At 33.6% G+C, this 72,089-nt stretch overlaps 5 protein-coding genes and 1 long non-coding RNA gene across 7 annotated transcripts; 5 read left to right on the top strand and 1 right to left on the bottom strand.

The window, feature by feature from the left end:
* Nucleotides 1-16,621: 16,621 nt before the first annotated feature.
* Nucleotides 16,622-18,564, top strand: LOC111917508 (NAC domain-containing protein 90). Of its 2 annotated transcripts, none has more exons than XM_023913191.3 (3): nucleotides 16,622-17,016; nucleotides 17,137-17,432; nucleotides 18,315-18,564. In XM_023913191.3, exons 1-3 carry the CDS (start codon nucleotides 16,866-16,868, stop codon nucleotides 18,345-18,347), a joined length of 480 nt encoding a protein of 159 aa, XP_023768959.1. In that variant the 5' UTR covers nucleotides 16,622-16,865; the 3' UTR covers nucleotides 18,348-18,564. The 2 variants fall into 2 exon arrangements, with proteins under 2 accessions (XP_023768959.1, XP_023768958.1); XM_023913190.3 differs by having other exon boundaries at nucleotides 16,626-17,016; nucleotides 18,272-18,564.
* A 14,380-nt stretch (nucleotides 18,565-32,944) lies between these two features.
* On the top strand, nucleotides 32,945-34,782 carry LOC111917510 (vesicle-associated membrane protein 714). The gene is made up of 4 exons (XM_023913192.3): nucleotides 32,945-33,250; nucleotides 33,756-33,946; nucleotides 34,054-34,217; nucleotides 34,316-34,782. Exons 1-4 carry the CDS (start codon nucleotides 33,034-33,036, stop codon nucleotides 34,404-34,406), a joined length of 663 nt encoding a protein of 220 aa, XP_023768960.1. The 5' UTR covers nucleotides 32,945-33,033; the 3' UTR covers nucleotides 34,407-34,782.
* A 2,655-nt stretch (nucleotides 34,783-37,437) lies between these two features.
* LOC111917511 (mitochondrial fission protein ELM1) lies at nucleotides 37,438-41,700 on the top strand. Its single transcript, XM_023913193.3, has 10 exons — nucleotides 37,438-37,740; nucleotides 38,553-38,791; nucleotides 38,886-38,982; nucleotides 39,075-39,224; nucleotides 39,926-40,052; nucleotides 40,145-40,257; nucleotides 40,794-40,857; nucleotides 40,957-41,050; nucleotides 41,133-41,241; nucleotides 41,341-41,700. Exons 1-10 carry the CDS (start codon nucleotides 37,555-37,557, stop codon nucleotides 41,440-41,442), a joined length of 1,281 nt encoding a protein of 426 aa, XP_023768961.1. The 5' UTR covers nucleotides 37,438-37,554; the 3' UTR covers nucleotides 41,443-41,700.
* Nucleotides 41,701-44,608: 2,908 nt separating this feature from the next.
* On the top strand, nucleotides 44,609-46,053 carry LOC111917512 (aquaporin SIP1-1). Its single transcript, XM_023913194.3, has 3 exons — nucleotides 44,609-45,177; nucleotides 45,384-45,656; nucleotides 45,779-46,053. Exons 1-3 carry the CDS (start codon nucleotides 44,881-44,883, stop codon nucleotides 45,929-45,931), a joined length of 723 nt encoding a protein of 240 aa, XP_023768962.1. The 5' UTR covers nucleotides 44,609-44,880; the 3' UTR covers nucleotides 45,932-46,053.
* Nucleotides 46,054-46,082: 29 nt separating this feature from the next.
* Nucleotides 46,083-54,838, bottom strand: LOC111917513 (uncharacterized). The gene is made up of 3 exons (XM_023913195.3): nucleotides 53,984-54,838; nucleotides 46,500-47,045; nucleotides 46,083-46,371 (listed from the first exon to the last, which is right to left on the bottom strand). The coding sequence occupies exons 1-3, from the start codon at nucleotides 54,749-54,751 to the stop codon at nucleotides 46,273-46,275; spliced, it is 1,413 nt and encodes a 470-aa protein (XP_023768963.2). The 5' UTR covers nucleotides 54,752-54,838; the 3' UTR covers nucleotides 46,083-46,272.
* LOC122196476 (uncharacterized) lies at nucleotides 52,620-53,664 on the top strand. Its single transcript, XR_006188172.2, has 2 exons — nucleotides 52,620-52,936; nucleotides 53,416-53,664. It is a non-coding gene; the product is annotated as an uncharacterized LOC122196476 (long non-coding RNA).
* Nucleotides 54,839-72,089: the final 17,251 nt, after the last annotated feature.

Genomic DNA, 72,089 nt, shown 5'->3' with positions numbered 1-72,089 from the left:
GGAGTGATTCGATTCAGGAAGAGGGGCAAGTTGGGTCCCCGGTATATTGGGCCATTTCGTGTGAGTGCAAGGATAGGCCGGGTAGCCTATCGGTTGGAGTTGCCAGCGGAGTTGGGACAAATCCACGACACCTTGCATGTGTCGCAATTGAGGAAGTGCATAGCCGATGAGTCGGCGGTGGTTCCATTAGAGGATATTCAGGTGGACGTGATCCTGAATTATGCTGAGAGACTAGTGGCTATCAGGGATCGGAAGATCAAGGTTCTGAGGAACAAGGAGGTATCTCTGGTGTTGGTTCAATGGCAACACCGTAAGGAATCGGAAATGACTTGAGAGCCGGAACGTGATATGTGGGAGCAGCATCCGGGGCTATTTTCAGAGTGAGACTTCGAGGGCGAAGTCTAGTTCTAGTGGGGGAGAGTTGTAACAGCCCGGAAATTCAAATATTGGCATAATTATGATTTTGGGGTGTTTTAAGATGGGACTCGGCGAGTTGGAGCCTAGACTCGCCGAGTAGGATCGCAGACTTGGTCGCGGGTTCGCGACTGGACTCGACGAGTCCAGATATGGACTCGGCGAGTCGACGCTGTTCAGCAGAAACCCTAACCGTTCGGTTTTGGATCGTATATAACGCCTCTTAGGCCGTCATTGTCCGTCTTTTGGTCGATTGAGAAGAACCCTAAGCGGCCGTGGGCATCTAGAGCAAGATTGAAGGCCATTGGTGACTTGAAGAAATTGTGGTGCAAGGAGGGAAGAGTTTTGGCTAAAGGAACTGCAAGGGATTCGAGTTCTGAGGTTTGGGGACACAGAGAGTGTGTTATTTAGGTAATAATTCGGATCATTTCTGTTATATTGATGTGTGCATGGATCTAGGGTTTATGGAACCCATTTGGTGATTAGATGGATTATTACTTTGTTAATCAAATGGATATAACCCTGTATTAGGACCTTTAGAGGTCCAAAAGGTTCCATGCTTGTGTATTTCGGAACCATAATTGTCCCAGGATGCAGTTGAGCGGTTGCATGGCATGGACTCGCCGAGTCGATGAACAGACTCGGCGAGTAGCTTGAAGATTAACTGGGACTCGTCGAGTTGTTCTTCAGACTCGGCGAGTTGAGTCGGGGTGGCCCCGCGATTCTTCCAGGAGGAACTCGTCGAGTAAAAAGGGGATACTCGACGTGTAGAAAGGGAATCTTAAGGAATCGGTGAGTCAAGGGCGAGTGGACTCAGAGTCGTTGAACTCGGCGAGTCTTGGGGTGACTCGGCGAGTTAGGTCGCGGGTTAAGTGAAGTTCTGAGTATGGGGACTCGGCGAGTCATAGGGTTGACTCGGCGAGTAGGGTCAGTCAGGGGTTGACTTTGACCTTGTCCTTGACCAAGGGTTGACCAGTGGTTTCAGGGGTATTTTGGTAATTGTTGTTTATTGTTTGAGTTCAGTGCATTGGTGGCTGTCCAGAGGTGGAGATCGTATCAGTGATCGGAGCAGCTTGAGCTACCTGTTCAGTCGGCAGTTTCGAGGTGAGTTATCCTCACTATATCGTTAGGGTTTATGGCACCAAGGCCGACCCTTTTATCGGATGGAAATCCGGATAGTTGTCATTACATGTTATGGGCCGGAAGGCATTGCTATGTGGACCGGAAGGTCATGGCCTGGAAAGGCGTATGTATGCATTTAGTATGTTGACTGATTCATAGGGTAATGTTATGCTAGTGACCGGCTAGACCGGTATCTTGTTAGAGTAATGCTATGATATGTGATCTGTTGATCGATTGTTGTTTATGAACTGCGATATGATTATTTGTTATGTTATATATGCATTTTATGCTTGTGGGCCGGAAAGCAATATGTTATGGGCCGGAAGGCGATATGTTGTGTGATGGACCGGAAGGTTTACCCAGCAGGGACGGAAGTCCCCTGAGACACATGGACCGGAAGGTCAGGGCCTGGAAAGGCGTATATGCGGTTGGTATTCTGGGGGTATCTCACTAAGCTTTCGGGCTTACAGTTGTGGTTTTATGTTTCAGGTTCTCAAGAGTCTGTGGCAAGGCAAAGGCATGATCGTACTGTTCCTCGCGTTGGTGTTTTATGATATGAACCTGGGAAATTACTCTGTTTAATAATGTATTGAAAACCTCTTTGTAACAATGTTAATAAAATGGGTGATTTTGAAAAGTTTTAATTGTTTTGAAAGAAAGGATGTTACATATTGATTGTGTTTCAGAATGGTTCTGCCTGTGAGGAGGTCAAGTAAAGTTTTGGGTTCCGGACTTATAGCAAATGAGTGCGTGTTTTCTGTATGACTTAAGTTAACGGATCAATAACTTGATCACCATTAGGGTGTGTGGGTTCTGCTATGTTTGGGTTTCTATGGTAGCATTAGAAGGTCTTCGTGAGTATGAGTCAACCTTTTTGTCGAAGCAGGGTTTGAGAGGTTTTGGTCGTATCGTATGGTTGCCCGAAAGGTGGTAATGAGTGATTTTGAGGACAAAATCTAATTTAAGTGGGGGAGAGTTGTAACACTCTGCTTCAAGTCGTTTCATAATTTGGGTCTGTGACCCGAAGATCAATTATCATAAGGTTTCGAGCATTGAGGAAAATAAGGTTTGGACCCATACGAATGTGAGTGATGTAGATTTTGTGATCCAAGAGTCCGTTTTGTGCTTTAGAGCACAAGGGTATATTGGTAAAGTGATGGTTCAGATCTTTTATTGAATTTAAGGATTTTAGTTCGATGTGTTTTATGTCAAAAGTAAATAGATAGGGTTGTAAAGCTCCTCAACACCTTTCCGTGTAGCCAAGATTTTGGGCTAATAAAGTTTTAGTTCGATGTGTTTTATTGAATTTAAGGATTTTAGTTCGATGTGTTTTAGTTTGATGTGTTTTAACCGTTTGAAGTTACAAGGATTTTGGGCTAGACAGGAACACTGGGCGTATAAGGAATGTACGTTGCGCATTCAGGGTTGGGTGCTCGCGGAGGCTCCTTCGGATATGTTGGGCGTTCCCCAGGAACACTAGGCGTTCACGAATCAGACCCAAACCCTAGTTGAGTGCATTAGACCCTATTTAAACACCTTAACTCATTTCCAACCCTTCTTATCTTTAGTCTCCATCCCCTCTAACCCTAAATTCAAAACCCTAGCCCCATTTGGAAGGATTTGGAGCCTTAGAGTGATTTTGAGTGGATTTATAGTACATTTTGGAAGAAGGTGAACTCCATGGAGAAGTATGGATTAGAGCTTGGAGATTCATGCCTTGTTCATCGTGATCTAGCTTCTGGAAGTATCAAGTCTTAATCTTGATGGCTTTCTTATGTAGATCTAGTTTGGTTATGATTTGTCATGTTTTGGTCTTTGTTGATGTCATTAATTCACTAAAGCTTGAATCTTGATGATGCATTTGTTAGATTTAGCTAATTTTGGTTGTTATGAGCTTTTGGTCACTTTAGTGCATAAAGTTTAGATCTTGAAAGTTTGTGACCTTGTTATGGATAAAATTGGAAACTTTATCCACTTAAACATTATATTGATTCAGATCTAGATGTTGGAGACTTGGAATTAATGGATTAAGTTGAAAATGATGAACTTTTGGTCCATTTGAGACTTAAAGACTAGATCTTGGTCGTTTGGACCATTCTAATGGATAAAGTTAGAAACTTTATCCATTATGGAGTTATTAGGAACCATAAAAATGTGATCTTGATTGTTAATTTCCTCCCATGAATGAGTTGCAAGGTCTTAATGGGTTAAGTAGTTAGGGTTTTTGGTGTTTGGGCACTTAATGGCCAGGCTAGACCATAAAGTTGGAAACTTTATGGTTAAGGACGTTATTCTAAGACTATATCTAGATTATAGGAAAAGAGCTTAAGGATTAAGATCTTAACAAGAAAAAGGAACTCAACCGCGTACGTTGAGCATTCCCCAAAACGTTGGATGTTCGTGGTCATCCATCACAGTTTTGGTCAAACTCGTATATATCGAGCGTACAAGCTGGGAACGTTGGGCATTCACAGCCATGTTGAACATCTTTGACTTTTTAAGTTTGACTTGGATTTAACCAAGTTTAGCCTAAGGATATTTTGATTATTTTAAGTTGTATTAAAGGTTGGTTAATATTTGATGAATAGGTAACAGGTAGAGTTGATATTCAGAGTCGGGACCTATTCAACTATTTGTTCAGACTGAGAGGTGAGTCTCTTTACTGTACCCTCGAAGGCATCAATTCCGACCACTAGAATCTGTTATATGCTAGTTGTCTTTATGACTCTTGCATTGTATGTCAGGCTAGGCTCATTGTATGACGGGCTAGGCCCATTGTATGATAGGATGGGCCCATGGATCAAGAAAGGATAGGCTCAATGTATGTTATGTAGGATGCTAGCTGTCTTTGTATCTATTGTATTGTATGTCGGGCTAGGCCCATTGTATGATGGGTTAGGCCCAAATGTATGTTGGGTTGGGCCCAATGTTCAGGAAGGGCTAGGCTCGTTATTATGGGTAGGGACCAATGTGCGGGCTAGGCCCAGTGAATGTATGGTATGTGGTATTATTGGGAACTCAGTAAGCTTTGTGCTTACAGTTTATGTTTATGGTTTCAGGTACTTCCAGTTCGGAAGGGAAGGGTCTAACGTGACTGCACTGATGGGATTTGAGCAAAACGTCATTCCTATGGTGTACATGCAAACCCTAATAGCTTTTGGATCTAGTTTGTCTAATGAACATGCAATTGAATATCCAAAGCTATAAACCCTAGATCTATCAAATAAGAACCAAAATAAGGGTTTAGTAATTACCTTTGATTGTTATATTGCAATAATAATCAATTCCTTGCTTTGATTGGCTTCAGAAAGCTTAGTGCCTCAAGTGTTGCATCTCTAATGGAGTCACAAACACCACTAAGCAACTTGGATGAAGAGGAGAAGAGAAGAGGCTACCCAAAACGTCTAGAAACCCTAGAGGAACTCCTTACCACGTTTTTGGGGCCTTAGGCATCTATATATACATGTACGCTATTAGGGTTTTCAACTAGGAAACCCTAATCTGACTCCTTAGGCCCTAAGCAGCCCATGGATCCATTTCTTTAGAGTCATGGACGAAATCTTATGGGCTTCCCCATAAATTTCGTCCACTCCACTCTATGGAGTCCATTAGCCCACTCTTGCAATTATCTTATAATTACAATTCCAGTCCCTTAAGTTTAATTAATCTCTTTTAGCCACAAAATTAATTATCAATTAATTCTTGACTAATATTAATTAAACAATATGATTTCTCCTTTAATATATTATTCTCATAATATATTAATAAATCATAATTAAACCTTTCTCTCCTTAATTCATCATACATATTGCTATGGTGAAGGCAACCCAAAAGGACCATGCTCATAATCGGGTCAAGTACATACCAAAATAGTTATGGACTTAGACACTAATCCAACAGTCTCCCACTTGGATAAGTATAATAACTATTTTCCGTATGACTTCAGAACCTGATCAACAATCGTAGCTTTCAAAAGCCGCTGTCAACTCTGATCTTATCAGATACGTGTGTCCTTTAGATAAGGGATCATATATTCCTCCATTCTCAAGATATCGTATAAACACGAGACATGGATTTAAATCATTCTCTCTATACAGTTTCCCGACTTTCGATTTATGACGACTGACAACAGACTACAATTGAACACATCAACATAGTCCCGGTTTGGCCAAGCGCTTAGGGGTCATCACTAAATCATTGAGGGGCCCACAGATATCGCTTTTATCCCACTTTGGGTAAAAGGAATGGATAAACTTTGACTAAAATGCTCACTTGCATTCACTGATCGAATCACACACAACAATAAGTTTTCTGACACCAAGTTATTGGTGCGTTTACTTATTATCAATGTGCAACCGACCAACATATAACAACTCACACGTCTCGGTTTCAAGAATATACAATATTATCGTCTCACTAATCACCCGTGATAAATCCATAAAGTGATCCAAGTGAGCGTGAGTTTAATCCAATACTCTAATCTTATCAAAGCACTCATGAACTCTGCAGCAAACTTGTGCTATGTCTAAACTCTTCAGACAATCTACAGACTCTTCATGACAGTCTTCTTTCATACCTACTTCCAACGTATGAATGATTGTGGAGGTTCGAATAACCCAGTTATTATGGAAGTCAAAACATTCAAATTGAAACATAACAATAATACTTAATCCTATATGGCCCCAAACTTGTGAGCGTAAATAAAACACTTCTATTTATCCACCATATTGATTACTCATTATATATCATTTAATGTTTCGGATAATCAACCCATTACTTGAATTACAACAACAATTGTCCCATGCTCCAAGCATGCACACTTTGTTTCCTATGGTCCATGCTTTGTGAAATAGATCAATTGAAAAACTTTTCCAATGATGCTCATTTCACAATTCTCAATCCTTATCATTAGTGTAAGAACACAAGGTTCTTTGCTACTATTAGAATATGCTAGATTCTTACATTTTATGCAATGATCCTTTCGTAAAGTCATAACACAAAAGTCACCAAGACTTGGCTAATGAAATTATAAAGTACTCTATCGGAAATTTTTACAAGACAATTCCATAGACGTGAAGTCTCACATTCAGAGTACATTCCTATGAACATCCTTCTTGCATAAAAGTTTCTAATCTAGACATAGATTCTCAATATCCAACTCCCAATATGGAAACATTTCCACATTTTCCATATGACAACTCATTCTTAATAGAATCTTATCTATTCATAATAATGTCAATATGGTCCATCCAATACCATACTTCCAACTACTCACAAGCGACTAATCCTCAGCGAACTTTGAATCGTCCTTTGATAGTTGTTTAATTATTTTAGTCAAAACCGATTCTAGTCCTTTTTCCCTCTTAATGCGCTAGACATTTGGAAAATTTTAGAATGGTCAAATATTATAGCATTTGCAATTGATCCTATACCCGAATCGTATGTGACACGATGCATAATGTCTTACATAAATATATGATACTCTATCGATCTTCTGCCATAATAGTTTATATGTCACGTTCTCACAATTCGAACTATGAAGAGGGATGTCGTAATCATAATTGAAATTTGAGAACACGCTATGTATCCTTTGACTAAATTTATTAAAATTTCTCAATCTAAGCTTTAGATTTTGAAACGAAGTATAATATTCTCTCCCTTAATTATAGCAAAACAACTTTTCAAACCATGCAACTTTGCAAATTGAATCTTTGTTTTTCTATAATTAATATTGCTAATTTGCAATACTTGTCATAATAATCATACAAGCATAACACTTATGCTCCCACTATCATGATGATTATTATCATATAAGCATAACACTTATGCTCCCACTAGCTTTGACATGTATTCAGAAAATAATTGAACTTCCAGAAAACAATGCTAATTGATATCCACAAAATTCATATTTCTAATACCAGATGCTTCGATAATCCTTTATCTAAGCTTCTCAAACTTATACACCTTTAACTTAGATAGTTCATATGTATGTCTAAACAAATCAGAACTTATGTTACTAAGTCCCAAATGTTTAGACTAATTGCCAAATCTCACAATTTGAACTATGGAAAGGGATGCCGTAACCATAATCGAATTTGAGAATACAATTTTCACAATTGATATCTTCTTAAAATCTCTCTTAGTGAAATCATTACCTCACAGTCATTTTCTCGAATGAGGGAATCTTATGACACTTAGATTTTATGGTGTATGAGTCCCTATCCATGTGAATTTGCCAAAACCAAAGTTTGCGACAAATCCAATCTCATATGGACTGATCTTTCTTAATCTTGATTTCTCGCCTTATGGTAACACGAGTGCCCACCATGTCTTCCATGTAGTTTAGTAACTTATCCTTACATATCAATGTACTTTCCATTGATCAAGGTTCTTTGTCTTTATGCATTCAAATGAGAACTCATAGAACTCACATGCATAATTAACTCAATTGGAATGGCACAGAAACAAAATAATGTCAAAATGATAGGTTGTAAACCTCAAGTCGTGTGCTAGTGATGATCGATAAGGTTTATTCTTGATTTGTTCTTGAAACTTTTTCAAAAACATTAAAACTCCCACTGACTCCTTGACATATAAGGTTTTCTTATCAAGAAACATTTCTTGACAAACAAATATTCAAGAGTTAGTGTAGCTCAAACACTTCACAAATTGGTCCTAGTTGGTCTTTGTCTTATCCAGGACATCACAACTTACCAATTTCAAATGTGCAAGAATAAGAAAACCTTTTCAAATTCCACATTTGATGAGTGTTATAAACCTTCTTAAGACTTGTCACTCAATTCAAAATCTTGGAGTATAACTCTACGACTTGATATTGGAATGAAGTATGATTGACTTCTTGATTTAACCATTTCCACATTTCTCGATCCTCTTCTTAGACATACAAATGCACTAAGACTCACTTAGAGGGTCAATTGAGATATGGCTCTTAATCATTAAGACTTATCATAAAACATAATAAAAGGTACTCTCCCTTCTTCTTAGAATAGAGAAACTTTTATCTTCCTGCCTACTCGATTCTTCTTATTCGTTCTGCTATTCATTGAAACATTTTCAATCAACTCAGAATTACACTTAATCTTATAAGTATAACCATATTTACTAAACTTTAGTAAATCGTGAAGAATATCATCTTTACTCTTGTGGTAGACTTAATCAATGTACGACCTAGTGTACTCGATCTCCTAGTCCTTCAATTGACACTTTGCCAAAGAATTAGTCTTGAATTTCCAATTATAAAGTTTCTCATTCATCACACAACCAAGTTGTATGATTCCAAGTTTTTGTCCAATTGAAACTTGGGCGATGAGAAACTCTCCCTATTTGGCAAATTCTCGACATTTCCACAAATAAAATTAAGAATCAAGTCCATTATTGCTAATAATAGAAACCTTCAAACATCAATTTTTCATACATGCCATTGTAAGGATAAATAAATAAGATAAAACTCAAAATTTATTTTATTGCGGAAAAACTTGTCCTTACAATGTAATTCAATTGAAAAACTATGTTATTACATATTTTTCAGCAATCTATTCTAACTCCAAGTAGTAGCTCAAGAATCCAATCTTCAAGTGATGCGATCGAAATCCATTTCTTCATGATTAGATTCAGCTCACTTCTTCCCTTAAGCTTCCTCTCTTTTCTTCGATCCTACAAAACATCAAAATGTAATCTTATCACATAATGTATTAAGAATCTAGAATAGGAACTTAAAAGAGTTAGTTAAAGGATTTTACCTGAAGCAGAGCCATACGTGTTGACTCTCCCATCTCTTAGATCTCTTAAGTAGTTTGGGCAGCTTCGTCTCCAATGCCCCTTCTCTTGGCAATAAAAGCAAATGGACTCCTTTGGCACAGCACATCGGACAATCACAAACTTAGTTCTTTCTGGACTTCCAATGTTGCCAGTGTCCATTGAAGTTTGGGAGTTTGATTCACCAGACAAATTTGCTTGACCAACACGCCAAATCATTGCTGGTTCAGCAGCTATAAGCAAATAGATGAGATCAATGAGGGTCACGTCGTGATCCATCATATAGTACTCTCTAACGAACTTACTATATGATTCAGGAAGTGACTGAAGAACCCAGTCAACAGCTAACTCACTTGAAATCTCGACACCCAACATGCTTAACCTATCAATGTGTGACTTCATCTCTAAGACGTGTGCACACACAGGTTTCCCATCTTCGTGTTTACTTGCTAAAAGGGCTTGAGTGAGCTTGAACTTTTCAAGCCTTCGAACTTGTGGGTTAGGGAGAACAATTGGAGGAGGTGGAGGAAGTGAAGCATGATCTCTTGTTCCTCGATCGTATTGTGGAACATCATCTTCATTTGGAAAGCTTGTTACATGGGATTTGGGAAGACCATGATTGTCAGAACTAAACATCTACAAAAAGGGAGAAAATTCAAGTTAAGTTAATTAGAATCCTTGATGTAACACCCAAAAGGAAACATCAAGGCTAGGATCCAACACAATACTCTACAACCTAGAAGAGGGATGTCGTAATCTAGTCGCAGAATATTTGAAGGTAGGTAAATGACGATTTACCAATTTCCACCATGAAAAACGAAAAGGAAGTTTAAGTTTTAAATGAATTGAAACTCCTAAATCTTATGAGATTCATTGAACTTTTTAATGGCATGTTTAATCTCGATTATGCCCTACTATTTGTGACTAGGATGCCGAGGATCACAAACAAGGTGTGAATAACCATACGAATCACGTGGTGCACCCAATGCTACTATCACCTAATCAATGTGTCGGTTAGCCACACACGCTCTATTGATCTATGATAAGCATCGAGCCACCCTTCGCCACCAATGTCATCCCCAAATTAGTGTGTCGTTTAACCATACACGCTCCACTAATGTTTGACAAGGGTACAAAGTGTAATTCTATGGATTAGCATACAATTTCACATTTTGCCTAAAGTAACTATGATTTGGGAATTTGTAAAAGCATTTAGTTTCTTTGTACTTCATTTGACTTATAATGGAAGGTTTCTGTCCTATCCTACCCGTTCGGCTAACGACCCTCCACTAGTCAAGAGTGCGGTGGTTAAGAGTGGATACCCATTCAATCGCCATTTTATAGGCCATTTCCTTAAACACCCCTTGTAGACCAGCTTCGTGAATGAAGCCTACTAACAGTAAGACTGACTGTTTACTCATACATATATATAATATTAGACTTTTAATGTTATATATAGTATAGGGTGTATTTTACACTTTTTAAAACACTAGGTGGTACAATTTAGTAAATTATACTTTTAATTTAATTAAATGTAAACCAAAACTTTATGGGTTTATTAAATCACTTTTAATTATACACTTTAATTAATTAATAAAACCATAAGGGTGTGATTTGAACTTTTTCAAATTACTACGGTTTTAGAATTTAACATTTCAAAATTAAACTTTTAATTAACTTTTAAATTCCAAAACTTGAGGGCAAGTTTTTAAACTTTTCAAAACATTAGGGTTTAACTTATTTAAATTTTAAAAACAAAACTTTTAAGTTCAAATTTAAACTATAAAACCTAAAGGGTTAATTTGAAACTTTTCCAAACTTTATCAAGAACATTCTAGATCACAAAATTCAAATAAGGCAATTATCTAATTTTGACATAGTCCAATATCTTGCAAGATAATTCACCAAATAATTCAAATAATTAAATTTTATCATATAATAAAATAATTATTTAATTAATACGAAGTTATCTTTTATTTTGGCAAGAATAATCACCCAATATCATAAAAATCTTATTTATATCAATAAAAAAACGTTTTGGTAACTATCCCACAGCCAAAGAAGCACAAAATCCCGAAATTACCTCTTTCTAACCAGCTGACTCGTCGAGTCAGGCATGGACTCGTCGAGTTCAGCCATGGACTCGGCGAGTCCAGCCCCCAGAAACCCTAATTTTTTATTTTTAAGCAAGAATAATCCATTATAGCATCAAATACATCAAACAAACAGCCCTAGGCTCTGATATCACTGATGGGATTTGAGCAAAATATCATTCCTATGGTGTACATGCAAACCCTAATAGCTTTTGAATCTAGTTTGTCTAATGAACATGAAATTGAATATCCGAAGCTATAAACCCTAGATCTATCAAATAAGAACCGGAATAAGGGTTTAGTAATTACCTTTGATTGTTATATTGTAATAATAATCAATTCCTTGCTTTGATTGGCTTCAGAAAGCTTAGTGCCTCAAGTGTTGCACCTCTAATGGAGTCACAAACACCACTAAGCAACTTGGATGAAGAGGAGAAAAGAAGAGGCTGTCCAAAACGTCTAGAAACCCTAGAGGAACTCCTTACCACGTTTTTGGGGCCTTAGGGATCTATATATACATCTAGGCTATTAGAGTTTTCAACTGGGAAACCCTAATCTGATTGCTTAGGCCCTAAGCAGCCCATGGATCCCTTTCTTTAGAGTCATGGACGAAATCTTATGGGCTTCCCCATAAATTTCGTCTACTCCACTCTATGGAGTCCATTAGCCCACTCTTGCAATTATCTTATAATTACAATTCCAGTCCCTTAAGTTTACTTAATCTCTTTTAGCCACAAAATTAATTATCAATTAATTCTTGACTAATATTAATTAAATAATATGATTTATCCTTTAATATATTATTCTCATAATATATTAATAAATCATAATTAAACCTTTCTCTCCTTAATTCATCCAACATATTGCTATGGTGAAGGCAACCCAAAAAGATCATGCTCATAATCGGGTCAAGTACATACCAAAATAGTTATGAACTTAGACACTAATCCAACATACACAACATCCTCCAGAGTTTATTCCGCATTTGATTAATTGAGATTTTACTCTGACGTTTAATTACTATTTTCACATTGAATGATTTGGAAACATAATGTTATATGAATTAATACTTTAAAAATGAAAATTGTTCTTTCTGATTTTCGGGACGTTACACTTGATTATGGGAATCAATCTCTCTCATGCCATTCTCTCACTGTGAGGGTGTCCTCTCTCTATCCATTCCTTCATAGGAGGTCATTCTCTCTTCGATCATGATGATCAAGTCTTTATTCCTCAACAAATAGACCTAGAAGATCAAGGTGTACTTGATAACATCTCATATAATGGTTATACGATAGGAGGCGTGGATCAACTTAGAGGCCGTAGAAAGAATAACCCTTTAGTCTATAAATTAAGTGGTCGTGTTTCCACGGTTAAAACCTTTGTATGCATTAAGTAAAAAATCAAAAATCTAAAACAGAATGTCATAAGAACGATATTAATTAAGTTCTTAAGTAAAAAGGACACAGTAGCCGATATCATCACCGAAGTTTTGCATGTTTTGAATAAGTTATCCAAGATATATAATAAATAAAAAACGACCACCCTATTTTATTATTAAAGTATTCTTATATATATATATATATATATATATATATATATATATATATATATATATATATATTAAAGGAGGATAGTTTTTAGGAATAGTGAACCTACCTGTTATTTGGCAAGAATGGCCCTTGGATATGTTATTTCTGTTTTTTTTTATCTGGGTGTTTTATGGAAATATTTACTTTCTTGTGTTCACGTGTTGATCATCGTTTGGTTTATCCGCTTTCGGATCCTTCCCACCGCCTCAAAATATCTTTAGTCAATGTTATCTCTCTTTTCTTCCACAAACCTCCCATCGCTTTTTCGCCCCTGCTGTTTTTGCGTAGACCGATTATTAGTGGCGAGCAACTCGACATCAAGGGGATCGCGGTGCCTAAAGAAGCTGTCGTGTTCGCTGCCAGTGCAGTCGCTGGTGCCGCCGCGAAGCGCTTTAGAGAGCTGCGTTCACCCACCATAAAAGCGCTTCAAAGAGCTGTGTTTTACTTCAAAGAACCGATTCGGTGTCTGCTCATCGGATCTACTTGGAGCTTTCACACATGCAACTCGTATGAAATTGTACAAGTGATTACAGCGTACAAGACGTCCTCCATCGTCTGGCCGATTCCGGTGTTCTCCAGCTTCACCCCCAATCAGGCGATCCTTGATGCCTTCATAATGTAGATTATTCACATTCGTTTGGTGTTGGCGTATTCATATACTTTTATCGAATTAACTTATCTGATTGCAAATTTAGATGACGAATGATGTGGAAAACCCTCAAAAAGTTCCCCTCCTTCCTCCACCTATCGTTGAATCAAAAAACTAGTATGATATTTTCCTCCTACGAGTTTTAGTATACATATTAGGGTTCTTGCAAGTTTTATTTATGGTTGTCAATTTCTTGGGTTTTGTTTCTTTTTTTTTTTGTATGCGCTTTTCCTATGTGTGTGTTTCGACATCAAATACTTACCGTGTGCTTTTGGCTACAGGTTCAGGTTATCTTTGTGGAAATTGGTGCAGGATTGGTGCAGGATTGGTTCTTTCTTAATCTTAAAAGCATCTTCTGTTCTTTTTTGCTTTTTATAAATTTTAAATATTAAACGCTATTCTTCAGGATTTATGAATTTGATATTGACAGTTTAACCCTTTAATAGTAATCAGGTATCCTAACAACTTCTTACCAACATGTTACCGTTTTCGTTTTATTTTGCACATCTTCAAAGCATTAGATTTAAATTTTGTTGATGTTACTACTTTTTTTCTTTTTCTAATTTTCTCATGCCAAATAAGGTTATAATTTCAGCAATGGAAGCTTTGAAGTTCCTTGACCTTGATGGTAGAAGTAAACTACTCAGCTGGCAAATGTTTGAAATTGCCACTCACAAATTTTGGAACTAACAATGAATCAACAAACACTGATAGCCCGAAAGCAACAGTAAGGATATTTTGCTCTTTTATCAAAAAGGTTATAATTTCAGCAATGGAAGATTTATATTTCTTTTCACAATGATTCAACATTTTTGCTAAAAGACCAAAATACCCTTACTATTGTGTGATGAAAATGGAGGGTTAGGTACACATTGTTGATGGCTCATCTCAACAACCAGACTATGAATTTGATGCAGTTAGACTTGACCTAGAAATGTTCAGTCCAGAACTTGCTAAAAAACCTCTTATAGTTGAATACAACAAAACGGATGTTCCGGAAGCATTTGAAAAGTAGGAATCATTCAAAGAGAAGCTTCTTTCATATGGGATTGAGCCCTTTTGCATTAGTGCAATTAACAGAGGAGGGACTCGGGAGTTGATTAATGCTGCATATGGGCTTGTAAGACAAGGAATAGAAGATTCAAAAGATGAAAGTAAGTTGAGTTGGGTGTTATTGTCAAATCACATATATGTATGTAAGCATTTTGATACATAATGTGCTTTTAAGAATTTCAATACAGAGAAAAGCCTCCACTGATAGATTTCCTCCATTAGTTTTATTTCGTAAGGGAACCACAACAAATGGAAGGATGCTTATTTCATTCCATCATGGTTCATTTATTTCCATTTTTGGAGACAATATAGAGTAATTCAGATCATTCATACTAATTACGTTCTGTTTTATATTATTCAGGTTTTTCAAGCCATGCAATCAAAGCTTTTAAGCTTCTTAACGAAAGCCCATCTGCACAGGTATGTCTGCTTCTACTTGTGAGTTTCTTATGTATACCATAATTGAAGTAAAATCACATTTTAATTCCTTTCTTTTGGTTCTTACCAGAATGTTGGTGCTTCAATTGCTTCTGATCCAAATGTGTGGAATGTCGTTTTAAAAAACGAGGCCCTTGTGGAATTCCTCGACAATCATCAATCAAGTTAGTAACTTTTCAACTTAATTAACATTTAACAACACCTTTCGGTTCTTCTTCTATGGAAAAAATAATGATCGGAATTTGAATAATCTTTTTAGGTGTTTTTTCCCGGAGTTTGGTCTAGATGGAAAGGGTTCTTCTACTGATGAGAGTGAATCAAAATCTGAATCCGGAAAGGGTTTCATGGATTATGTGAAGGATATCAAGCTTAAAGTTACAGTTACAGTGGTTGACATGATGAACACTTTATCTGATACGTTTCAGACCCTTTTCGGTGGTGCACCAAAAGGAGAATTTACTGTGAATCCAGATGGAACTGCTGAAATATCAATGGAGAAAACAGCCATTGGAGCAACTCTTATGGGTTTGGCAATCATGGTTATTACTGTGGTGATAACTAAACGTTCTTAGCACATCATGTTCTTATTTGTCGAAACTTCAAGTTCTCTTTTACTCGTTTTGCATATATAGTATGCATACGTTTATGTTCACGACTTTTGTTATGAAACAATCCAACAGTTTCTGCTTTATGTTCATATGTTCTTCCCTAGCTTCTTTGTCGTATCCGGCCCGCGGCCCCCGCAACACGGGGGCTCCCCACCTAGTTTTGCATCAAATTTGTCCATGATGATATTAAAAACAAAATAAATATATGTACGCTTTCATTTTATTTTTTTGAAATTGTACGTTAACCAAAAACTAACCCAAAGTTTTGGGATATTATTTTCCAAACCAAGTACCAACCAAAAACTAACCCAAGTTACCCACATTTAACTTTCGTAAACCATCAAAATTCTTTTTCTTAATACCAATATTTTTTGACGAGGGATTGTATAACTAAAATGATCCATATGCTTTACGCGTAAAGATTTTAATGAATTATTGTCACGAATCGTTCTTTCTTCATTGACCTAAAGTCCATGCTACTTGATACCTATGTGATAAAGACATAGGAGACAACAAGCCAAGAAATAAAAAGTGATGCTGGAATATGTATGAATACTCATAAAAATTAGATAAAATAGCAAATTATTTATACTGAAATTGAAGAAGATGAAATCATTTTGCAACAAACCTTCTAGGTAAAGAAAAACACTTTAATCTTAACTAAATTTTATAAATAAAAACACTTTCATGTTTCTATATATTGATATCAGTAATCCATAAATATCTGGTATATATTGACAATTGACATGTTACATTTCGATCCAAATGATTGAGGATAAGTCACGAAAAAATAGTGTAATTTAAGACTAGATTAGATGCATCTCCTGTTCTAAAAAGCCATAACTTTTGCCATTAAGGATGACATATAGTCTATAGATAAATACATTTATCACGTCATATATAAATGAAAAGCCACAACCATTTTTAATTTTATTTGACATATTCAATCTAAAACTACATGAGTGGCCATAAGTGAGCTATGGCAAGACCTATTCAATAGTCAAGACCTCGTGCTCATGCGTCATACGTCCTTTCTTCACACGCCGTGTTTCGCCACCAACCTATTTATAAACCACCATCACCTGCAACAACCACTGCTATTCCGACAACAAACACCTCCATGGCCCACCCACCTGGTTATCGCTTCTACCCGACTGAAGAAGAGCTCCTTTCCTTCTATCTTCCCAATGAACTCGAAGCCCGAAGAGATGATCTTCATCGTGTTATCCCTGTAGTCAATGTCTACCAACATGAACCATGGCTTCTCCCAAGTAACTATATATTCTTCTTTTCTTAATATCCCTGTAGTCATTTATAGAGCTTTACATATGGAAGTTTCTTTTGATACTTATACTGAAAACTAAGAAGGTTATATGTTCTTGTTGTGTTAGAGGAAGCGGGAGAATTATGCAGGGAGGATACCGAGCAATGGTTTTTCTTTGTACCGAAGCAAGAAAAGGAAGTGAAAGGAGGTCGGCCTTCAAGAATGACATCAACTGGTTATTGGAAAGCCACTGGTTCGCCTACGTATGTCTACTCATCTAACAATAAGGTGATTGGATTGAAGAAGACAATGGTGTTTTACCATGGGAAGTCGTCTGGAAGCAAGAAAACAAAGTGGAAGATGAATGAGTATCGGGCAATCAAAGAAGAACTCGATGCCACCAAAAAGTTTTTGGTTCCAGAGGTATACATATGGACTTAATTGATAAACTTTTTGTGATATGAGTTTGATAATTTGCAAAATGATCATGTGGGATGAATCTGTAATATTTTGACATGTAGGGTATGTTTTGCTCCAACTTTTTGGCAGATTAAAATCACCATTTTCTTAGTGTTAATGCAAACTGACCTACCAAATTGGTGGATCGGTATTCATTACACCAAAACACTATAAATTTGGTTTTATACATATTAAATTGATAAATATTTAAATTTATTTTTACATTAAATATATTATTATAAAATTTAGTTCAAGAGATTTGAAATGAATTGAGCATTAAATATAATATATTTAAAGTTTGTCACATTAATTTTAACCTTTTTTTGGAACATAAAATATATTGATAACTAAGTAATTTTAACAATATATAATAATTGTTATATTTAATAAAATAATATAATAAGAAGAAGAAGATACTATTCTATATATTATAAGATGTTATATATCTTTTGTGATGTTATTTTTAGTGTATGGTTAAAATAAATGAAATATTAGAGTTGAAAACTCACGAATATAAAATTCTTAATTATGGATGAAAATATCCTTAATATAACAAATTCATGTTTTCAATGTTTTTGGAACTTTTATTAACATCAAGGTTCTAGTAAGTACTTGTACGGAAAGAATTTTGAGCAATGGAGGACCATTGCTTCAAATTAAGGCTTCTTTTTTTTTTTTTTTTTAAGCAAACAATAATTCTTAGCTTCATGAGTTTTTCCCATGTTTTTTGGAGCCGGGTTTTAGTTTGCTATATATCGTTCAAATATGTATGCTATATAATGAGATTTTGCGAACTTATGCAGTTACAAAATCAGCTGAGCTTATGCAGAGTTTATGTGATATCAGGAAGCGTACGAGCATTTGATAGGCGACCTTTAGGGCTAGGAACATATGAGATTGGTTCTTCAAGTTTGTTATCATCTTAATTAGTGAAGACCGGTTAATTTGAACCTAATTAACATGTCATGGCTAGGAGGAACTAGCCTCCTCATCTAATTGATCGTGTTTTTATTCACTTGAATTAGGAATTTTCTAATTATTTTACTTTTGAACAATGTACACAGTTCTGTTATCCATCACTCTTCGATTGACACAATTTTTTTTTTTACATTTTTGTTTCCAAAAGTCATATTTGTGGTGTTCATTACTAGAATCAAGTAACTAATTAATCATAGTAAAGTAATGAGATTGGTGATAATTAGATATTAATACATTAACACCCTCAAAACTAATGTTATAAACTTATATCAAACGGGACACGGATATCAAGGCGCTGATATGTTAACTCAATCGGTTTCCAAATTAATTCCTACGGATCTTCGATTTGTTAGTCAAAGCACGTAATGAGGGCATTTAAATACACTGATATTTAAACTCAATAAGACAGTCCAACAACATAAAATAACATAGAAATCAATCTACAAGTCTATAAATAAAACTTAAACAAATATGAAATAAGTCAAAATTTAGTTTTTAGTTGTAGATTTCTTCGGATAAGGTTTATCAATGTACTTATATGTTCCCTCAATCAGTTTCCAAATTTCATAGGTATCTTTAGTTTATTCAATCAAGCACTTAACATGGTTTGAATGTTGACATATTTGTCTACCATTTCAATGTATTAAAAATGTAAACTCAATAAACATTCCAACAACATAAAATAACATACGAAATTATTTATAAGTTTACAAATCAAAATATAGGAGAATTATAAATAAGTAAAATTTTTGTTTTCTTAGTTGTAGATGTATAAATGTCGGGTATATCAGTATGCTAATATGTTAACTTAAACAGTTTCCAATTTTAATTTTATACGGTTCTACAAATTGTTAATCAAACATGTAACATGAGTTTGGAAGATGACATGCATGCTGGTCGGATATTTTAACTAGATGAAGACCCGGTATCCCGTTGGCGTGGGTTTGGATTGTTCAAGATATTTTTTGGTCATTATTTATTGGTTGAATTTTATAAAATAAAGCAAAACATAAGGTTTTTTTAGAGTTTTTATTGTAAGAGAATAGAATACAATAAAATTAAAAAACTTAAAGTGCTCGTGATATGCTATGTGAAAGGAAGGGCGTGTTTGACACAAAGCTTTTAGAAGCGTTTGGGAGCTTCTAGCTTTTAGCTTTTGATAAAATGCTCTAGTTTAAACAAAAAGTTTCATTTGGTAGTACGAGCGTTTAGCTTTTAGTTTTAACAAAACGCTCTGATTCTAAAAGCTACTTCATGTAGCGTTTAACAAAACGCTCCTCAGCTTTTGAAATTAATTTCCATAATTTTCCTTAAAATTATATTTATATATTTATTTATTTTTAATATATTGTCCTTTTATGTAATTTTATATATTTCAAAAGCTTCCAGCTACTTTTGTCAAACATTCATATAACAAATAAAAGCTACAGCTTCCTGCTACCAGCTACCTGCTACACGCTACCAGCTACCCGCTACCAGCTAACCGCTACTCGCTTCCAGCTAACAACTACTTTTGCCAAACACGCCCGAAGAGGGACATTCAATGAGTAATACTTTCCCTTTGAATACCCAATATCTCTTATGTATCTTTCCCAGGGAAATAATCCCCAAATTTATGGAAAGAAACCGTCATGACCCAATCAATAGTGTAAAAAGCCTCCATCCTTTACACTATCACGTGGTGAATGTCAACATAAACAATTTAATGTAACATCCAAAATTTACAACCAATTTTAAACTTTTCAAAAACAACCCATTTTCATTAATTCATTACAAAAAGGTTTTCAAATTCATTTAATATCAGAGTATTTCCCAGAACCACATCATAAGTACATAAAAATGAGGAGCGGTATGATCACGCCTTCGCCTTGCCACGATCTCCTCAAGTACCTGAAACAATACACTGAAAACTGTAAGCCTGAAAGCTTAGTGATTTACCCCCAAAATACCAACCACATAAACCATACACATAACATATCATATCATAAACAGAACAACCATGCACTTCGGGTCTACTGTGTGACTAGTCCGCCGCACCGGGCCTTCAGTCCACCTGGTCCACCCTCCGAGTCTATCCATATACATCGAGTCTACAGTGTGGGTGGTCCGCCCGCACCGGGCCTTCAACCCACCTGGTCCACTCTCCGAGTCTACAGTATGACTGGTCTGCCCGCACCGGGCCTTCAGTCGGCATGGTCCACTCTCCGAGCCTCGACACGTCTGGTCCACCCTCGTGGGGCCTACAACCTATCCGGACCGCTCGCTGGGCCTTCGGAATATCCGGTCCGCCCTGGGTATGTTGGCCTACAGCACAAAGCAGGACCCGCCTCAACCCAACCCCAATCAACCAACCATGTGCACATAAACATATAATCATATAGCAATTCATCATTAACCAACTGATCTAGCAGATCACATACATAACACACTTTAACCAGGATACCGACCTAACCAGTCACTAACATAGCTGTTGATATAGTGAGGATAACTCACCTCGCAACTGCTGACTGAAGAGATAAGATCACGCTGCTCCAACCTCCGACACGAACTCCACCACTGATCAATAGCAAATGACCGAACTCAATAAATACCAATAATTACCAAAATACCCTTGGAAGTCAACTGATCAACTCTTGGTCAAAGTCAAAGTCCTCAGTCAAAGTCAGCCTTCCTGACTGACTCTAGTCGCCGAGTCAACCCGCTGACTCGTCGAGTCCCTATGCTCTGAAAACTTCCCATGACGCGACTCAACTCGCCGAGTCGCCCCAAGACTCGCCGAGTCCAACAACTCTGAATCCCTTCACGCTCAACTCACCAAGTCATCCCTCGACTCACCGATTCACCGATCAACCATAAGAGGTTATGACCCCACGACCAGACTCGCCGAGTCCAAGAACAGACTTGTCGAGTCCAAGACAATCTTCAATAGACTCGCCGAGTTGTTCTTCCAACTCGTCGAGTCCATGCCCACCTTCATCCAACTCGTCGAGTTCACCTATGGAACTCGCCGAGTCTCTTTAGTTCTCATTCCATACAGAGGCTTTTCAAGCCATGCAGGGACTCAATTCTATAGATCCACTCTTCTACAGCCTAGCCCTCACATAAAGTTGCAAACTTTACGTGAAACCAAGGAGATATAAGCTCAAAACACTCTAGGGCTAAGGCTAAGGACAAAAGGGTTTCACCAATAACTCTTAAACAGGAACTTTATGACATATAGGACCATCACAAGCTTAGATTTGAAGTAGCGTCCTCAGATCCAAGCTTCTATCTCGAATTAGATCTCATATCAATCACCATACATGAATCCATGAAGAAATAGCTTAAGGAAATGGTTCCTTACCCTTGAAATGATCCCAACCAACTATAGATTTCTGATCTCCCCAAGCTTCCTGATACAAGCCTCCAAACCTTCAAACTTCAATACCAAAGATCCTCCTCCTAGCTCTAATTCACTCACAATTGGGTTTCCTCACGAATTAGGGTTTTTTGGATCTCAAATGGGCAGCAAAGAGGCTGAGGGGAAAACATGAGGTTCCTTATATAGGGTGCAAACCCTGAAAATAGGGTTTCTCATTCCAGCACCGACTCACCGAGTCCAGCCGCCGACTCGCCGAGTTGATCACTAAGTACGTGACCAAAATCGCGACTCAACTCGCCGAGTCTATCCATTGACTCGCCGAGTCGATCTTCCTTAATTACACCAAGCACCCTGAACTTGCACTTCTGAACTTGGGGTGTTACAATTCTCCCCCACTTAAATTAGGGTTCGTCCTCGAAGCCTGCAGCAACACATCCCAGATGACACTCCCTCAAAACAGCTCCTGGTCTCAACCGACCCAGGTTCCTCCGAACACTGCTATCGGACTTCTATAAAGTCCAACTCTTCCCTCCCAGAGTTACGACAACTAATTCAAGCCGGCCACCGACTTCTTTCTCTGATAACAACCCTTATTAACCAATGATCACCCGATGCTACTTTCATCACTCCAATTCACAACAATCACTTGACCCTTACCAAGCTAGATATCACTCTGAACCACAGGGCCCTGACCCGATACCAAGCTGCTACCCCTTTCCTCGACTGACATATCCTTTATCGAATTCACTTCTGAGACTTATCCCACTTTCCTTTCCGAAACCAACTCGTTTCTTTCCGAGCTGACAGGATGGCACATCCTTCAGCTCCTGAGCAACTACCATGAGCTCTCCCCTGCAGTCACATACGCATGCTGAACCTGCTCTAACATCCTCGGGCTGGAAAACCCGACACCCTGACGATACTTCCAAACATCCCTAGGATGAATTGCTACTACATACATAACCTCCTGATCACAACCATACAGAAAATCCAGGCTCCCTCCTTGCATCCCTTCCGAACTCCCCTGGTTCTACACTACTGTAAATCCTTCCGCAACCTCAACAGACACCCAACCCGGATGTGCTTCCATAACACTGGTACAATCCCAGTACTCAATAACCATAATCGAAATGCTCTTAATTATCCATTCACACTGCTGTTTCACTTCCGTGAACCAACACTTTCTCCCGGAGTTACATACCCTTCCCTTTCCTTATCCAAGGAAATCCACTCAACAACCCTTACCGCACCTGCACGTGCCACTGAGCTAAACTTCACTCTACATTATCCATGTAGAGCAACTGCTATTCTCGAACTTCCATAAACTCTGAATCTGTTCGCAAGGACTCTCGGGTCCATGCACTGCTTTCCACTAACATGATCAATACTTGGGGCCAGACCATATCAATTATCATCCCCTGGTGACGCTTTTCCTTATTCTCCTCGTACCGATATTCCAATTCGTGTTAATTTAGGATTTTTTTAAACTAAAATGGAACACTCCAAAATACGGTCCAAAAATTTCTTTTTTAAAACATTCACAAAACCATAACTCATAAATTATTATAAATAAAATCATAAATCATGTGTCTCAAAACATCACATCAAATGTTGTATCAAATCATATGATAAAATATCAGAGTCTAAAACGCCCTAAGCTGAACTATGGTGTGTGTGCTGCAATCATCCCGAACCCTTCCCATTGCTAGTGGAAGTACCTGAAAACAAAACTGTAAACCATAAGCACGAAGCTTAGTAAGTCCCCCCAAGCTACCACATACTATACACATAATCACATATTGGGCCTAGCCTACTACATCGGGCCCCACCCGGCATCAGACCGAGGTCTGCCATAACTTGGGCCTAGCACCTGCATTGGGCCCTGCCCAACATTAGACCGAAGTCCAGTATACATATCATCTCAATAAGCATAACATATACATAAACATAAGCATAACATGAAAACTAATATTCCTCGGGCTTGCCCCGGCATCGGACCAAAGTCCGGAACACATAATCATACATATGCAAGAATCACAAAGACATGCAAGTTCCGAAACATAAAATCTACATTGGGCTAACCCTCGCACATACAATCACACATAAACAGGCCGGCCTTGGTGCCTCAGACTTGTTCCTATAGGAGAAGACTCACCTTTCAAACTGAATGCTGAACTTGTGCGTGAGGAATCTCTACTGGATACTCCCATGACTCCCCAACTAACTCTATACAATAATACTTTGTCAAAATCTGATAATTAATCTTCTTAGGGTAAAATGACCATTTTACCCCCTTGGTCCTACTTGGTCCATATCTAAGGTCCAAGACCATAATACAAAAGGACCCACACTAGGTAGGCTTCCCAAGCCCACTAGTGGCCCACTAATGGCCCAATTTACTAAATTGAGCCCATTCTCACTAATAGGCCTTACCCTAAGCCCAAACATATTCTTAGCCCAAATTATCTGACTTTTGATGGCCCACTTAGGCTCAAAGATCCAAAGTCCAAAGTATGGGCCAAACCAAGGCCCAAAACACGCCAAGCCCATATATGTTGAGTACGTTGGGCGTACTCATATATACGCTAAGCGTACTGGCTAAATGGCGTGTACGATGCGCGTACTTGCATGTACGCCCAACTTACTTCTCTGTTAAGTCACTTTTCCCATTAAGTGCTTAATACCCTAATCCAAAGGCTATAATCACAGATCCAAGTCCTCTTCAATGCCTTGATCCATAAAGTCGATCACTTGGTGGCTTGCAACCCACCAAATGAGCCCAAACATAGAATAATAGCAACTAACTCCATAGAAATGGCTAGATCTCATGCATGGTTACATAAAGGCCTTAAAGGTTGAAACTTTACTGCTAAAGGAATGCTTTCAGCTCCAAGGGTGGCAATCCTAAGCTCAAAAACGAAGTTGCATGATAAAGATCCATCCTTTGGACCTAAAAAGGTCCAAAGCTCCATAATCCTAGATCTAAGCTTCTAAGAGGAAAGTTGGGAGCTTTATACCCCCTTTAAGTGCTAAAAGATGAAATAGTTCCAAATCATTGAGCTCAAGATAGTCAAGTTCTTCTTCTTCAACTCCTCTTCTCTTCGCCCAAGATTTCTTCACCAAAATAAGCTCAAAAGGTCAAACTCACACAACAATGGAGTATGAGGGCGTATTAGGGTTTTCTGAGGGTGAGGGACTGGTAAGGAGGCTAGGGTTTGAGCCATAATAGGGTATTTATATCGCTAAAACCCTAAAAATTAGGGTTTTGAGTATGCTAACATACGATGCGCGTACTCCTTGGTACGTTGCACGTACGTGTTGGATTAATGTCTAAGTCCATAACTATATTTGGTATGTACTTGACCCGACCCGGCATGGTCCATTTGGGTTGCACTTTACCGACACAATTTATATGGATAGTCTTTTAAGAATAGTATATTTATGATTAATATTAATATATTATAAGTCCTAATATATTAATATGGAATCATATTATTTAATTAGTATTGATCAAGAATTAATTTAGAATTAATTAAGTGATCAAAAGGAACTAATTAAATATGGAATTTTATATATATGGAATGGGCCAAGTTCATTTAGGTTGGGCTAAGGTATCATGGATAGTCCATGGAGCTTTTAACCCATGGATCCTATGTAAATGAAAGGTCATGGGTATTAGGGTTTACATGGATGTAACACTAATCCTCCATAATATATAAAGGGGTCCTTGACTAACAAAATTGGCACTAGTATATGGAAATAAGAGTGGGCCGATTTTAGTGTGCATACATATTCTCTCAAGTTCTTCCAAGGTGTTTTGGTGATTTGTGATTCCACTTGAGGCTTCCACACTATTGAGGCTAAGCTCTTAAAGCTTGAAGACATCAAGCTACACCAAAAGGTATGTCATCTAACTAGTCTTTGTAGTATAGTTGCCTCATATTATGCTAGTTAGGATTAAAGCCTCAGAAAGTTCTTATTTGCATGTATAATAGAGAAAACATAGATCCAAGGTTTATAGGGTTGCATGTACACCATAGGAGTGTTAGAATGCTCAAAACCCAACAGTGGTATCAGAGCCTATGCTTGTTTTCTTGTTATACTTGCTTAAACTGCTTAAAAATCGAATTTTGGTGTTGTCTACATAGCAGACTCACCGAGTCCAAGGCAAAAAGCATCCAACTCGTCGAGTTTGTTCATGCACTCAACGAGTTGGACCCCCAGACAGCATATATTCGACTGTTTTGGCTGGAATTGGACTAGGAACATTACCCTAAGCTGTTTTTGGACTTATAAACTTGTTTTTGATGTGGTAATGTTCATAATAATCCAATTTCAAAGATAACTGTCAATAGATTCATGTTTTGTATTAGTTTAAGTGTTATGCTAATTACATGAAAAAGTTTGATTCCAATTATCTTGTTCATATGAGTTGCTTAGATTAATAGAAAAAGGTTGATTGATTATGTGTCTTTGATCCATTTTAATCTAAGAATTGATTCTAGAATGTGTTTGTGTAACTTGTCCTCAAGTTACATGAAAAGTCATATTAAAGTTTCTTAAAACTCATAAAAGTTGGCAATGGTTACAAAATGAAGAGTCTTATCCTCATTAAATGGTTTTATGACTCCATAACCTGTCCTCAAGTTATGGAGATTCAAGAGTCACTTCATTAAATCATTAAAATGTGTAACCATAATTAGTTCCATAAGTTACAAAGAAGAAGAGTTACATTCTTTAATAGTTTAAAGTCTTCCATAACTTGTCCTCAAGTTATGGAACTTGAAGAGTTTTTAATTATAACTACTTTAAACACATAAGTTATGGAATTAATTAGTTTTGAATATTTTCAAAACTTTCCCTCAAGTTTTGGAATTTGAAAAAGTTTTCTCTTATGAATACTTTAATTCCAAGTTTAGCCCTTAGCATTTTAAGAGTTAAAATCCAACCCTTATACTTTATAATATTATAAGTTAATAATATATATATATATATATATATATATATATGTATGTATGTATGTATGTATGTATAAGAGCAAGTCAATCTTATCGTTAGTAGGCCTCATTCACGAAGCCGGTCTATAAGGGGGGTATAAGACTACTGCCTATAAAATGGCAGTTTAATGGGCGTCCACTCTCACCCACCGCTTCCTTGACTGATGGAGGGTCTTTAGCCGAACGGGTAGGACAAAGACTATAAATTCTCCCTTCATTAAAAGTATTAATGATAAATACCAAGTAACTAAACCTTTTATAAATACCCAATCTTAGTTACTTAGGAAAATGTGAATAAGGTGCTGATCCATGAAATTACACTTTACACTTTGTTTAAGTCGGTTAGTGGAGCGTGTGTGGTTAACCGGCACACTAACTCGTATTTAACAAGGTAGGCAAAGGGTAACTTAATGTTTATCATAGTATCAATGGAGCGTGTGTGGTTAACCGACACACCGATTGAGGGGTAAACACTTAAGGGTACCAAGTAATTTTCATGTTTACTTCACAACTTGTTTTGTGATCCTCGACATCCCAGTCACAAAACCTGAAGGGAACACTCAAGATTGAAACATGCCATTGAACAGTTCAATGAATCTCAAAAGATCTAGGAGTTTCAAATCCAATTAAAAAAGCCAATAATTTATTTCGTTTTTCATGGTGGAAATTGGTGAATCGTCATTCACCTACCTTCAAATATTCTATAGCTTGGATTACGGCATCCCTCTTCCAAGTTATAAAATATTGTGTTGGGTCCTAGCCTTAATATTTCATATTAGTTGTTATATTAAGGACTTTAAATCAACTATCTTGAATATCTCCCAAAAAGATGTCTGGTTCAGATATCTATGATCTTCCCAAGACTCTAGAAACTTCACCTCCTCCAATTATTCTCCTTTACCCACAAGTTCAAGGTCACTCAATCCCTATTGGTAAGCAAGGTCTATGTGTGGTCGCATCTTGGAGATGAAGTCACATATTGACAAGTCGGGAGAGTTGGATGTCAAAGTATTGAGAAGGTCGGTGGTTCAATCACTTTCTAAGTCACATAGTGAGTTCCTTTGGGACTCCTATGAAACAGACTATGACAAGACCCTTAATGATCTTGTCTATTTGCTTGGTGCTGCTGAATCAGCAATGATTTGGAAGGCTAGTAAAGCAAATTTGATTAGAGGATCGACTTCCCAAAACTTTATGGACATTGACAATGGTGACACTGGAAATTCAGAGGGATCGGCCATAGTCAACTCGGTTGACCAAATGGTAAAGAGAAAGACTAAGTCTGTGATAGTCCCATGTACCATTACCAAAGGGTTTGTATGTTAAAGTGCCAAAAGGAAAGGGCATTGGTTGCGAAGCTGCCAAATTTACCTGAAAGATCATAAGGTTGGTAAAGTCAATAAGTTTGACTCTACTTCAGGTAAAGTCCACTGTCAAACTTTATTAAGTTTCTATTATGAGATTCTTATTACATGATGTGACTGAGTCACATATTGATGTTTTAAGAATAAAAAAAAGGTGAAGAAGGAAGTATATGCTGATTTTGATCGCGATGATGGATTTCGATCGCATGGTTCGGTGATCAGAATTTTGAGCTGTTACTTCGGAGTTATGATATAGTGCTTAGTAATAGATAACAACAAAGTTTTCATGTGCTTTTGCACTGTAAGGATAGTTTTTCCGCAAAGTTTTTAAAATAAAAGGAAAAAATTAGATTTTATTTATTTTAAAATATCCTTACAATGACATTTGTGAAAAAATTTTGTTGCTTATAAGATTCCATTAATAGCAAGAGTGGAAATATGAATTTGATTCTTTCATTTGTGGTAGTGTCTAAATTTACCAAACAAGGAAAGATTCTCATCACCCAGGTTTCAATTGGACCGAAACTTGGAATCATACGAGGTGTTTAGTGTGATGTATGAGAATTTTCAACTTTGGAAAATTAAGACTAGTTCTGGGTTCACATGTATATGTGACTCAAGTAAAGGACTAAGGGATCAAGTACACACTCTTGTGCACTGATCAAGCCCACCACAAATGATCGTTAAGACTATTCGTCATGATTTACTAAAGTAATATGATTATACTTACAAGCTTAAGTATAATTCTGAGACATTGGAAAAGTTTCAATGTATGACAGAACGAATAAGAAGAATCAAATTAGGCAGAAGGATAAAAGTTTCTCAAATCTGAAAAGGATGGGAGAGTACTTTAGTATCATGTTTTAATATCATCTTAATGATTTTGAGACCTTATCACAATTCATCCTATAAGTGCATTCTGATAGTTAAGAAGAGGAGTTATGAATTGTTGAAGTGGTTAAATCAAGAAGATGATTCAAACTTCGTTCCAAAAACAATTCTTAGAGTTATACTCTAAGATTGTAACTTGAGTGACATGTCTTAAAGAAGGTTTAAAACACTTGTCAAATGTAAGAGTAAAAGTTTTCTACTCTTGTACATTTGAAATTGGTAAGTTGTGATGTTTTGGATAAAACAAAGACCAACTAAGGCCAATTGTGTTAAGTGTTTGTCTTGATTAGAATCCACACTATCTCTTGAATATCTAACAAAAAGTCTTATAGGTCAAGGAGACAGTGGGAGTCTAAAAGATCCTGGAAGGGTTTCAAGAAGTAATCAAGAATAAAACCTGTATTTCATCACTAGCACACACCTAGAGGTTTATAACCTATCATGTTGACATTTCAGTGCCATTCCAGTTAAGTTGGATATACATTCGAGTTCTACATATTCTCAATTGCTTGCATAGCTACTTGGAAGCAATGGTAGGCCCTTGAGCTGCCAGGTGACAAGAAGTTAAGATTGCACAAGTTCAATCCATATGAGTTAGGATTTGTCACTATCCTAGTCTTATGATTATGGTTTGACAAATTCACATGGATAAAAACACATACACCATACAATCTAAGTGTCATAAGGTTTCTCTCCAATTCATGAAAATGATGGTGAGGAAATTCTTTCACTGAGTAGATTTTAAGTAGATAGCAATTGTGATATTTGCAGTTCTCAAAGTCGTTAGTGGAGCGTGTGTGGTTAACTGGCACACTAACACGGACTTATGAGAAATGGCAAAGGTCTAAACAATTGAGACTATGATTACGACATCCCTTTTCATAGTCCTGAAATTGTTTAGACATGCCTGTGAGCTATCTAAGATAAGGTGTATGATTTTGATAAAGTCTTATCAAAGCAATCTAGTATCAGAAATCTGAACTTTGGTAAGAATGTCAATAAAGTATTGACTTCTAGAGGTCCAACTGTTTTCTAGATACATGTCAAAGCTAGTGGGAGCATAAGTGTTATGCTAATAATCATCATGTTAGTAGGAGCATGATAATTATGATAAGTATTGCAAGTTAACAATGTTAGTCCAAAATAGGGCTAGATAGAATGAGACTGCAAAGTATGAAGTTTATGGTCCCTGGCATGAACAATTGTGGTTGGCATGAAAAATATGTCATGTATATACAGAAGGTGGGAGTTGAATGGGATTCCATGCGGACATGCCATAACTACAATACATGAAAATGGCTGATAGTGGAGACAAAGTTGGGGAGCTTTACACTTATGTCAACAAAGTGTATTGGATTCAAACTTGGAATGAAGCTTACTCTTACACTGTGGATCCTATAAAGGCTAGAGCCGTGTGGCCAAAAAGTACCTGTCCAATGAAATTAACACCACCACCACATCACATTCAATCTAGGAGACCAAAGACCAAGAGAAAGAGAAGTGCAAATGAAAAGTATGATAGTTAGAAGCATAAGCATGGTTTAAGTGAACTTGAAAAACTTACCAGAAAGTTTGTTAGTGTCAAGTGTGGGAAATGCAACAGTAAGGGTCATAACTCCAGGACTTGCAAGGATGAAGGAGGTAATGCAGGAAACAGTCAAGGAGGGAATGCATGAAGCAGTTAAGGAGGGAATGGAGGTGGCAGTCAATGCATGAACTAGTGTATTTTTTTTAAAATCTTATCTTTTGGTTTAGCACAACTTTTGTGCATTTGGATGTAATGGTTAGTTTGTTGTCATGGTTTTATTTTGGTCTTTTAACCTTTTTGTGCATGAAACTAATGTCAACCTTTTGTGATTGTTAAAGAATGATGTAATGGTTTAGAAAAACTTTGTGATTATTAAAGAATGATATTTATGGTTTATAATAACTTTGTTGTCATGTTTATGGAACCACATTTAGAGGCTTTGATGACTTTGTTCTGAAACAACAAATAAACATTAACATTAGGTTATAAATGCATTACATTGTCATTACAACAATCAAAAGGGTACACATTTATGAAGAATATGAAGATCGTGAAGGTTGAAGATGGAAGAGTAATGTAGCTCCTGCTTTTATTTTAAATAAGGTTGCAAAAAAGGTCCCTATAGGTGGAAAGACGAAAATACCCTCGTCTTAATTGCAACTGACGACATAAATAGATGTAAGTTAGTGTGAGGGACCAAAAAACAATAAAAAGATCCAATTTTTGGACCAATGGTGCAACAAGGTATCGTTTTGGACCAAAATCACATAAATTTGCCAATCATAGGGACCATTTTTGGAAATTTGTCTTAAAATTTTAAGATGTTATTTTATGTTGTGCAATAGTTCTTTTATAGATCGTTTAATTCCTAACAGACATATCAACACCAAAAACACAACATGTTAAAAACTTAGTTAGAGAGTAATTAATGATATATAAAAATTACAAATAGATAGAAAACCTTTTAATTCATTAATCAAAAGTAAAAAATAATAACATATGTTTTATATAAAAGTTCTATACATGAAGAAGTGGTTGATAAGATATTTTGGCATGTTTATCTTGCAATGAATATGTTTATATGACAGACTAATATGTTTTTGTTGCCTTTCATGATGATGACATGTTTTGTCTGTATAATTAGCATGACTTACCATTGACATGTTTTGTCCACATAATTAGCATGACTTACCATTGACCATATGTTCTTTTACAAGTTATTATATATTTCTCAAAATCTAATTATTTTAACATTAAGAGAAATCTCTAGTAAACTCTAATATTTTAAACAAATTTATGAATAAGTTCTAAACTAAAATTTGTTTACGAAAAAACATGAATTATTGGTAAAAATGACGGTTTGACCTTTTTTTTTTCGGTTTATCTGTTTCATTGTTGATCTGGTTCCATTAAAGTCCCATTATTTTACCCTAATTTACGAATAAGTCCCAAACTAAAATTAAATGATGAGTTGGCCATTTTCGCTCTGTAACATATGTTTTACCGATTTCATTGTTAATCTGGACATCTAGTCATTAAATGACCTGATGAGATGAATATGTTGAGTTATATAATGCCATGTTTACTATAAAACTTGATATCGTGCTACATTGTATATATTCTATGGAATATAAAATGCATCTAACGAAGACTGCAATAATTACATAAACTAGCAACAATTTCGTCAATTTGGAAGTTTATAAGAAATTTCAAATTACCTATCTAATCTTATGTAACCCATAATATCCATCTTATCAACTAATTTTCCGCTTTTTTTTTTTCTTTCTTTCCGGAAACACACATTTTACCGGATTCATTGCTGACCTGAACATATAGTCATAAACGGGCTGATGAGATGACTATCAAGTTTTACAGTAAACATATCATTATATAACTCATCGTATCCATCTCATTAACTCATTTAATGACTAGGCGTCCATGTTAACAATGAAACCGATACAATGTATGTTATAGGGAGAAAATTGTCAAATCATTACGTAATTTTAGTTTGAGGCTTATTCGTAAATTAAAGTAAAATAATAAGACTTTAATGGAACTATGTCATTAATGAAACCGGTAAACCGAGAAAAAAATGGTCAAATCTTCACTTTTACAACAATTCATGTTTTTTCGTAAACAAAATTTTAGTTTGAAACTTATTCGTAAATTAGGATAAAATAGTGAGACTTTTGTGGAGATTTGCTAACATTAATATCATAATCCTTACGTGCGGTTAAAAAGTTACCAAAAACTGGATTGTGGTCTTAAGTAGAAAATATTAAACTTTTGTGACCGTTTTGAAAAGATTTGAAAGTTTATGGTGATAAAAAGAATAAAACATAATTTATTTTCTCGAATTGAGTCAACCAACAGAGGGTTCTTCGATGACAGAGATAATCGCCAAATTTTGAGTGTGTAAGCGGAGAGGAAATTATCGGCGAAATCAATGGCAATTCTGTATGCGCTTGTAGCGAGGGGCACGACGGTGCTGGCGGAGTTCAGCGCCGTATCTGGTAACACCGGAGCAGTTGCTCGCCGGATTCTTGAGAAGTTGCCGGCGGAGGTTGAATCTAGACTATGTTTTTCTCAGGATCGTTACATCTTCCATATACTCAGATCTGACTCGTTCATCTTCCTCTGTATGGCTAACGATACCTTTGGAAGTTCGTATCTCTCCTTTCTCTTACTTGCACACACTCCGACAATCAATTTTACTCACACCGATCTGTTTTACAAGTTATAGATTGGCGTTGTATTAAGATGAGTAGATTATAGGGTGTTGGAAGCAGACGAACTTGATTGAATGATTTATCTACTGTTCAATTAACAGAAATTTCGTGAAGAAATGCGTATACTTAATTTAGGGAAATCCGCCCCTACCAACAGTTTTGCATCAATTTCACCATAATTCCTGAAAGTATACGAGTTTGTTTGTGCTCACTGAAGAATTTCTAGTTATGATTTCGTGTGATACGATTGAGAAGCTATTTCATGAATTAGATTTATACTTCAATTCACAGTTCAGTGTATTCAAATTCTTATGAAACCTATCCTATAGAACAACAATCTGTTTCTTTCAAATCAATAATCACTTGGTATGAAATCTTTGATATTGTCACAAAGTAATTGAATATGACAATATATACTAATACATGAAATTTTTTGCAGGAAGAATCCCATTTTCATACTTAGAAGACATTCAAATGAGGTTCTTGAAAAACTATGGGAAAGTAGCACCATATGCTCCTGCATATGCCATGAACGATGAATTTTCAAGGGTTTTACATCAACAAATGGAGTTTTTCTCAAGTAATCCAAGTGCAGATACACTCACCCGTGTTAGAAGTGAAGTTGGTGAGGCAAGTATTCTATCTAAATTCCAAGACACAATACAAAACTTCTTTCACCTCAAGTAATTCACAAAACTTAATACCAATAATTAAATCAATTACATTCCTTTATTCAGGTACGCACGATTATGGTGGATAACATTGAGAAGATATTAGAGAGAGGTGATAGAATCGAGCTTCTTGTTGATAAAACTGCAACAATGCAAGATAGTGCCTTTCATTTCAAGAAACAATCAAAGAGACTTCGTAGAGCTCTTTGGATGAAAAATTTCAAACTACTGTAAGTATATAACTATAAATATTACTATATCATTATTACTCAATGTTTATAATTTATAAATCAGTGGGACTTATCAGTTCTATTGGGATAAATTTCAGGGCTTTATTGACAGGGTTGATATTTCTATTATTGTATATAATAGTTGCAGCTTGTTGTGGAGGTCTTACTTTGCCTTCATGCAGATCTTAACTTGTTTGTCTTGAGGTATGTGATAGATTACTCTTCATTGGTTTATTGTTTGTTATGTGAGTTGGGGGGTGGGGTGGGGTGGGGGTGGGGGTGGGGGTGGGGTGGGTAAAGCTTTTGCTTTGTTCAGGTTGTGTATTTGACACTAAAAGCACTTGTTATTTCCTGTGTAAATTATATAAATATACTTGTAGTTTTTTGCGTCTTAAATTTGATATTGTAGTTTGTTTGGGCGGAATTGGAATTCAATTCCATTCCAGTGTGGTGTTTGGTTGCAAATTCACACGGAGTTGAATTCCGTTGGAGTTCAGCTAATCTCATTGGTGAAGGAATTCAAGTTTTGGATTCCTTTGGTAAAGTCATGGGGTTTTTATTTGAATCCTCCCTCATTTGTGTAAAAATGTATGGAATATTTTGTCTAAATCCTAAAGTTTTATATTTGACATTTTATATAAAATAATTTTTAATTAACTATCTTTTTGCAAAAGAAAATCATTAACAGTTTTATAAGACATATAATTTATGAAACAACACAATGTAAACAATTTACAACTCATGAAGAACCGTAGACATGGATCAAAATGCTTTGAATTTCCAAATCATAAGGTAAAAGGTAACAAAATAGTACGTAATTCATTACAAAGACTCTTTTTATATACACATGAAAATGACACATGAAATTGAACATACTTTAGGTCAAAATTGATAAAAACTAGTATAAATTCTTCAACCCTATGTCAAATTTGGTCGATGAAAGTTGATTTTTAACAAGGATAATAAAATTCAAGGTTCTTGACATTACAAGATGATAAAATGATCCACTCCTATACTAGGCAACCGTCTTAGTTGCATGAAATACACTAACAATGCTATTTCAAAACCAAGAGACAGAAGCAAAATCTTTATGAATATTACGGTTTGTAAATAATATATTTTATATTAATAACTCTTATCAATTATCATAAGAGATAGTAGTATGCTTGGGTTCGATGGGATAGAGTCCTTGTGTCTAGAGGAGAGGGTGAGTTAGGTGTTGGCAGTTTGTTATCTTATAATAGAGCTATGATTTTTTGGTGGTGGTGGCGATTTTATCATTTCCTCAATTTACTATGGGTTCGTTTGATCAAGTCTATTTATGGTACAGATGGTGGTTTTAGATCTTTGATACCCAAGAGATTTTATACTAGTCCTTAGAATGGTATTTTTCGTATGATGGGTCAGCTTCGGGATAAAAGGTCTTGATCTTTAGCCTGTGTCCTTTCAGAGTCGAAGATGGACGATTTACTTCGTTTTGACATGATGTGTGGTTGGGAGATTCACCCCTATCACTTATTTTCCATAGAATTTATGCCATGAATAACCATCGTTATTGTATAGTTAGAGATCGGGTTCACATTGGTTGAGCAGACACAATGCGATAAATTTATTTCCATGATGTAGGCCCTTTAGTTGGAGTCGCGTCCGGATAGATAGGGTTGGGTCCTTGATGTCTCAGATATTTTTCCGGTTTCGTCTGCTACATCCTTTCTAGATGGTGGTATGTTGTTTTCGGGAGGGGCAGAGACTCGATGGAATAATTGGATTCCCATCAAAATCAATATTTTTATTTGGAGAATTTGGTTACATGGTATCCCCACCCAAGAGAGACTTTCTCAAAGAGGAATCATGGTGGACTCCATCTTGTGTCCTGTGTGTAATCGTAATGTTGAGACGGTTGACCATCTTTTTTCTAAATGTAGTGAGTTTGATTGACATATGGTGGCGTATTGCTATTTGGTGGGGTGTTTAGACTCCAACTCAGATTACAGTGCAATCTCTTATTTCTTGGTCAGATTCGATTCCTTTGAGGGATGGTCAACGGAAGGTGTTTGAAGCGAAGATTTTTACTACTTTTTGATATTTGTGGAAACTCCGTAATAATATGGTTTTTGGCAAGACTCTTCCTAGGAAAGTGAACATTTTTTATGATATTGTTCGTAGGGCATTTTTTTTCGATTTCTAATATGTGTAGGAAAACAAAGTTTGGATGGTCTTCTTGGCTACATAATCAAACTTCTGCTACTTTATTTATGTAAATTTTCTTTTCTACCTTCTTGTTAGTTTTTTAATAAAATTTCCGCCGTTCAAAAAAAAAATTATCATAAGAACATTGCTTGGTCGAAATCTATATATTTACGATGAGACAAAAATAGTAGGATTTTGGATAATTTAAATTATAAAAATTCCAGGGATTAACAAAATAATGATAAATGTTATTGATCATCATCTACCTTACCCAAACTAAAACATGTAAGGAGAACACCAAAAAATAGATTTATCTTAAATTTGTTTTTCAAAAATATATCTAGAAACTTTGTAGGTTGATTTTAATATATCTTGACAATAAAAGTTGTTCTTTAATAATGATTGCAATATTTTAATAACTTTATACTAAATGTAGAAATTTTATGTAATAAAATGATTTATCCTAAAATTTTGTTAGCCGACTAAATTTCATAAAAAACATTGTATTTTGGTTTTATCCGGTTTATCTATTGATTTTTTCCCCCTAATTTAACCATATAAACTAATGTTCATAAAATTTTGAATTTTATAAAACACTATAATTTGGAATTTGTTAGTTTAACCATTTGAAGAAATTCTTTTTAATGATTAACCATTAAAACTTTTACTTTTTTTTTTTTAAATAAAAATACTTTAACTAGAAAGATACTCAGCAGTTTTTTTTTTTTTTTTTTTTTTTTTTTTTTTTTTTTTTTTTTGAAAAAATAAACAAACTTCCAGTAAATAAATTAGATTTTTTTTAAGACAATAATTTTTATAGAATTTGGCCTTAAATATGTCAAGGTCAATATAAAACATTTTGGGGGGGTTTTTTTCTTCGAAAAGAGAAGTTATGTGGCTAAACTATGACATCAAACAAAGTATGTTGCTGTTTCTGTAAAGCTTAACAAATCAGAACTCGTCATCTCACAGCTGAGTCATGACTCGCCAACTCATTAGATAAATACACTGAGTCGCAAGTGCCGTGTCGTTTACAAATAGCAAACTTCCTCCGCCACCATTCTTCAATACTTCAGATTCAGCATCTTGTATATCAGGGATTTGAAGTCAAAGCAAACGATCAATTTGGAGCGTAAAAGATACGCAGATGAAGCCAATTAGGCTTCCGGAACCGCCGGGTAGTCCACCGAGAGGCGTACCGGACATCTTTGAAGGCGGGGTTTACGGTGTTGTCAAGCGGGCTGTTATTATCGGTAACGGTTTCCCGGCGTCGGAGAATCAGAGCATTGGTTTAGTTAGAGCCCTTGGATTGTCGGAAAAACAAACTCTATATGTAAGTTCTGGTTTTTTGTCTTGCAGTTTTGCAATTCTGTTTGATTTTTCGTTTTAATTTTCTGAAGAAATGAAGCTGTAAACGTATTTGTCCAGTTTGTAGCTTAAACAGATGTCTTAGTGCACTTCAACAATGATATTATTAGGTATAGTGTTATTTGAGTAGAGAATTTAGGTTATGGAACGAAACTCTCTCCCTTTCTTAATTCACCTCGAGTTCTCATCTCAAATGAGCTAATTGGCAAGTTAGGATGAATCCTTTAACATCAAAAACAAATTGATAACAGATTAACAGCATCAATCTCTATTGAAAGGCTGCAATTGGAAGGCGCTGCTGTTAGATTTGTTGTCTGCCTTTAATGAGGAATCAGTTAGGGTTCATGTGATATTTCACACCGGTAGATGAGTAGATCCTAAGCTGATATCAAATTTTCATTTGGATACCAACGATTTGTCTTCTTCTTCTTCTTCTTCTTCTTGGGACTGATGGAGTAATATGATTGTGATTTGATTGATTTAGATTTACCTGTAATAACTATAACTTGAACAACACTCTTATAGAACATGATTTTCTGTTTATCCATATGATGAAGGAATGTTGAAAAAACTTAGGTGGATAAATGCTTTCTTGATGCCCCTCTTTTGATTCTAAAAATGGTAGCAAGATTGTTCATTATAATTTATAGGTGATGTGTGTTATCCTAATATAACTGAAAAGAGAATACAATGTGGCTCTTTTGAAGAAAGGGCAATCTTGTCAAAAACTTTACATATTTTTTTAATCTGTTATTGTTCTTGTGTCAACACATGCAGCGTGTTACTAGGCCAAGTGGAGGAATCAATGAATATCTACACTGGCTTCCAGTTTCTGTCCATAAACAGATATATTACATCATCAGACTGATTTACAGCTATTCACAAGTTCTATTTACAACTAAAGGGAGTAAAGTCAAATCTTTGACCTCAGAAAATGGTGGAAATGTAGGCTTATCATCTATACTTGAAGCTGATGTTAAGTCAATAGTAACAATGGCAAGAGGAACTGCTGACAAGTAAGCCTTTCTTGAAGCTGATGTTAAGTCAATACTCAATACTTGTAACTAAATTTTGCATTTCTTTTATCATTAATCTTTTTTTTTTGGTTAGGGATGGGCCTTTATTGGTGGTTGCATGTGGTAGAGACACCATATCAATTGCTAGCTCTATAAAAAGATTAGCATCTGAAAATGTGTTTGTTGTTCAGGTGAGTCAACTTGAACCCTTTTCTCCTTACATTAATCAGTGAAATAAACATTTTTAATTGAATCTTTTTAACATTTGGTAATTGGGTTTCAGATTCAACATCCAAGAAGACAAGTGAGTAGGTTTGACTTGGTGGTTGCTCCTCAACATGATTATTACGCTCTTACCCCTCATGCACAAGAGCAGGTTCCTAAGTTTCTTCGCAAGTATATGACTCCTGATGAGCCCCCTACTAAGAATGTGGTATGTACTGTCTTAATCCGAGTAAATGACCATTTTACCCTTTTGTTTAGAAACAAGGTTGAATAACAAATGGCTGTTTATTTGATCTGTCTTTAGTAAGTTCTGGATGGGTAAATGATGTCTGTCTGTAGTATCTGCTGTATACATAGTCTTTCTTTTTTGGTCTGAATGAACTGTGAGTAAATGACCATTTTACCCTTTTGTTTAGAAGCAATGCTGAATAACAATTGACTGTTTATTTGATCTGTCTAGGGCAAGTTCTGAATGGGTAAATGATGTCTGTCTGTAGTATGTGCTGTATACATAAAAGTCTTTATTTTTGTGATTAAATGACCATTTTACCCTTTTGTTTAGAAGCAATGCTGAATAACAACAGTTAACAAATGAGTGTTTATTTAATATTTTTAGAGTAAGTTCAGAATGGGTAAATGATGTCTGTTTGCAGTAAGTGTTGTATACATTACACAAGTCTATTTCTTTTTTGGTAAGAATGAACTGTGAGTAAATGACCATTTTACCCTTTTATTTATAAAAAAAATGCTGAATAACGAATGACTGTATTTGACAGCTGTTGTAAATTATGTCTGTCTAGACTCTAGAGTCAGTGCTGAATAGATAAATATACACTATAGTCTGTTCTCTGTTTTGGTGCGAATGAACTGTTTGAATATGAGTAAATGACCATTTTGCCCTTCTGTCAGGTACTTACATTGGGTTCACTGCATCAAGTTGATTCTGCTGCACTTCGCAGTGCAGCTATTGCTTGGCATGATGAGTTTGCACCTTTACCAAAACCCTTAATCGTGGTCAACATTGGGGGGCCCACAAGTAATTATTATTACTTAATCCTATTTTTATTAAATTTTAAATATTGTTTTATATTTATGTTATGGGCATTTTGCTTGTTTCTGTAAAAAAAGGCCGATGTAGATATAGTACAGACCTTGCAAAGCAGTTAACTACCTATTTGAAGGGTGTTCTTGATACCTGTGGGAGTGTAAGAATTTCTTTTTCAAGAAGAACTCCAGATAAGGTATATAATTTATTTTAGGGTTTAGGTTAATTTTGGTCACTTAACTTTTGGTTTTGTGTTCATTTGGTCACTTAACTCTTTTTAAGTTTTAAAAGGTCATCAAACTTTTGACATTGTGCTCATTTAGTCACTTAACTTTTGGTTTGGTCACATTTAGTCACTTAACTTTTAGATTTGTGCTCATTTAGTCAACCAACTTTTAAAATTGTGCTCATTTAGTCACTAAACTTTTGAAAAAATTTAAAAGTTTAGTGACTAAATGAGCATAATTTTAAAAGTTTAGTGACTAAATGTGACCAAACCAAAAGTTAAGTGACTAAATGAGCACAAAACCAAAAGTTTGATGACCTTTTAAAACTTAAAAAGAGTTAAGTGACCAAATGAGCACAAAACCAAAAATTAAGTGACCAAAAATGACCTAAACCCTTTATTTTATTCTGAATACTTATTTTTTAAAAATAAATATTTATGTTGACTTGTTTGTTACATCTTGTTCTATATATTATTAATCATTCCTACTACAAATATATCAACAGATTGCAACTTATGTGAGAAAAGAACTCGCAGAATTTCCAAAAATCTATATATGGGATAACGAAGGTAATTAATCCAACTTTTAAAAAACATCCTCATGATTAAATTCCAATCTTTTTCACTATTATTTTCCTTATTTATTTATTTTTAATTTTATAAATTCAGAACCAAATCCACACATGGGACATTTAGCATGGGCAGATGCCTTCATTGTCTCAGCAGATTCAATCAGCATGTTGAGTGAAGCCTGCAGCACTGGGTAAATTTAGCATTTAACAAAAAAGTCAAAAAGTCAACCATTCATCCTACTTAATTTCATTTTTTTTTTATTATATATATAGAAAACCTGTATATGTGATTGGAGCTGAGCGATGTAAATGGAAATTTGGAGAATTTCATAAAACATTAAAAGAAAGAGGTCTTGTTAGGCCATTTACAGGTCTAGAGGATGTAAGTTGGTTTGCTATTTTCATCTTCTTGATATTTTAACGACAATTTTTTTTTTATTTATTAAAAAAATATTTATATAATTCTTTTTTTTTTTTGTAGATGTCGGAAAGCTGGAGTTACCCGCCTTTAAATGACACTGCAGAGGCTGCAAATCGAGTACATGAAGCGCTTGCTGAAAGGGGATGGAGATTAAGGCCGTAAGATTTTTGTCTGAAATTACTTTTTTGCCCTTTTCCCATGGTTTGTGGGGGATTATAGATACATACATATAGTTTTTGATACGGACAAGGAGGTTTGTGTGTATAAACCGGCATTTATATTTTATAGCTTTAGTGTGAAAAGAAAACCTTGAGGGACAGATTGGTCATTTATGTTCATTGTGAAATGGGAGTTAATAAAAGATGCTATCATTCAAACAATTTGTGAAATGAAAACCTCGAGGGAGAGAAGATTGACATATTCATTATATTTTACATATATTGTATATTAATTTTTCTTTGTACTTATATTTTATACATGTATAGGAGTATGTATATGTATTATAACTTTTGCCACATAAGAATATGCAAACTACAAAGCTAGTCACTCCATCAATGATTTTGATATAGTAAAAAAAACAAGTTTTAAGATAAATTCCCAACATTACTTATCTTCCAAAATAAGATTTAATGTTTGTAAAAATTCAAAATTTAGGATTCACGTAACACTCATGTGGCCATGTCACCGTGTTAAGGCTTTAAGCTTCTTTATTCATGTTGTTTAGGGTCGATCTCAAGATTCAGATAAATCATAATTGTCGAATTGAATTATTTGAATTTCTTGGAACTTTGTTATACAATTCAATATGTGTTACTTGTCCTACCTAGGGAAAAAGAGGAAACATTCCACTCATGTTATCAAATAATGGTTTAAACATTTTGAGTTTGGGTTATGGTGTTGGGCTGGTGATATTAAACTAGAAAAAGTCTTAGATTTAATATATAATTATATATTAATAGTCAAAAGACAAGGTCTTGGGTTTTTTTTTTGACTAAATAATAGTATATTTTTAAGGGCAAATTGTAATAAAATCACTAATGACGGGTTCTCATTGTCTTTCCGGTAACCATTTTTCTTAAATTGCAATACAGTCATTAAGTTTATCAAAATTTTGATTTTGACACTGTGTTTTGTTTTTCTAAATTATGTCATTACATTTATAAGTTTTTTTTCAATTCAAAGCAAAATGTATAAATATGTATAAATCTAGCAGGTTATATTTAAATACAAGGGTTTTTTTTCAAAGCAAAATGTATAAATATGTATTAGTTGTATCATGAGAATCAAATTAACCATAAAAATTTCATAGGTTGCAAACTTGACATCCGAGTTTTGATCGGTTACACGTCTCCAAACTCATTTTAAAGTTGCGTATTTAATATAAAATACGGTTTTTATATAACTAATACATATTTATACGTAAAATTATGGTTTGAATGTAAAAAAAAAACTTTTATTTATACAAAACTATGGGTTTTAATTGAAAAAAACATTTATGCAGTATAAATGTATTAAAAAATATTTATACGGTTTCAAATAGAAAATTCTCAACATTGAACAAAAATGGAAAAAATTATGTTCGATTTGGAACAAAAAAACATAGTGTCAAAATTGAAAGAAAAATTAAACTTAGTGTCAAAATTGAAAAAACGTGAAAACTTAGTGTTTTTGTGGAAAAAGAATTCAATTTTGACACGTTAGCATATCATATCAGCATGACACGTTATCAAAACTGACACGTCAACATGTAACCTGGTTGACCGGTCAAGTGGTCAGAATTATAACAAACTGGAAAACACAGTGTCAAATTTGAGACAAAAAAACACAATGCCAAATTAGAATTTTGGTGTAAACAAAGTTTTTTTTTTTTTTTTTTTAAATTTTTTTTATTTACCCTTTTAATGTGCTTATGTTTGTTAAAGTTTATGGATTGTTACTTTTGTTTTATCAGAACTGAATTATACCGTAATATTAAGATTTTTAGATTTGTTTAGACAAAAACAAAATTATCAATTTATGATTTTGGACTATTTTTTTATTATTACAATGAGAATCGAAAATTAGTAAAAAACGAATAATAATTATTTTATTTTATTTCATTTATAATATATATGGTTAATCTTATATTAACTCATTAGAGTTGTTTTTAAAATTATATTAGATTGTCTAACAATAATAAAAAGTCGTAATACTTCAACAAATTGTTTCTAGCCTCATATTTCCAAACCACAAAACATCATACTTTTTAAACTTTAGATTTATCAAACACAATGACAATATTAAGTATTAACAACCGGTTTACACGAATGGTAATTTGATTTGTTTAAATTTAACTATTTGATTTAAGTTGGGACTATTTAGATTCATATAAACCAACCTTTTGCAATTTCTAGTTTTGCAAGATTTCATGACTTTCTTCTTTTAGAAGGCAAGAGTGAAAAAGAAGTAAAGGGTGGAGGCCAAACTTGTGAAAAAAGATTGGGCAGTGGTGCTTTCTTATCATGCTTTAACTGGATCTGAATATACTTACTTATATACGACAATTCTTAAAAGTTAAAAAGAAAAAAAGAATCTTCTTTATTGAATCTGATATATAAGTTTTGGCATGTGTAATGTGGCATTTATTCAATTATAGTGTTGACAGCTGCTCATTTTGTGACATACATAAAGTGTTCGTCATTAAAATGTTTAAGTATAACATCAGAATCGTATATTACCAAACCTACAAGTGAAGTAATTTTTTTTCGTATTCCACAAAAAACACATAGTTTGAATTTGTTTTTGTTTCACCACGATTTTTTTTCTACTTCAATTATTGAATATTTTTTTTAATAAAACCATTTTAAATAAAATTCAAACATTTAATGGTTCAATCGAATATTAAAATTTCATCGAGAGTCAAACAAAATAAATTTCAAATTATATTAATAAAGATCAAGATTTATATGATGTTTTCTTAAAAAAAAAATCAAACTCTCAATAGTTAAAACATAAAAAAAAATCTTTTGATTATTAAAACCCAAAGTCCAAACTGTAATAATTTTCATACAATTTGCCATTTTGCAAATCAGCGAGTTCATTAATTTACACGACAAAAGGGACTATACATTTCTACCAAATAATTTTATAAAATTAATAAAATTATTACTCTATTGTCAGTCGACATGTTAAAATCGGACAAAAAAGATAGCTTTAATGACAAATTATGTCGATGACATATTTATTATTATATATATAAATGATATTATTTATATCGCTCAAATAAAATAAAGTAAAATACGTTATAGTTTCACTTAATCGAAATTATATATATTTTGCTACTAAAAAGCTCATGGATCTTGAACGTGGATATTAAGAATGAGAGATACACTTCACTTCACATCATATAGTCAAACTTATCTCCTAACTCATTGAAACAGGAGCCTAAACAATTTCCAGATCCCCTAGATCACTGATTTCTCGATCCAAAAATCTTCATCATCGACAATCAATCCGCTGAAATTTTGATTTTAGGTGGCGTTCTCTAATCCATATTCAGGTGAACTGATTTCACCTGCGGATTCTGTTACACCGGAAAGCTGAATCCGTTCATTTCTAGATATGGGGGTGGTGAAGGCGGCAGTTGGTGATGCGGTGGTGACCTTCATGTGGATATTCTGTGCTTCCACCCTCGGCGCTGCCACTTCCATTATTACTAATTCGATGGGCGCCGGAGGGCTCGCTTCCCTTGCAATCACTACTTCCCTTATATTTGTTATCTCCGTCGTGTTTGGATTGATTGCCGATGCCTTCGGTGGCGCTAGCTTCAATGCGATCGGTACAATTGCGTTTAGTATCGCCGGTGCCGGTGGCGACGATGATACACTCATGTCCACCGCCGTCCGCTTTCCTGCTCAGGTAATACAACCAGACATTACTTTTCGTAGTCCTAATTTTTTTTGACGAATTAAGGGTTTCCAATTACCCAAATTGTTAGGTTACAGTTGAAATTGCGAAAACAGATCGTTACATTCAACTATGAATAGTGCAGAATTGGATCAATATTTGTTGATTATTAGTGTTAAACATGTAAAAACAGTGTTTAATTTCTGAATTGTCGACAGGCGATTGGTGCAGCTGGTGGTGTCATGGCTCTTTTGGAGTTGATGCCATTAGAGTACAAACATCTGCTAGAAGGACCTACACTAAAAGTCGATTTGCATACTGGAGCCATTGCTGAGGGAGTTTTTACTTTCGTTATCACCTTTGTTGTTCTCTTGATCATCATCAAAGGTCCTAACAGCTTGTTCTTGAAGAACTGGATGCTTTCCATGGCAACTATGGTGGTCATTCTTGTTGGTTCAAGCTACACAGGTCCTTCCATGAATCCTGCAAATGTAAGTATTACAAAACTCTTTCTGTTTCTAATTAACATAGTTCCTTGATCCCCATATACGATCTTTTACAAGATTTACACTTCTTTTTACCATTATGATTCTGATTATGATTATGATTACAGGCATTTGGGTGGGCATATGTGAATAATAAACATAACACATGGGAGCAGTTTTATGTTTACTGGATATGTCCATCATTAGGCGCAATTTTGGCTGGATGGTTTTACCGATTTGTCTTCCCACCTCCACCACCACAAAAACCCAAAACCGCATAAAAACAAGGCCTTTTTTTAGATTTACAGAATATGTTTTTCTTGAAAATAATTACCAAAACTTGTTTAAAAACATATTCTTTTCATGACTTTACTAATCATAAATTCATAATCTCATTCCAAAACTTGTTTGAAAATAATATGGGATTGTAAATAGTAGAAGGATAGAGAATCGAGTTCATTGATATATGTTTCTCAAACACACAAGAAAAAGTCAACGAAGGTTTTAGGCATATGCCTAATTAATACAAACTTCAAGTTCATTGATAATGTTAAATTAAAAGAAACTTAATCACAAATTCACAATTAGAATATTTAATATTATAGTTCTGAAAAACTTAATCTCATGCAATTAACTCATCGTTCATGCAATCCCTCAAATTTAGCTTTGCGACTCCCATTCCATCAATCTCAAGTACATCGCAACATTCTGTTTTCCCATTCTACACCAAACCAATAATATTATTCGATATTTAAGTTGAAAATAATTTTAGTTATACATATATACATATTTAGTGATGATTTACAAACTCTTCTAATTTGAATGTGATATTCAAACAATCAAACTTACTTGGTTGGGTTTTCTATTCGGTGAAACAACGTCAATTCTTGAAACGGAATCTACAGAATGATTGTTTGCGAATCCACATGTTGGTAACCCACGTGAACCAAAGCGAGTATAACTTGTAATGATTTCACTTTCATAATCATTGATATTCTTTATAGACTCGAATGAAAATACATGAGGAGTTGCACATGGGTCGTTTGAAAGTGTTCTTGTGTTGAATATGTAAAGAGGTGGCTTAGCTTTTAGTATCCATGGCTTGAAGGTCTCAAGTGGGATCTTTAGGATGCTACGAGGTATGAGTTTCTCATAGATATGAACCGAGTAGCCCCATGAAACTGAAAAAGACCAATTCAAATTTCTATTGTAACATATGGTTTGTTGAATCAAACGAGGTTGATCGACATTTGCAGCTTTCATGAGGTGATTTGTGGATTCGAATCGATCCATAGAGTGAAAAATAGGATCTATGTGGTCGAAATGATGAAGGGAAAGTAATGGAACTCTTGGATGAGCAGATAGAAATCCTGATGCATCTCCACGTATATCCATCTGTAAAGATACTTAAAATATTTAGACTTGGCTACAAATATATATAGTAATCATACATTATTACATGGTATACATAGGACAAGAAACTTTACCATATTTTTTTTAAGTACAAATACATAAAACTTGTATCTTAGTTAAAGGAGATTTATGTACCATATGTTTTAAAACTTGTATCTTAGTTGTTTTGCATTTTTTTTAATTGAGTGGATTGAGTGAGTTCAAAAAGATAGGATTTCCGTGTGTTGTGGGTTGGAAAAGATGAAGAAAAAAAAAAGACAAAAATTGATGTGACAGTGGGTTCGATGGGTTGAGAGGGAACGACTCACTTCTCCCTTAGAGATCTAAAAACTATAGAGATGGTTGGAAAAGAAGGTTTATGCATGTTCTGGATGTGGGTATATATGTTTATGCATATTCTGGATGTGGATATTTTCATCAAAGTCTAAAAAAAACCACTATATAATTTTTTTGTACGTTAAAACCTTTATATTTTTTAAAATGTATCATTTAAGGCATTGAGCTTGATAAATTCTAGATAGTTAAAAATGTTATGTAATCGATTCACAACGTTTTGATTGTTACAACTCATTAGATTAAAAAATTTCAAAAAAATATAAGGGTATAAATGCACTACAAAAAATTATATAATGGTTTTTTTTTAATCCTTTCATGAAAATAGATTAGGCTTTTCTAAGTGTAGAAAACCTTAAATAAGAATTTCAGAAAATATAAGAGTTTTTATGCACTAAAAAATAATATAGTGGTTTTTTTAAACATTTGATGAAAATACATTTGTTTTTTACGATTTTTTCCCTAAAACTTATGTCATTCTCTGAAATTTTAAAGATTTGCGATAAACAGAATTATCCGTTCTAAATTTCTATCATCATTTGTGAATATTCATGACGTACTCGAATGTACTTCACATCTTAATGTCTAAAATAATAATAAGAAAGATGGATGGACTTTTTAATAGACCAATCTTCCTAAAAAAAAACTTTATCATCTTATATTTTTGTCTTACATCGCCTTTCTATCTCCTTTAGTTCAAAACACATGTAATTTAGGGTTCGATCTCCCTTTGAAACTGTCACATCTTTTTTTTTTTTTTTTTTTTTTTTTTTTTTTTTTTTATCTCTGTCAACAACCACAATGAGCACCACCGCCGATTTAATCATTTTTACCTCCCGTTTTCGTGATTACGAGACCAAACTCCCTTTCTTTAAGTATGAAATTAACCATAACCCTATGGGTTGTAAGGACTTGAATGTTAACGATTTAATGATTTGTTAATCTGCTTGGAATGTACTTAATGCTTTGTTATGTAATCATCTTGTAATGACTTAATTAGATAATCCCTAAAGTGTGTTTGTTGTTATGACTAATTTTTTATCGAGTCAAGGCATTTCTTATGTAATCATCTTGTAATGACTTAATTAGATAATCCCTAAAGTGTGTTTGTTGTTATGACTAATTTTTTATCGAGTCAAGGCATTTCTTATGTAATCATCTTGTAATGACTTAATTAGATAATCCCTAAAGTGTGTTTTGTTATGACTTAATTGTTAAGGACGTAATGCATTTGTTATGTATTATTGTTGTAATGACTTAATTATACAATCCCTAAAGTGTGGTCTTGTTGTGCCATAGTTGTTAAAGACTTAATATATTTGTTATGTAATCATAATAAACTTAGTTCGTAATGACTTAATTAGTTAAACCCTAGATTGCAATGACTTAATTAGATAAATCATCATGAGCTTAGATCGTAATGACTTGATTATAAATCATTGAAATACATGTAATATGTTTTCTTGTGTCCTAAGGATCATTTTCCTCCCATTTTATGATTAAGAAACATACATTCCTAAACAAACAAATCTCATATCCAAATATATCAACTATAATATATTGGTTTCGCTTAAAGAAAAAATAAATAAAAAACATAATACTTAAAATACAATGATGTAGGAGAAAAAATGAAAACAATAAATATAAGATGTTATTTCTTATATTCAAACTGTAATATTATATAATATTTAATAAGTGAACTATTTAAAGTATAATGCTTTAATAGAAAAAAAAAACAAAAGTAGGATGCTATAACTAACAAAAATATGAAAGTACTTCAATTGATATTTAGTTTATGTGTCTTCATTTTAATGAAGGCGAGCTTAGAATACTCATAATAAATTGATATAAAAATTAATTTCAGGTTGTTCTTATTTTGGGATTGCTTTTTTCAATACTTTATATCATTTAGGATGTGAATGTGCATACATGCTTGTTTGTTTAAGAAAGATTCAATTGTTATTTTCACTTTGTTTCCCCGGTATATATTTTAGTATATATTTCTATATAAACTTGTAGCGACTACACGGAGTACTTTCATAATGATCAATTGATTATAATACCGAGGGAGTGACTGGAAATAAGGTTACTCTACCATTGGGTATCATCAATGATGTGTTTGAGGATAAGACTGGGCGAGTATGATTAAATCGCTTTATTTTTATAAAACCTTATTTATATTTATAAGAGACACTTATATTTTCTATTGGATACATACAACTTTATTTGTATATGAGAGAGACACTCAATGAATTTTCTTGATGTAATAGAAAACTTTATTCCTAATGTTTTGTATTCCATATCTTACAACTCTTAAACTATGCCATTAATTTGGATTATTCTTCTCTACTTGATGGCTAATGTCATATGTCGGGGCCGTGATGAAGCTGACCATGAGGATCCACCGCCTCTATTGGGTGGAAGCCGTGGTCAACACGAGCTGGATGTCAAGCCTTATTATGATTGATTTATTTAGTATATATATATATATATATATATATATATATATATATATATATATATATATATATAAAATTGAAGTTTTTCGATCCCAAAAAAGAAGGGGCAAGGCAAAAATCCTTAACCTCTCACAATCAATGGCGAAGAACAGGGGAAGCCTTTACTTTTTCATTTTGGTAAAGACACCCACGATGTTCATACAAGTAAAGACGATACATTCAATAGCTCATTAGTCAAGCAACAATATGTAAGTGTTTGTTTAAAGTGGATATGTGTGTATATTAATCTAACAAACCATCTTTGAAAAATATGAAATGATTTAGTATATTAGTTGGAACTACAAACTTAAGGATTACATGAAGAGTGTAATCCAACACCATTGGATGAGGTTGCCATACTTTAAAAGGTATTGAGTGCTTGATGAGGTCGTGTTAAAGGCATTAGGCATAAACTTTATTTTCAACATCGAGTTGCTCTAAGGGATAGTCAGTATCATAGGCACCACAACAGTCAAAGACATCACACTATACACACGTAAAACTAACTAATATAATTTCAAAATCTCATACAAAGATCAATGAATGCATGTTAGTTTGGTAATTTTGGTTTATATTCATTATTTATAATAAACTTCGATAATTGGTAGGTTTGTTTATGTTCTTACTCTAGTAGTTTGTTTATGTTAATGTTTTGGTACTTTAGTAGTTTGGTACTTTGTAGTTTGGACCATGTTAAATGTGTGTGTGTGTGTGTTTTTTTTGTAATTTTGTACTTATTTATGTTGATACTTTGGTAGTTTAGTTGTTTGGTAAATATTGGTTTGGTATTTTGGTTTATGTTGAGGTAGTTTGATATTTTGGGAATTTGTAGTTTGGTTCATGTTGATATTGTGGTAATTGTAAGTTAGGAATCCTTTTATTGATATTTTGGTATATGTTCTTTTTTTATATCTTAGGCTCAATAAAAACTCTAATAAGAAATTAGAGAGAGAAAAACATATACAATACGGTTAAATCATTCTAACAACAATTGTCAGGTTTCCCATTCATACCAAGATAGATTCGATCCCCTAATCCTATAAGCATCCCACATGAAGGAGTGGTATAAAATTGAATTGATAACATCCCCATTTTGGGATTGAGAACTCTAAATAAGAGTTTATTCCTAAAACTCCAGATAGATCATAAGCAACACACCATGACCGCATCTGACATCTTAGACTTACCAGAAGCTCGTTAAAGCGCAAAAAGAATTTGTTTGAAGGAAGAAACAGGTAGGTTATTACCCCAACAAAAGATTAATTTGACATGAATTTGTTGGGAAAAATTAACAGAACCAAAGATGCGGTTGATGGTATCAAGGAGATTGTTGCAAAGAGGGCATATACCAGAATGGATATATATTCCTCTCTTATCTAGGTTGCAACTGGTTGGAAGGCCATTTTGAGACAACCTCCATCTAAATATGTTAACTTTAATCAACAAGATGGAGTTTCAATTAGTGACCTTGGTTTAATCATGTAAGGAAACGAGCATCAAATTCTCTTTAACGTGTTTAACAGTGACGTCTCCTAATACATCTAAATTCCATACCCAACATTCCTGTTGATTAGGAAAAATAATACAACCAAGATTTTTTTTAACATATTTTGAAATTCATGTTTCTCAATACCACCCCTAATATCCATCCTCCATTTTAACAGAAGCTCAAGGAAGAAAGTTGATCACCTACATAACAATCTGGATACTTCTCCAAAACTTATAACCGATGAAATTGTGATTTGAAAAGTAAACCTTGGGCCCATTTAGCCTCCCAAAAGCTGGGAAAATTCCATGCTCTACCTTCCTAGGAATGGCATCTTCGAGATTTAACCCCATATTAACAAAATCATTACAAGACAATATGATAGCAAGGCAAAGGGAATAATACCTTTGGGTGATGATCAAGTTAAAACCACCATTACTTCTATATATACCTTCAATAACTTTGACCCACTTATAGTTAGGTTCATTAAGGAATCTCCACTTTATTGTTGTTTGTTTTTTCGAAGCGAAAATGCTTGAAGTCTGTGGACCACTTCTACAACCCTCTGTAGCAGAAGATGTGGACCAAACGCTTGCAACATGTAATAAAAAGTGTGTTTGTTTTTTAACGTCTGCAGACTGCTGCAATAAGTTAAAGTACAGTGTGAAGATGTTTGAAGCAGATGGTCTCGTGCCACCCAGCACACGCACAACAGTTTTTAAGTTAGAAGTCTTCTGAAAATCAAACAGTTGCGAAAGACTTAGTGTTGCGCGTGTCCTGTACGACGCAATAATAAATAATCAGAAGTGGTTTTTTAGAAAAAACAAAGAGTAGTGATGAGAGCCGATTCGCTCCAAAGAGGCTCCCAATCCCCAAACCCATTTGTTTTTGCTAGAGAGAGCAAGCGTCCATTTATTCCTTAGTCTTTTTTGGCGTTTCGCCATTTGCACCCTAAATGAAATCTCTTATATGGCTTTCAAGAATATGTAAGATTTTTTTTTGGAGCTTTAAAAGAAGATAAGTAATAAGAGCCAAGCAAACCAGGATGAACTTTATAAGAGAGAGTATCCCTCTAATAGATACAACCTTAACTTTCCACCTTGATTTTTTTTAAATTTATAAATGACCAGGTTCCCAACATTGATTTTATACATATTTTGGTTAATCAGCAGCATAGGTATATGGAATTTTTTTTTTTTTTTTTTTTTTTTTTTTTTTTTTTTGATGAAGTTTGCCAAATTGGTAATCTTAAGATCGAGACACCAATACCAACAAGCTTACTCTTTGAAGTATTGATTTGAAAGCCCGAAGTAAATTTAAAAAATATAAGAACCCGCATTAAATTTTCACTGTCCCAATCTCCGACAAACATCCCATCGTCTGCAACTTGGAAACCTTTGATAAAACCTCTCTCTCTCTCATTAAAAGCCATATTGAGACCTTCCATGACTAGAAGGAAAATGAATGGAGAAAGAGGATCGCCTTGGCGAAGGCCACTCTTCATTTTGAACTCTCTGGTTAGAAACCCATTGATTGGAATGGAAGCTCTAGAGGAGGTAAGGCAAGCTTGAATCCATGCTCTTTATTTATTTCCAAAGTCGGTAGCTTGAAGTATGCCATCTAAATACCGTGAATTGATGGAGTCGTAAGCTTTTCGGAAGCCAAACTTAGAGAGAATTAACTTTTCTTGTATGTTTTAGCATATTAGATAATCTCATTTACAAGGAGTGGACCTTCGGTGGTTTGCCGATTTTTGAGAAAGTCGTTTGGTATTCTTTAACCACCGAACCAATAACTAATTTGAGTAGATTGGCAAGAACTCGTATGATGAACTTGTAAAGGCTTCCAAATACTTTGATAGTTTAGTATTTTGGTAGTTTGGTTTATGTTGATATTTTGGTAGTTTAGCATTTAATTTGGTAATTTGTATTTTTCTCTTTGTTGCTATTTTGATAATTGTTAGTTTTAAAATTCCTTTTATTTTACTTTATTGATTTAAACTATAAGTTTTCTAATGTACATATTTACTTTGAAGCCATATCGTCTTGATGTTATGCTAAGTGACCCGACATATGAAGATAGAATCGCAAACTTCTTTAAATTGTTATCGACACAAAATGATAATGGAGTCAATAACGAGGGAACCAAGGGGATGAAGATGATGACGATGGCACGCATGATTAGTTTTATGTTTCGTAAATGTTTTAATTTGGATAAATAATAACTTTAACATATATTATGAATTTTATACTAAGTATTTTATATAATATATTGTTTTTCTCCATTTACTTATACAATTTTTCTGCATTTTAATTACAATTTTTATGCATTTTAGTAGCTAATGTTAAAAAAATAGCATTAACGACAACTTCTTTAGCAAACAAAGGTGTAGCCACGACATTCTTTCTTAAATTTTTCTCATGAAAAGTCAGATTAAACAAGTGGATATTGAATATTTTGAATTTATCAAATTTTAATTTATTATATAATTAATTTGATGTCCTTTTTTTCATTTCCTTTTGCATTTTGTTAGTTGCATATACTGAAATTCTATGTGCAATAAGTATGTAATTTACCACACCATTTAAACAGACAATCTATACCTGATGAAGACCTTGATGAGGAGTCACTGAAACTCCAAAATCATTCACACAAGTCATCAAAATCAGATCTGCACTGTTCAAATACGGATACCTTCTAAAACAGTCTTCAATATTTTGTTGCACCATCTTTGCCAACGGATAACTCAATATGAGTCCAGCTCCACCAAATCCCATGTCATACGAGTAAATTTGATTCGAGATTATACTCTCTGAATGACCTCCAATGTATATATACTTAGTATGATCATATTTCGATAGTTCATCCACCAAATTGTCAACAAAAAAGATCGAGTCATCATCTCCCATGACGTACCATCGTACCCCTTCTCTCTCTTCCCTAAAAACCTCGATAACCGCATGCACCATCCGCACCATGATTGGTGCAACATGCTTCGTTTCTTCCAATAACTTTGAATTGTCATCAGAAATACGAAAAGGAGGAGAATACTGTGACCATGGCAAGAGATCATCAGTCGGGGTCCTGTCAAGATAGAGGTATCCGCGGGTGGTGTTTGGGCGCCACCATGACTCGATGTAGGGTTTCCGATAGCGCCATGCTTTTGTAGACCCCACAAGTCCAAAAACAAGATGGGAAACGTTTGTGGTGTTCAGTGGTAAGAAGGACTGATTAGTTGCAACATGAATGATATCAGTCTGTAGAGAATTGGGTTGGTTTGAGAAAATGACTAGGACGATGATGATTAATGTTGAAAATGCAAGTGTTTTCCAAATTGCTGTTGATGAGAAGTTGAAGGTGGAAGAGATCATGGCTAAAGACAAATTTGAGATGATTGAATGTTTCAACTCAATATCTAAGGTTTTAAAGAAATTGCGGAATTAATAATGTTTTTAAATTTATTGAGTAAACTTCATGCAAGTTAACTTGACTGCACAAGTTTAGAGGCTCCGGATTTGAGTGCATTAGTTGCAATACTTGAAGTCAAAACCATTGTAAAAGGTCTACGATCAACTTGCCATTGAAACCATTATCCATTATATATATATATATATATATATATATATATATATATATATATATATATATATATATATATATATATATATATATATATATATATATATATATATATATATATATATATATATATATATATATATGTGGAATAGTGAATATACCCTTAAGGGTATATAAGATTACAAACCCAATACTTAAAACTATGTTGTTTCGTTATTGACTTCGTTTGAAAGAAAAATTGATACGTGAACACTTCTTCCTTCTTAAAAATATTGATACATCACGTGACCATGATCATAGCTTTAAACAAAAAAACACAAATTGACATCCTGCTTCTACTAATTCGATTTCACAGAACTCACAGGAAAAAAAAACGCATACTGATGATCACTTCGACTGATTTCCTTAAGTCAATGATTGCATGATGCAAACGTCAATGTTTAAATCGATTTCTTTTCCTATTCTTTTCTGATTTTATGAATTTATTCCAAGTTATTTATTTATTTATTTATTCTGAACGATTGAACCCTCAGAATCAGGAGTTATTCACTCGAAAGTTATTTGATTTCTTATAGGTGGAAGTTTTGATTTTTGAAGAATTGAAACTTATTCACTTGGTGTCGACAATTGATTTATGATTCTGATTGAATATGTGTAAGTTCTACTCTTTTTCTAGCCTTCTTAAAGAATTGAGACTTATTCACTATAGTCGGCTCTTTTTCATTTGCAACTTTATTAAAAAAAAATACCCACCAGGTGTTTAACAAAATGTCATCTCATATCATAACACTATTTTTTTTCAATTTAGTTAGATGATTTGCTGTTAGTTAAAGATTTATCCAGATTCTAAGTATGGAGAAAGATGGTAACAATGTTTTTGTGCAGGATTCCGACATGTCTGATGTAATTCTGTCAGATTATGTCATTCTATTGTGTGTTTTTTTGCTATGAGATCCACCCGATTACATTATTTTTGTATAGTTAATGATGGAGCATTGAGGCTTGAGCGATGTATAAGTTTTTATGTATAATTTACAAGTTGTTATAATAGGATTTCACTTGTCATTTTTGTACGACTCTTTATTTGGTGTTTGTTATCGTCTTTTTTGAATCCTCATATCCAATGAATTTGTATGAAAAAGTTAAAACTTTGACTGGTAAAAAGTTGGAGGAAACCATATGTGTTCCTTTTTTTGATTGCCTCTAATCTTGTGCTACTTCCAAATCATTAAAAATTGTTAAGGAACATAAAAACTTTCCAAATTATTCATACATGGTTGACCAAAAAAGAAAGTAAAAAATGTCAAGAATCACATGAAAATTTTCATTTGCTCTAAAAAACAACACATCTCGTCATTTTTTCTCTTGCAATGCTTCATCTACCTGATTCATGAAAAAGTAAAAAATTGTTAATATAATTATCATATTTCTAAAATCAAAGATTTAATTATTTTTATAAGTACCTTTCTTTTTGAACAACTAGTATTGTTTCTACAATTCTTTCAATTCTTCAAGTTTCAACAATCCTTTGTTTTTGAGAAATGCAAATCACAACCTCTATTGTAGCTACAACACTTTATCATGAAGAGAAGGAAAATACTCCAAGCTTTGCAAGATTTAGGGGGTGTTTGTTTTAACTTTTTACACCCCAAAAGTCTTTTTTGAAAAGAAAAAAAGCAAAAGATGTTTGGCAAACCAATTTTAAAAGCTGCTTTTGGTGTTTTTATACAAGGAAAAGATACTTTTTGGAAAAGTCAGGAAATCATGACTTTTTGTAACTTTTCCAAAAAGGACTTTTGGGTTTTGAAAAGTTAAGCCAAACACCCTCTTACTTTGCACAAAGTTTGTTCATTCTCCTAAAAAAAGTTATTAGATCACTAACAGGAAAATAATGACATACAAAGTTAACATAGTGAAGAGCAATAGTCGTATCTGAATCACAGATTGTAGTTGTATCCTTGGTGAATATGAACATCGAACTCTCTACAGGTTTGTTTTTGTTAAGATCCTTTGATCCCAAATATTTTCGGCTCTTAACATCTCCATCATTATGCAAAAATGATTTACAGATCATGGAACATGCAACAAGGGTATTTCAGTCATTAGTAAGGTTGTGTAGAGGAGTAGAGGACTAGGAGGGTATTTCAGTAAACTGCAACTAGACTTCTTTTTTTGTTCTTGTGTTGGAAGTGTCGACAACCTCATTATCGGATTTAAGCAGTAATAGTAACCTTTCGGCTGTTAAAGAATCTGGAAAAGCCATGACAGATGCACTTTCAAGGGTATTTCAGTCATTGGTTTTTGATAATACCAATTCCAGCCTACGCTTTTCAAGCAATATTCACAGAAAATTTCACTGAGACATTTAATCGAGCACCTGGTGGGTGGGCTGCATATACTACAATTTATAGTGAAAATGGTTTGCATGTAGTGATGTTCATTCCACATTGCCCATTAGACCTAACTCACTCTATACATAGTGTACAAGGGAAAGAAGAAAAGAAAATGAGATTGTTTTATTTCAGATACTCATGAGCTACAAACTATATCCAAAAATTGTCCAATACAAGTGTGCAATTCACGAACCTGGTTGGACAAGCAAGCTGTAAAGCGACAAATTAATCAGGTGGATGGCGAACCCATTGGAACGATGGCCGACTGTGACTGCTTAAACCGAAAAATAAATCGAAAACATATGTGTGGGATTAATCAGGAACTGATGTGTTTTGGAAATGATATTAGTCGATCAACGAAATAGTTTTTTCTTTCAGAAAATTATATCAATAATCAGTCAATGTGTTCAGTGAATTGAACCTCTTTATTTTTGCTATGAATTCCGAATTCTTTAAATTGTTGATTATGGAAGCAGGAGAAAGAAAGCAGAAAATCCTGGAGGAATCGAGTTCCATTTTATTAAAACTACGTAGTTTAATAGATTTAGGTATATATATATATATATATATATATATATATATATATATATATATATATATATATAGGGTTAGGTTATTTTGTTTTCATTATCTATTGTGTGCATGTATGACTAATTCTGGACCAATCATTTTAGTTATTTTAAGAAAGTAATTAATGCATATTACATGTTGAAGATATAATAGATATTAATTACATCTTCAACATTTAATATGCATTAATTACTTTCTTAAAATAACTAAAATGATTGGTCCAGAATCAATCATACATGCACACAATAGATAGTAAAAACATTTGAACCTAACTCTCTCTCTCTCTCTCTCTCTCTATATATATATATATATATATATATATATATATATATATATATATATATATATATATATATATATATATATAGAGAGAGAGAGAGAGAGAGAGAGAGTTAGGTTCAAATGTTTTCACTATCTATTGTGTGCCTGTATGATTGATTATGGACCAATCATTTTAGCTATTTTAAGAAAGTAATTAATGTTTATTAAATGCTGAAGATGTAATTAATACCTATTATATCTTCAACATGTAATATGCATTAATTACTTTCTTAAAATAACTAAAAAGATTGGTCCAGAATAAGTCATACATGCACACAATAGATAGTGAAAACAAAATAACCTAACCCTATATATATATATATATACACACACACATTAAGGGAGATGATTTGTACACAATAATGTTTCTCCATACACAACAATTGGTGTTTTAAAAAATTATACTGTACAACTCTATAAATCATAAATTGTTGTGTATGACAAAAAACTGTTGTGTACGAATCACTTCCCATATCTGAAGGGTATATTCACTATTCCCATATATATATATATATATATATATATATATATATATATATATATATATATATATATATATATATCAAGGTTGTTAAAATTGCTCGACGGTCGATTGACGATAAACAATTATTCGGATTAGGTGAGGATTAATCGGTGACCCTAAATTACTAATTAAATTATTTAAAAAAATAATATATCCTAAAGAAATAAGTATTTGAAATTTTAAAATTTTAAAAATTTAAAAGTTTGAAAATGCTAGTACAGTATTTAAAATTTTGTAAACTTAAAAATTTGAAAATTTAATATCTTGGTGTATTATTTGAAAAATTAAAAAAATGAATAATTTAAATATTTCTCACCTATGACCACCGAGGACAGCCAAGAACCATTAAGCCCGAGTTTGACAAATTTCTGTCAAACACCCAAATCGTAATTGGTTCAAGACCGCTAAGCGATTAATCGATCGCCAAGGCTGATTTCTGAAACACTGATATATATATATATATATATATATATATATATATATATATATATATATATATATATATATATATGAAACATACTGGTCATACCTTGAATTTTAATAGATATAACTTATAAAGCTTTTTCTACAAATCGACTATGCATATATAAATCACTAAAATTTTGCAAAATTTGAAAGATGTGAATTAAAGAAAGTTATTATGAAATTCAATTTCGTGCAAAATGATAATTATGAAATATTGAATTTGTGTATATAAATTAATTAAGACATCCTAATCTAGACACCAATATAAATTAATTTACATCAATTGTCTGAATTGAAAATACCAATATATGGTTTAAACATCAATATATTACTTAAAATTAAAAATTATTTTATTATTTAAGAAATAATTATAGCATCTAACATTTATTTTGTTTGTTTGTTTTTTTTTTGTTTTAATGAAATCATATAATTATATATTGAAAAATGTGAATTAAGAAAAGTTATTATGAAATTAAATTTGTTGCAAAATGATAATTTTGAAATATTAAATTTATATATTAATTAATTTAGATACCTTAATTTTGACATCATTATATATTAATTTACACTAATAGTTTGAACTAAAAATATAAATATAAGACTTATACATCAATATATTACTTAAAATTGAGAATTATTTTATTAGTTAAGAATTAAACTATAGCATCTAACATTTATTTTGTTTATATAATTTTAATGAAATCATATAGTTATATATTGAAAGATATAAATAAAGGAAACTTATTATGAAATTCATTTGTTGGAAAATGATAATTTTGAAATATTGAATTTAAGTATATAAATTAATTTTGATTCCTTAATCTTGACATTATATATAAATAAATTTATACCAATAGTTTTAACTGAAAATTTAAATCTAAAGTTTAAAGATCAATGTATTACTTAAAATTGAGATTTATATTATTACTTAAGAATTAATTATAGCATCTAACAACTATTTTGTTTCTATCATTTTAATGAAATCATGTAATTATATATTGAAAGATGTGAATTAAGGAAAGTTATTTTGAAATTCAAAAATGAAATCATGTAATTATATATTGAAAGATGTGAATTAAGGAAAGTTATTTTGAAATTCAATTTGTTGCAGAATGACAATTTTGAAATATTGAATTTATGTATATAAACTAATTTAGATTTCATAGTCTAGACAACATTATAAGTTAATTTACACCAATAGTTTGAACTTAAAAAATATAAGCTATAAATATCAATATACTACTTAAAATAAAATTGAGAATTATTTTATTACTTAAGAAGTCATTATAGCATCTAACATTTATTTTGTTTTTATTATTTTAATATAAATATAAGGATTATGGTACCTCTATTCATGAATACGTATCCACTTTGAGACCTAACTTTATGATAGTCAGATAAATAACCTGCATTTGCATAACCAATCAAACATTGGTTTGAATTGTTAGGATGAAATAACCCTAAATCAATAGTTCCTCGAAGGTATCAAAAAAATATTTTTGATCCCATTCTAATGTCTTTTCCTATAAGGGATGAACTGAACATTGCTATCAAGTTTACAATGAAAGAAATGTCGGGTCTAGTACAACTGGTAAGATACATAAGAGCCCCAATTGCATTTAGATATAATACTTCTGTACCAAGAACTTCTTCATTTTCTTCACATGGACGAAATATATCTTTGTCAATATTTAATGATCTAACAACCATTGGGGTGCTTAAACAATTGGCATTGGCCATATTAAAACGCTTCAAGACTCTTTATGTATAATTTGATTGATGCACAAATATTCCATTAGACATATGCTCAATCTACAAACCAAGACAATATTTGGTTTTTTCAAGATCTTTCATTTGAAATTCTTTCTTTAAAAGCTAATCACTTCGATGATTTCTTTATTCGTTCCATTTATGTTTTGATCATCAACATCGATTGCAATGATCACATACCTAGATGTTGTTTTCTTGATAAATACGCATGGACAAATAGTATTATTTGTATAACCTTTACTTGTCAAATAACTGCTTAAATGATTGTACCATATATGTCCAGATTACGTTAATGTCCCATACAAAGATCTTTGTAATTTCATAGAATACATTTCTTTGGGTTTTACACTTAATACTTTAGGCATTTTTAATCCTTCAAGGATTTTCATAAATATATCTCTATCAGCTGATCCACACAAGTAAGCTGTAACAACATTCATAAGACGTATCTCTAAATTTTCAGAGATTACTAAGCTGATTAAGTATCTAAAAGTGGTTGCGTCCATTACCGATGAAAAAGTTTCCTCATAATCAATTCCGGGTCTTTAAGAGAAACCTTAAGCCACAACCCTAGTCTTGTATCTTACAATTTCTTCTTCCTCATTTCTTTTTTGTACAAAGATCTATCTATATCCTAATGGTTTTACAACTCTAGGTGTGAGGATGATCTCCCTAAAAACGTTACTCTTGTTAAGATAATTTAATTCAACTTGCATAGCCTATTTCCATTTAGCCCGATCATTTCTTCTTTGACATTCAATGACATATTAATATCACATGCAACTGAATAAGAAAATATTGCACTTATATTATCAGTTTATTCTTGTTCACACATTCTATTTGTTTGACCATAATTTAGTGTAACATCTTCCTTTCCTGGGGGAATTTTGATATTTTGTGTTTCTCGAGGAACACTTTCCTCATGATCTAATTCATTTTCTATTTCTCTTCTTTTTTCGTGTATCGTTATCTTTAGAACCAAATGACCTTCCACGCTTCAGACGTGTTTTAGACTCTTGAGTGACTTTATCATCAGATTGTCCATATTATGAAAATAGGGATGTCACGGTTTTTTTTCATCAGCACTGCCACCAAACGATGCCCTTGAACTTACACTTAATGTGGGCACCGCCAATCATGAGTGCATGTCGATAGATGTTGTGAAATGCCCTTAGCTACAATACAATCAAAACAAGTTAATAAATGGATGATGACTATATAAATGTTGAAGTTAATGAAAATAACTTCATACACAAATGATAATTGCTACCATGAAACCGATGTAGAAAAACAAGAGCTCAAAGCGGTCTTCAACATCCGTTTTAATGTGTGACCGAACCAAAATCACGCTTCTCTAGGTTGTAACACTATATTTACATCTTGGGAAATGACCCCACTTGAGTTCCCCTCAGAAGATTAATGTGTAACTGTTTTGGCATGTCATGCTTGTTTTCAAATAGCATGAATGTTGAACCTCAATGTTAAATCTTTTTAGATGTGGAGTCCACGGTAGACTCTACATTGATCATTACCCAACACACTGACAACAATATATCCAACACTTTTTTTTCTTGCTTGGTGATGGATTGGGTTTAATTGTGTTGTTGAATAACATGTGTGTTGGTCCACTAGTATGTGAATGTGGAACATGTTACAATCATTTAGTTTAAAATATGTAACATAAAATTTATAATTTTTGTCAACACAATTCACGTGTAATCTTTTTTTTTTGGTAAATCTAGCAATTTTGTACTGAAACCCTCCTCTATAGTTTTTACTCCTAGAGCCAACTGAAGCGATACTTTGTTGTTGTAAATTTGTAGCACATTTATTACATCAGTCGAGTTTTAGTTGTGCAATGGACCAACTGTATATTCGTGATCAAGACATTTCGGTAAATATGGCATACCAATAATGGTGTTTGTGTGTGATTGTTTACGACAATCAGTTATTCAATTTCAACATCATATTCTTTTGTGTCGGATTTCCTCAAAACGATTTCTTCTTTTGGTTCACCACTTTCTATGAAATAAGTGTATATGACTGGTACCATCATTACCATCGCCGTTTAAACATAATTAAAGTTTTGACTATTTAACAGTATGACATAGCAAATTTTCCATTCTATAGGCATTTGACGTGGATCAACCGACATTTGATATTGTGCAACCGTCGTTTGATATTGTGCTATCGGTGTTTGAAATGGTGCTACTGACATTTAACATAGTGGTAACGACGTTTGATATGGTCATGCCCGTGTTTGATATGGTGCTACACATAATATTCGAATTTGGCATACTAAATTTGTCAATACATATACTAGTTTTCATAAATAACTTGTGGATCGGACTATTGGTGTATCGGTGCTCCATATACAATATATCTACCAACATTATAAGGATCATTTAGAGAGATATGCATACATGTCTGATTGTTGCTACCTCTTCCGTTGGATCTATTCTCAGTAGAGCTTTCCCCTTTTTCTGCTACCAGACCCTCTTCTTTCGCTAGTTTAATCACAACAAGTAACATATCAATTTGCAACATTGTATTGAACATTATGTGTGTTTTCTAGTAGATAATTATCCACCACATACAAATGTATAAGAGTTGAACCCATCTGAATACACTTCTTTAAATGCTTCATATCACCCCATTAGCTATTTGGATAAGATACTTCAATGTAGGGTGTCAGAAAGACACTTTTTTTTGTCATCTAAACATGTCTTCTCTTTCACCAATTTGTATAAATCTGGAAAATATATATAGAAAAGAATTTAAACACCAAAGTTTATATCGGATGGTCTAATGTATATCAATTCTCATTTTCTTACTATCATGAACTACTGATATAAACAATAATAAAATACTAATCTGAATCTTTTGAATTTATGTTATATCAACAAGAACAAAATGGATAAAACGAATAAATTGATATAAATGTCAGAAGAAAAAACATATTGAAATTTTTTCTCCAAATATCATATAGTAGGTTTGATAATTTTTTTACAAAACAATATTATTTTATAAAGTAAAATCCACTAAAACGTATTGATTTTCATAGTTGGATTATGATTTTCTTAGTATGGTCTATGATTTTTTTTAGTCAAAATGACAAGACAATTCATATTTTTTTAAAAAACTAAAAAAACTTTTTCGAAAATGATGTTCTTAGCAGTAAAGGGAATTTCTCGCAATATAGTTTATAATAATTTTCTTTATTTTTATCACTCATTTTCATTTTATGCTATAGTCTTTAAGAAAACACGTGTACCATGCCATCTTATAATATATAATTACACATTTGAATGAGCAAAGTTAAACAAGTTTTACGCAAGCTTATTAATTAAGATAACAATGTTTTGTACTCGTACGTGTCATATGTATAGACTTTTTTATAGTAAAAAACAATGCGACACATGATTTAAAATATATTTTAGTAAAATATCTAATTATTTATTAAATATCATAGACTTCTTTTGAAAAATAGGTAAGACGAATTATTGGACCAAATTAAATTATTTAATCTATATCAATTACATTACTCAACAAAAAAGTTAACATCTAAATTAAATATATTGCATTTTCATAATAAAATCGAACTACTTTCAATATAAACATTTATTCTTTAATTTTATGAAAATGTGTTGACATATCACCTATGTAACTCTTGGTTAGCAAGTTCTTGAAAATTTTTATGCATGATCAAATTTCTTTATCGGAACATTTTACAGTTGGTTTTTTATGTATTTCCTTAGTTAACTGGAAGAGATGTTCCCTCCAACAATCCAAAATTGGGTAGGCAGTTGCTAACTCTGTGTAATACCGTAATATTGCTAATTTTTACGATATTAATCAGAAAATTGATTCATAGATAACATATTAATTTATCACATATCAATTCATATTTTAAAATATTATTATATTTTACAACTCTATAAAACATAAATTCTTATTTATTAAAAAAAAGCTATTGTAAATGAATCACTTCCATTAACATAAACATTATCTTGATATTCAGAAAATCTTATTTTACCAGTGATTTTTCGAAAAAATTATGAATAATGGCTGGTTATTTTTAATTAAAAAAGTAGCTAGCGTTCGTAAGAAGTGTTTGTGGTAGTTGAGTCTGAAGTATTTCTCCCTTTACTCATATTATTTAATCTCTTGTAATACTTTGTATTGTGCTCTTTAGCTACTTGCTAAATGTTTAAGCCTTTTTTACTATCTATTTGTCGTTTAAAAAATAACAGACGTAAGAAGTTATTAGTCAATTGATAATTTAGCGAAGACTTGGCGGGTAAGATTCATTTTATTAACTTTTCTACTATTTTATATCCAAAAGAAAATTATATATAATATTAATTTATAATATTAATTCTTATTGAATCATAGGGTTGTGCATGAGTCGGTTTTAGACCCAAACCCAACCCAACCCATAAATGGTCGGTTTTTGGTTTTCAGAACCCAATAGGATCGGTTTCTGGTCGGTTCGGTTTCTTGGGTTCTGAGGTGGTTTGGACGTTTTTTCGGTTTCTTGGGTTCAACCCATACACTCACAGATTATGGGTTTAAACCCATGGGTTTTGGGTTTTAACCCATTTTCCATAAATGAAGCAACAAGTTAGATACTTCAAAAAATACCAAATTGAAGTTAAGTACTTCAAAAAACATGAGTATTACAACAAATAGCTCATTACAATTTACAACTAAAACACGAAATAGTCTATTACAACCAAAGCACAATCAATTATGGGTGGTTTCTCGGGTTGGATGGGTCGGTTTCTTGGGATGGTTTGTCAGTTTTAAGTATGAGTCGGTTTCTCGGGTTGGATGCAGTGCCGGTCCAAACATATATAGGGCTTAAGGCGAAAATAAAAAATGGGGTCCTTAAAGACAAATATAATAAAGATTCAAAAAATATCATTTATTTTTCATTATAAACGTGTTCAATTAGCAATAAAAAACAAGCCAAATTGTTTATCTTTTGACCTAGTTTAAGTTTGAACCAACTTTAGGGTCTGAAAATCATTTAGGTAATATATATATATATATATATATATATATATATATATATATATATATATATATATATATATATATATATATATATATATATATGCACACACAAACACACACCACATAGTCTATAAATTTTGGGCCCTTGGAGACGTGGGTCCTGGGTGGTCGCTCGGGTTGCCCACCGTCTGGACCGGACCTGGTTGGATGGGTCGATTTCTGGTTAAAAACCGAAACCGAACCTGATTTTTCGGTTTATAAAAATATCAAACCCAAACCGTCGGTTTTGGTTTTTTCGGTTTCAGTTTCGTCGGTTTTAATCGGTTTATCGGTTTTTTGGTTTGGGTTTGCTCACCCCTATTGAATTGTATGCTTTAGGTGTTTCCCAAGTTTGCCACCAAAGTTTTAAAAGTGATCACTTTTGGTCCCTGTTTTTTACTAAACTAATACTCCCAATTCATTTTTATCTCTGCCCTTAGTTAAGGTATCACCAGGGCCGGTCCATTGATTTTTAATATACGGGGCGAGATGATAATTTTATGCCCTTATGTATATGTACCGTACGATAGACAAAAACGTATATTTAGAATTTTTTTATAAAAATATCAAACAAATAATACAAATAAAAACATAGAAAAATCACTTAAAACATTGTCTTTGTAATTTTTTATACAAAACATCTCTTATTTTATAGTAATCAATATTTTACAAAAGAAAAAAAAACAACTTTTAATGCTTAAAATTACTAAGGGAATAGGACTAATTAAGGTAATTAACTTTTCGGTTTGTTCACATGTAGGTAACTATCTTTTTTTTGTACACATATAGGTAACAAACTTTTTGAAACTGTTCACATATGGACACTATGACCTACTGTAGCAGGTTACATCCGGCTACAGTAGGTCATAATGGTTACATGTGAACACTTTCAACAAGTTCATTACCTAGATCTGTACAAAAGAAAAAATAGTTACCCAAATATGAACAAAACCAAAAGTAAGAGTAAATTACACGAATGGTTCCTGTAGTTTAGGGGAATTTATGTGTTTGGTCCCTAACTTATTTTTTTTTAATTTGGATGGTCTCTATTGTTTAGTTTTGTTGCGTTTGGTAAGACCAAAAAAAGGATGGTGAAGACTTCCATGTCACTAAAGATTGAAAGAAAATAGAGGTTAAAGAGGATGTGAGATGAGATGGTGACCGGTGGGACCGATATTAAATTTTTCAAATGTAGTTTCAGGTTTACGGTGATGATACAAATATGTGGGGTCTATTAATTTTTTTTAAACATATAAAAACAAAAACATGAATAAGAAAATTAATTAAAAAATAAATTAATAAGGGCACAATAGTCTTTTTAGGTAAGACAGAGATTAAGCGCGCAACAAAAATAAACAGTAGGGACCATCCAAGTTAAAAAAATAAGTTAGGGACCAGATACACAAATTCCCCCAAACCATAGGGACCATTCATGTAATTCACTCTTACTTTTGGTTTTGTTCATATTTAGGTAACTATTTTTTTTGTACGCATCTAGGTAACGAACTTGATGAAATTGTTCACATATAACCATTATGACCTGTTGCAGCTGGATGTAACCTGCTACAGTAGGTCGTAATGGTCATATGTGAATAGTTCCAAAAAGTTTGTTACCTAGATGTGTACAAAAAAAGATAGTTACCTATATGTGAACAACCCGAAAAGTTAATTACCTTAACAAGTCTTATTCCCAATTACTAATCCATTCAATCTTTCTTTTACAAGCGCTTCAAAGCCTTTTCTTGTTGTCTTTTTTCAGTTTTGTATTTTGAGCACCTAATCAGGGAAACATATTGAAAAGTCAAGAAATATATATATTAAACTAAGCAAAAAAAATATACAACCTAACCAAAGTTTATGTTTTTGTTTTCTCTTTCGATAAATGATCTCATAAATCAATCTTAGAATCAGAAATAAGAATCCATTTCTAAAAAACTACTATCTAATAACAACAATGAAGTAATTATATACCTTTTGATGTTCGAGAGAAATCAAACTCACCCAAATTATATGGTATGCCTCCTGAAACAAACAACAAAAAAATGAACATAAATCAACAATTGGAATGAGAAAAATGATATCAGAAATACAAAAAGTAAGAATCCAAAAATCAAACTCACTCAATCCAGAAATCGAAAACCTCACAAATCTTTAGATTTTTTGGTGTTTCTTTCAGAAAAGAAAATGGAACTCATAGCACATTGAACATAATCAGAAATTGGAATGAGAAAAAGGGAATCAGAACACGAGAAAAAAGAATTTAGTAATTGAACTAGTCCAATCAAGAAATCGAATACCTCAAAAATAGTTTTTGGTGTTTTCTTAAGAAAAAATATAGAAATCAGAATATAGTGAACAAAAATCGGAACTTAAGAGAAAAAAGAACTTACATATAAAGCTCACCAAATCCACAAATCCAAAACCTCAACAAATCTTTAGGTTTTTGGTGTTTGCTTCTTAAAAAAAATCGAAATCATATCAGAATACAATAAACACTAATAAGAAATTGGAATGAGAAAAGGGAATCAGAGAGAAATAAGAACCCATAATTAAACTTATCCAATCCGTAAATCGAAACCTCATAAATCTTCAGATTTTTTGGTGTTTGCTTCATAAAAAATTGAACTTAGAATACAAGAACTCAAGAACAGGAAGGTTATCAGCGATCAAGTCTAGGTTAACCACCATAAAGGCACAAACACTTAATTAACACAAATTGGAACTTAGATAATTGGATGTAGAAACTATGTGTAGTATGTTTAAGAGAGAAGTAGATAAACTAGAATGAGAATGAAATAGATATCCATCAGAATAAAAATTTGAAAACGTATTCAGTCAATCAAGGCTCCTCGATCTTCTACAGATTGTGTTTTTCTAGAGCATCCATAAGTTTGGCGATTGCTATTCTCTAAGATTCTAGGATCATTTGATGGATAATGCTATAAGTACCCCTATAAGTACCCTCCTTCTTTTCTAATTCCACTCGTTGAAATCACTTTTTTGTTTAGTTGTTTTTTTTTCTATTCTTTTTTGTTGTTTTTTCTATTTTTCTTTTAATTTTTAAATTTATTATTATTATTATTATTATTATTATAAATTTCGATAACCGTATAAAATCCGGACAACATTTTAAAATTCGAAGAAAATTTTAAAATTCAAACGACATTATAAATTTGGACGACATAATAAAATTCGAACGACAATATAAAACGGAATAAAAGCAAAGTCTGTTTTTTTATTTATCATTGATATATTAATTGGTCCGGTATTATATTTGTGTGGTGCGTTATGTGGATTGAAAACAAACTTTACTTTTGTTTCATTTTATATTGTCGTTCGAATTTTATAATATCGGCCGAATTTATAATGTTGTTCGAATTTTATAAGGAAAAAGGAAAAAAAAAGAAAAAAAAATGATGAATCATAAGTAAAATGTTGATTAGATTGATGTAAAATGTTGATTAGATTGATGTTAGATTGGGTGGGGAGGATAAAATTGGATAAAGATGATACTTATATCGACAAAATTGCAAGTTTGGTCCCTGTGGTATGTCAAAAATTGGATGTTTGGTCCAAAAAATTTTGGGGTTGCACCGGTGGTCCAAAAAGTTTGATTTGCTGTGGAATTGGTCCAAAGGCTTAACAGTCGTTTGTGTCCTCCGTTTGTGTGAGGGTATTTCTGTCAATTCACACCCCTTCTTTTAATATCTTATTAAATTAAACCCTAACTAATTGACACCTACCGCTAAATCATATGTGCAGTTCCCCGGAGCAAACACGAGAGACGACAAGCCCCCTTTTGATCCTTCACCATTGTACCTTCCAGTCGAGACAGAAGAGGCGCCCTTAAGCCGCCATTACTGCTTTCGTATTCTCCTCTACGAAATAGTGAAGCACCGGAGGTGCTTCTCCCAGCCAACGAAAGATCGCCTCCACCTCCCCTCCTCGTGGCTGCCTGACCACCAAACACAACCTCCACTGGCGCCAGTCGCTACTACCGTGCCCTTCGTTTTCCCCATCGCACCTCACGACTGGAGTAGAAGAAGAATGAGTCATCGACTACCACCTCCTAACACCCCTCGCCGCCTACTCCTTTCCCTTCCTCTTCTTTGGCCTAAATCAAATCCCAGAGGCCATTACTGATTGCGAATCAATCGATGAAAAATCAGAAGCCATCGGGCCCCCTTCATTCAGCCAGAAGAACGATCGAACCTTCGCTGACTTCATTTTCCTTCTTATTGACTGCCTTTGGTTCATTCCCGTTCCAATCTCCTCTTCCTCCCAATTGATTTAGCTGCATCAAAGAGGGCTTTTACTTGAATCGGATCTGATACGTCGTCTTTGAAAGAAACAACGTGTGGGGATTCAGATTGAAATTTGGAATTAATTTCTGAAATGACTAGATCCGCTTTAGAGGAATTGGAAGTGTAATTGACGACGAGTTTTGCTCCAAGGGATGCTAGGTGGAGGGAGATGGCTTTGCTGATACCGCAAGAGCCACCGATGACTATTGCAACCCGCACCTGCTGTTGGAGGGGCTGAGATTGGGTGGTTTCCGGTGGTGAGACTGTGCTGATTTTACTAGCCATAGGTGTTGTTGAGTCTTGAAGTTTGAGTGGAGAATTGGAAGTTGGACAGAAATACCCTCACACAAACAGAGGGCACAAACAACTGTTAAGCCTTTGGACCAATTCCACAACAAATCAAACCTTTTGGACCACCGGTGCAACCCCAAAACTTTTTGGACCAAACATCCAATTTTTGACATACCACAGGGACCAAACTTGCAATTTTGTCTACTTATATCACAAACATTGTTTGAAACCCACACTCTTATGTGTAAGTATCAAACCACTTACTGGACTAAACTTTGGACCAAACTCAATATATATAGTATTACTTAATGGACCAAATTTATCCCCCTCTTTCTGTGGTGTCCTGGGCCATAATCCAACTCGCCCATGTATTAGGTCGGACTTGATAATGATGAAATTAGAAAAAGAATGCAATAGAGTTTGTTGCATAGCAATGAAAAAACTATTCGGTTTTGTAGTAGGGAATGAGAAGAGTTCCTTAAGGAATGTGATTCTTCTATTTTGTTAAATTTAATTTGATGAAAGTTTTATTTTTCATCTTACTTTTCATAAAAAAATGCAGTTTACCTTATGACTTTTGATGCTTATATACGCAATGTTTAAAACATGTTTTTTTGTTGCCAAATCAGCCAAGAAAAAAAAACAAATAAAAAAAATGATAATTTGTAGTTGTGAAAATATTAAAGGCCTCACTTTTTTTAGTATTTTGTGATATATGTTCAACTAAATAGTACCGTGTATCATACACTTATAATCACACAACCAACAACAAACTCAGTTTCTCGAGGTATTATAATTCTCTTTTTGTATTTTGATGTATAGGAATTATCGTTTTAGCCATATTATAAATTTAGTTCTATAAGATTAATGTAAAAGCTTCTTTTAATTTTTATTTAATTAACATTTTAGCAATATTATGACTTTAGTTTTATAAGATTAATATAAAGTTTATTGTAATATTTATATAATCAATGTTGTGGTCATGCACCTAAGTCCAAGTCTCCTGAAGGTATAACCTTACTTACTTTATTTGTTCACCCCTCAACTATGGAGATACTAAATGCTGCTGTTGAGGACGACATTAATACTATGTTCTTGTAATGAAACCTAATTAAATTGTTTAAAATTTTAGCGACTTATCTAAAAGAACTAGTTCTTTTTCCCTTTTCTAGTTTTTTAGGTACTATCTAGGCACAAATGCATAAATAGGTTTTTGTTGAACAAGTATTTTGACCAAAGTTGTTTGTATTAAGGTCGTTATTATAATTTGAATTTTGGTTCACAAGCTTGATCAAATTGACAAGGTTTAACTAATTTTTAGTCATTGTGTTTCTTTTTAGGCAAATGAAGCACTCATTTTGGGGGAGTCGTCTATTTTGGCACCAGATTCGTCAAAGTAAAATTTATGCCATATTTGTACTTAAACACGAAAAAT

Source organism: Lactuca sativa, chromosome 2 (genome assembly GCF_002870075.4).
Source record: "Lactuca sativa cultivar Salinas chromosome 2, Lsat_Salinas_v11, whole genome shotgun sequence".
Lineage (NCBI taxonomy): Eukaryota > Viridiplantae > Streptophyta > Magnoliopsida > Asterales > Asteraceae > Lactuca > Lactuca sativa.
This window is presented reverse-complemented; position numbering and strand designations above follow the sequence as displayed.

Bases quoted from the DNA above. Each gene is read 5' to 3' on its own strand.
- LOC111917508 (XM_023913190.3), top strand. From the start codon at position 16,866: ATGGCCCACCCACCTGGTTATCGCTTCTACCCGACTGAAGAAGAGCTC. The intron at 17,017-17,136 runs GTAACTATATAT...TTGTTGTGTTAG, and splicing joins TGAACCATGGCTTCTCCCAA to AGGAAGCGGGAGAATTATGC. The intron at 17,433-18,271 runs GTATACATATGG...GAACTTATGCAG, and splicing joins AAAAGTTTTTGGTTCCAGAG to TTACAAAATCAGCTGAGCTT.
- LOC111917510 (XM_023913192.3), top strand. From the start codon at position 33,034: ATGGCAATTCTGTATGCGCTTGTAGCGAGGGGCACGACGGTGCTGGCG. The intron at 33,251-33,755 runs GTTCGTATCTCT...AATTTTTTGCAG, and splicing joins GGCTAACGATACCTTTGGAA to GAAGAATCCCATTTTCATAC. The intron at 33,947-34,053 runs GCAAGTATTCTA...TCCTTTATTCAG, and splicing joins TTAGAAGTGAAGTTGGTGAG to GTACGCACGATTATGGTGGA.
- LOC111917511 (XM_023913193.3), top strand. From the start codon at position 37,555: ATGAAGCCAATTAGGCTTCCGGAACCGCCGGGTAGTCCACCGAGAGGC. The intron at 40,053-40,144 runs GTAATTATTATT...CTGTAAAAAAAG, and splicing joins CAACATTGGGGGGCCCACAA to GCCGATGTAGATATAGTACA. The intron at 40,258-40,793 runs GTATATAATTTA...ATATATCAACAG, and splicing joins CAAGAAGAACTCCAGATAAG to ATTGCAACTTATGTGAGAAA.
- LOC111917512 (XM_023913194.3), top strand. From the start codon at position 44,881: ATGGGGGTGGTGAAGGCGGCAGTTGGTGATGCGGTGGTGACCTTCATG. The intron at 45,178-45,383 runs GTAATACAACCA...AATTGTCGACAG, and splicing joins CCGTCCGCTTTCCTGCTCAG to GCGATTGGTGCAGCTGGTGG. The intron at 45,657-45,778 runs GTAAGTATTACA...TTATGATTACAG, and splicing joins CTTCCATGAATCCTGCAAAT to GCATTTGGGTGGGCATATGT.
- LOC111917513 (XM_023913195.3), bottom strand. From the start codon at position 54,751: ATGATCTCTTCCACCTTCAACTTCTCATCAACAGCAATTTGGAAAACA. The intron at 47,046-53,983 runs GTATAGATTGTC...GTATCTTTACAG, and splicing joins CTCATCAAGGTCTTCATCAG to ATGGATATACGTGGAGATGC. The intron at 46,372-46,499 runs GTAAGTTTGATT...GGTTTGGTGTAG, and splicing joins CGAATAGAAAACCCAACCAA to AATGGGAAAACAGAATGTTG.